The 72,089-nt window shown below is 38.8% G+C and overlaps 1 protein-coding gene across 1 annotated transcript; it reads right to left on the bottom strand.

Moving 5' to 3' along the window:
• Window positions 1–37,464: 37,464 nt before the first annotated feature.
• Window positions 37,465–69,830, bottom strand: shisa9b (shisa family member 9b; the record flags this gene model as incomplete). Its single annotated transcript, XM_081365351.1, is given in 5 exon segments — window positions 37,465–37,945; window positions 41,132–41,284; window positions 66,569–66,690; window positions 69,203–69,720; window positions 69,723–69,830. Coding segments are annotated over 5 exon segments (1,299 nt in total). The 3' UTR covers window positions 37,465–37,547.
• Window positions 69,831–72,089: the final 2,259 nt, after the last annotated feature.

Below are 72,089 nucleotides of genomic sequence, written 5' to 3'. Positions count from 1 at the left end.
CCAATTCACAGTTTCTGTAAGGAATGTTCTTCCTGCAGTTGCATACAACAAGCATGACCAATGTCTTGTGATCCATGACTAGTCAACACAAAACACTGAACTTGTTGACTAGTCAGTGCAGTTTGGAGTTTTTCATCACTGCAGAGATGATGAGAGTCTTTGTATCGGTTCTATTTTTGGTTTTTACTCTTTTATGGAAAAACTCTGGGAGAGTTTGGGAAACTCATGGTTTGGAGGAAGATAGCGGGATGTCTATTCTGGCAGCAGAATGGCAGAACAATTATGACTTTATCTGGAGACCTGAATTCCCACCCTGGGCAGGCTTGCGATAGTGAACTTTTCAATCTAGTGAAGGGCAATTTAAAAAAGTCTCTAGGGATCTAAAAGAATATGCTGTCTGGTGACATTGATATTATGACCTTATATGTAGTGTGAGCCTCGTGCTATATAATATTAAATTCTTATTCTAAACTGACCTTTTCATAATATTTTGTTTATCTAACCCGATGGTTAAGTGGATATAAGAGAAAACGAGTTAGCCCCGTGTCCCATGGTCATCACAGGGAAAACAGGAACCAAGAGCAGAGGATCCAGGGAGGAGTCAGATGCCCGACCTCCAGCAGTGGATCCAGGAGAGTTGGAGACCCAGGCGGAGCCAAGGAGACACAGAGACTGGGTGCCACCGTAGGTCCTGGAGGCCAAAGTGGATGAGGTGGAACCAGGAATTCATCGGAGGACTGAGGCAGACCCAGAGGGAAGGCAGAGCCCAACAGAGCCGAAGGGATGGAAGGACGAGGTGTAGCCGAAGAACTGTGACAACTGAAGGCTTAAATACACAAGAGAGGCTAATCAACAGAAACTGAAAGAGATGCGTAACAAATTAGAAACTAGGACAACAAATGATTAACTACGGAAACTATCAAGAAGCTAGAACACAGGCAAATGGAAACAGGGAAACCAAAGGGTACGTTTACATGACAACGATCTGCTTAAAACGGAGAAGTTTTTCCTTCGAGTTTTCCTCGTACAGACAACACCATAGTCAAAACAATCCCCATTCACACGGATCCGCGAAAAAACGACTAAAAACGATGTATTCTGCTGCCAGGCCATTAGATGACGATGAAACACTATAGACTGAACACGCATGTGCATGACATCATCTTTTTCACAGATTCACGTTTTTGTTGTTTACACGGAGACACTTTCAAATCCGTTTTCAAAAGTTTGCGTTTTTCAGGCACCCAAAACGCAGTTGTCGGGTAAACGAACGGCCAAAACGTATAAAAAGTATTCCGTTTTTAGTTGAAAATGGTGTTGCGTAAACATCCCCTAAAACACAATCAAACTGAACAGAACTGAACATAACCCTGACACACAGGAATAAATTACATTTTAAAATTATTACACACATGCACAAATAATATTATAAGATACAATTACTTAATACTGTTATATGTATAATAATTTGCCAAGTTTTTGACAGAATCCTCTGAACCAACAAGCTACTACAAAGACAACATTAGGTGGTGCAAGACAATAGTTGATACACCAATGTTTTCCTTACTGACAGTAAGGACTGTGAAAAAAAAAAAAAGAAAATCCAATGGAAATTTGCAACATTATCGACTGCTTTAGTAATTGAAATGATTTCCTGTGCCTAAGGCTATCATCAGCATGTCAAGATTCAGAGAAGCACCTTTATTCTCATGTGAAGCCTTTTTGATTACGAAGGCTTTTGTGGGCACCGTTTGATTGGACGGTCTCCGTGCTGCCGTAATCCCTCTTGTTCTGCATGTTTCCATAGAGAACGAAGCAGCAGAAGCCGTTGCCATCCCTATTGTTCGGCCAGATCCATCGGGCTGCGTCTCCGTCTCCCCGCTGAGAATTTGTCACTTCCACAGCTTTAGCGGCCACTCTCAGCTCGACTAGAGTCTGTTTACATAATGTCAAATCTCTCTCCTCCTCAACCTACATTTACTTGAGTGGCTGTCGTCGGTTTCTGTGATATTTCCAGTGAGACGCTTTCCAGCTTCACGGTACATTCTGAGCTCTTTGAAGAGAGATAAATGGCTGAGAATATGCAATAATTGTGAAATAATTTGCGCTGCAAATGAACATTCAAGAATGGTAATTTCCTCTGTTGAAATGAACAGATTCTTAATTGCTTTTAAACTCTGTCTGTACCTTTAGTAGAGGGCAGATAATGGATCTGTTCGAGACTCCACCTGAAAGGAACAATGAGGAGAGGCCAAAAGAACTCATAACATAACATTCAACACTTTAAAAAAAAAAACGTATTGGGGTGCGGTTGAGTCTACGGGGAGCCTCTTTTTATGTAAGGATGAACATGGTAAATGATGTGCATTTTTCCTATAGTCTCCCCTGCTTTTAATAGACTGTCAAATTTTTCTTCTAAAGCTATTTCAAAGAACGGTTGCTGCTGTTGCCACAGCAACCTCAAAATCCATAAACTCCAGGCACATTTTCCGAGCTGAGCGGTGCAATTCCCCACCCCGTATAGTTCCTCTCATCACTGCATGTTTCATGCTGTGTCTTTTATGGCATGAGAGGGCCTTTTCTGTGTTTGTGTGATGGAAGTGCAGTCCACTTATAGCTGGCAGTGTGGCCGTGATATGGAAATAAGCGGAGTGCGTAACCGCGTTCACGTTCTAGTGCCAGCTGCTCCACCAGAAGTCTCAATAAGGTTTCGAGAGGACCTTGTTTGTCATTCAGCTGTCATTGTAAAAGCAGCAAAGAAAACTGCAGAAACAGTTCACGGACATCACAAATTGAGATACGCAGAAGATAGAAGAAAGTGAGCTATTATAGGCTATATAATCCTGATGACTTGAAAGAAAGGTTTCAACAGTGTTTGTTTCTTCTCACAGTAGTTCCAGACAGCACACCCACGGACCCCGTAAAGTCCTTTCACTCTCCGTCTGCGTCAGGTTAGTGGCATCAAATCATAGACAGATACTCAGAGTTTGTGAAATCTGGTTGCATAAGGAGAATCTTCACAGATGTTCTTCTTACAAATCTCAAACCTGCACATACTACAAGATTTCAAAATCATGGTGCATAACAAACTACAAGATATTCTTAAGATTATCATGCCAAATTTAGCACCACACGTGATCTCACGGGGAAGCGTATGTGGCTGCAAATTTCTGTAGACATTACAAGAGGTGACATTATAAAGGCAGTCATGTTGTTGGCACATTTCGACCTTTATTGTCCGAAAAGTCTATTAATATAAACTTTATAGTAGTCGGCAATATATAATTTGAGGATGCGCAATTTTATAGCCTTTGTGTAAACATATTGCTTGCAGCATTCATCCAATCAGTGACACTGACATCGCAAATATGCAAATAAGGACATTAACCCAGGGTTTGGGAATGTACAATGTGAAACCTCAGCTGTGAATAACCAGGATTAACTGTTAACCCCAGGTAAATTATTATCAGTGTGAAACATGAAGCGAGATAACCCAGGATTCTTTTTAGAATGACCCAGGGTTAACTATTTCAAGTGTAAAAAGCCCTAAGATTTACCTGAGGAGCAATAATGCACAAGATATTTAGGTTTATGAAAACAAGTCTTAATATTTTATGCAGTGCTGCGTAATTAAATTCCTTTGTCTGAAACAAAATAATTAATCAAAAACACTAATTGCAAGTAAATGTCACATGAAAACAACACAAACTGTGATTGGCAGCTTTCCAGGTCAGTCAGGCAGCCTTTTCTTGTCTAAATGGGCAGTTCGTGGCAAGAACCTGTTGCACTGTAAACCGGAGCTGGTGGCTTTACTCAGAAGTCTGTCGACACAAGACTGAGTTGTTCCTAGCAAGTCTTCATTTCTCATATCCAATTAAAAAATACTTTCAGCAGGCACAGCGACTGGCAGAAGCTGTCTGGTCCTCCCTCAGGGCTCCGGTTGTAAAACATGATTGTATCACCGAGGGGAGCAAACAATTAATCCCTTCCTCCCCTGAGCATTGACATGTATCTCACCTCAGTGCATGTGGAGGCAGGGAGTGTCGCCTCTATAGAGGTGATTTTTATCTGTCTAATCCTTGCTCTCTGTTTCCATTAAAAGGCAAACTTTCAGACGCTTAAAGGCTTAATCCTTCAAAGGGTGTCGTGAAGAGGTGATGGGACTTCCATCTAACTTTGTCTGCTGTGTCTTCATGGTCTGGACTCGCCCTCCTACACATCTGAACTCGGCCTGTATGATTTAGTTTGCCCTCCTCTTCACATCTCACACTGGTAATCCATCAGTTGCTGTGTTTCAATGGACGGATAAAACGACGGTCTCGAGCGGCAGACTGTGGATAACTGGCAGAGGCGAAAAAACTCCCTTGCTATGGGAGAGGCATTGGAAGATTTTTTACTTCATTTTCAGATATTCTGTGTTTCCGAAAACATACATGGATATTAGGCATACAGTGGCACAATTAACACAATTTTTATTTCTCTCTCTCTCTCTCTGAATGTTACAGTTTTTCTCGATTGCTTAAACACATTTCTTGAAACTATGCCTCGTATTCTCAAAACTATAAACACAAATCCATAACGTCTCACCCAATTCCCCAAACATCCTATTTTCAGGTCAAAATAAAGCTCTACACTCAAAACCATTCACTCTTGCTGAAAAACCAAACTTTGCCCTCAGACAGGACACACAAGCCCTCAAAATCACACACACTACAACATAGTCTAACACACTGGTGCAATAAATTCAAAACAACATTTCCAAAACTGGTAAGTTATGTTGCTTGTGGTCCCCCCCTCACAAACCTTTTCACATGATGAACACAAAAGACTCAACCAGTGGATACATTGTCACATTTTTATTCATACACAGAAAACACACACACACAAAAACATTTTTTTTTCTGTTTTACTCTTTTTTTTACGCTTTTTTTTTTTACTGTCTCCTCTAATTTTTTTTTTTATATTTACTTACAGTAAGATGTGTGTGACCAACATATGACAGTAAAAGAGCACACACAATCCATATTCTAATATGGAATTCAAATTGTATTGGAATGGTAAAGAGTGTTGGGACGTAACAGGAGGGCCTCCACTCAAGGATACAATATGATGGACACGTCTAAGAATGTTCCACATATGGTTGAAATACCTAGAAAGATAACATTCTGGGAGTCAAGACTATAAAGGAGAAAGGATGCCCTCCCTTCACTGTCACACTCTGCAGCCACACTGTGTGACTATATGACTGCTGGCCTTTTCTTGCAAGAAAATAAACCTCATCAAAGACTATTGGAAATGTTTGTCTCTTATTCAGTTATAGAATTTTGTTTGCCACCACTCCTCCATGAAGGTTCTCGAGGCGACTGTAAAGCGACTCAAATTTGCCCTTACTCGTAGCCCAGCCTCCCTCATAGTCATACCATTGATAAAGACATGGGCAACTAGAGTGGCTTGAATTTCATCTGAGACTGCTTGTCTTCTTGTCCTTGCCCTTCCTCCTCCTCATTCTTATCCCTCTTCCTTCATGTCTTTCTGGATCCATTGTTCCAAAACGCAATAAACTGATTTGGGCCCTTTTGTCTATCTATTGAAGGTTCTGATTGATGTGTGTTAAATTTTGACTCTTAGTGTTTCCACTTGGGTAATTGTGTGCTAACTGAGCTGAAGATGTGCTGACTTGAGTGAACAATATTGAATGCTAGTGCTTTCTAAATGACAACATGGTGTAGGCAATGAGAAATGAAGGGATTTGTGTGTAGAGTTTTGCAGTGACAGTTCAACAAATCTGACTCATGTGTCAAAACAGGGAATAGTGTTTATAGTTTAGTGAAATGGGTGTGCTTTTTGATAAATGGCGTTATGGTTTTGAAATTTTAGTTCAAAAGCCTGGTTATAGTGTTTAAGCAATCGAGAAAAAATGTAATGGGTTAATTAAAATTGAAAAGTATACTGTACTTAAAATAAAAGGCAACAAGAGTAAAATGTCATATTTTTTAAAACATACTTCAGTCAACTTTTTTAACATACTTAAGTTAAATAAAGTACTTTTTAAAATCATTTTAACTGTAGTGTGTTATTCATTATTACATTTAAGGTTAATTTTAAATGTTCTAAATTACAACATCAATGTAAATGTGTAATGACACGCTTAAATAAAATAACGATTACACTTTATTTTAAGGTGTCGTTGTTACAGTGTAAGTATATATTTAAGTACTGAGTAATATTTATTAACTACATGTACTTACTATAGGGTTAGGGTAGGATTAGAATTCGGTTGAGGGTTTGTTGCATGTAATTATGCCTAATTTACTGTTATTACTTTGGTAAGTACATGTAACATAACAAGGACACTGTAAAATAAAGAGTTACCAAAACAACATAAAAATCAAGCACGGCGTTAGTTTAGGCAGGCTATATCGTCAAGCTCGACTATCAGCTGTCATTAGCCGACTGGAAAAAAATATATAAATGTAATCTTTAAATTTCATTTAATTGCAATTAATTCAATTAGAACTGCAAGTGCCCGAAAACATTGCATCCGTATTATTTTAAAGTGTATTATTTCTATAAGTAGGCTATTCTTTTTTTTTTTTTTTTTTTACGTTAAAAGAATACTAAATTGTACTGCTTTTTTTACAAGGGTATCTTTTCTTTTTACAATTTAAATGCTCACAAATTCAAGTTTGAATATGGCTCGCATAATTTACCGATCATGTTCCCCACTTTTGATCATTTCAGGGGTTTTTTGACAGTATGTATTAGGAAAGGATGTCTAATGCATAATGTCAACAAAAAATGTATTAAGTAAAAGATGTATTAAGCACATGGCACACAGGAAATATAGGATGTCAGACATGCCCCTGGTTTGTACGCATTGCTGCTCGCATCAGCACGTCTCTCAAGGCCTGCCAGAAGTTCTTTTAGAGATTATTTTTATTCATTAACTAATGACGCAGATGTTTAATGGTAGCGTGCACATGCTGCCATTGTATTTAAATATTTTTTTCTGCTCATCACTTGTAACATGTAACCACAGGGTACAAAATTAACACTCGCAGATGGCCAGATGTGAGTAAATAACTTTGGCGAAGTTATTTTTCTGACTGAAGCATTTAAAATAAAATAAAAAATGCAAAAGAAAACAAGTGTTCCTCAGTACAATTGTATTCATCTCATTAAAGTGGCATACTCTGCGAGTGACACATGGTTTGACAAAAAAAAAAAAAAACTCAAAATACAGATTCTAAATTTTATATATATATATATACAGTGTATATATGTGTGTGTATAAATATATAATATGTATATAATAGGCAATGACAGGTGAATTATAAGGTCCGAAAACCAGTCAGTATCTGGTGTGACCACCATTTGCCTCACGCAGTGCAACACATCTCCTTCGCAAAGAGTTGATCAGGTTGTTGATTTTGGCCTGTGGAATGTTGGTCCATTCCTTCTTCAATGGTTGTGCAAAGTTGCTGGATATTGGCAGGACCTGGAACACGCTGTCGTATACGCCGATCCAGAGCATCCTAAACATGCTCAATGGGTGACATGTCCGGTCAGTATGCTGGCCATGCAAGAACTGGGATGTTTTCAACTTCCAGGAATTGTGTACAGATCCTTGCAACATGGGGCTGTGTATTATCATGCTGCAACATGAGGTGATGGTCGTGGATCATTCACCCACGACCATCACCTCATGTGGGCACAACAATGGGCCTCCGGATCTCGTCACGGTATCTCTGTGCATTCAAAATGCAATCAATAAAATGCACCTGTGTTCGATGTCTATAACATACGCCTGCCCATTAATAACCCCACTGCCACAATGGGCCACTCGATCCACAACGTTGACATCAGCAAACCACTCACCCACACGGCGCCATACATGCTGTCTGCCATCTGCCCTGTACAGTGAAAACCGGGATTCATCCGTGAAGAGAACACCTCTCCAAAGTGCCATTGAATGTGAGCACATGTGAACTGCAGTCAGGGTGAGACCCTGAGGAGGATGACGAGCATGCAGATGAGCTTCCCTGAGACTGGTTTCTGACAGTTTGTGCACGAATTCTTTGGTTATGCAAACTGATTGTTGCAGCAGCTGTCCGGGTGGCTGGTCTCAGACGATCTTGGGGGTGAAGATGCTGGGTGTGGAGGTTCTGGGCTGGTGTGGTTACACGTGGTCTGCGGTTGTGAGGCCAGTTGGATGTACTGCCAAATTCTCTGAAACGCCTTTGGAGACGGCTTATGGTAGAGAAATGAACATCCAATTCACAGCTCTGGTGGACATTCCAGCAGTCAGCATGCCAATTGCACGCTCCCTCAAAACCTGCGACAAATCTGTGGCATTGTGCTGTGTGATAAAACTGCACATTTTAGAGTGGCCTTTTATTGTGGCCAGCCTAAGGCACACCTGTGCAATAATCATGCTGTCTAATCAGCATCTTGATATGCCACACCTATGAGGTGGATGGATTATCTTGGCAAAGGAGAAGTGCTGTTGTGCGGCCCGGTGTGTATATACTGTATATATATATATATATATATATATATATATATATATATATATATATGCTGAAAGTCTGTAAATATTGCCAATAAGCCTGATTTGCAATGGGGGTCGAATATTTTTGATTGCAACTGTATATATATATGTGTGTGTGTATATATATATATATATATATATATATATATATATATATATATATATATATATATATATATATATATATATATATATATATATATATATATATATATGTATATAGCTCATTGCCTATTGCAATATTCATCAGTCACATGCTTAATATCTGTCAAATAAAATAAGTATTGTATATTACAAACATATCTAAAGTTCATAAAGTTGCACTGTGAAGTTTGAAGATCTGAAGTCCCAGAAGATCGCTGGAGTAAGTGAGGGAGCTCAGATGGAATGATAGATGTCAGTCAGGTACATGTGCTGGAAAACTTCAGCATATGTGTTAAATGGAGCAGAACGTTCATCTCTGTCTGAATCACACACCGGGCCGCTCGACTGCTCAGCGGGCGGCAGAGGAGATCAGCCATGAGGAGGCTGGGGAGGGAGTCACTTGGGACTCATTCAAAGGATCCCACTCCCCGGATGATATGGTTTGCATGCGTGTGTGTGTGTGTGTGTGTGTATGTGCTTGTGATCATGCGTGTGCACTGACTTTAAAGGTATATTCTGCCCAAACGATTCAGTCAGATTGCATTCTGAATGTTTTGAAGGTGAAAATCACTCTTGACTCTCATAATCAAACAAGATGGATATGCTAATGAATTTTCTCAAAGACATCCGTTCATCTCAACATTTTGGTCTAGAGCTCCCAACTGTGTGTGCTAGTCAACTTTATGCCACTCATCATTGTGAGATTGTGTGTCTGTCCCCGTGTCCGTGTCCATGAGAGGGAGTGTTGCATTTGTCAATGTCACAGACAGGCATCTGACATTCCCATTCATCTCAATGGCAGTTGTTCGGCTGCAGGAAGTTTGTGATTTGAAGCTGTAAATGTGACTAATTAACCCTATAATTCTTACTGTATCATATTTGGTTTGCACAATTCTAAGGCCTCTAAATTATCAGCATGATCAAAACTTTACTATAAAACCTGTTGCACACAATCTACGACATGCTTTTTATATCTATTACATCCATAGTTTATACTTTTTATGTAAGTAAAATACTGATTTTTTAAAAAAGTCATTTTTATAAAGTAAACCTGATTTTTATAAAATGATTTTTATAAAGTAAACCTAAGAATAACTTTTATATTTTTAGTAATATTTCAAGATGAACACTTATGGGCTGAAGAAATTTAGGTTTACTTGAGTATGCGTACAATTATTTTGTTGTTGTTGTTATTGAAAAATGTGAGTATCAAATATGATCCATCAGTCTTTTGAAGAATGTTGAGGATCTCTTAATCATCAATGTATTGCATTGCATTTGATCATAAAAGTAAACCTTTGAAAATCATCAGTAAGTAGTCTGATCTTATTTACATTATCAGAATTTCAACTTACTTTTTTGGCCATATAAACAACATCTGCACCAATTTCTTTCAGTTTAGCATTATGAATAAAATGAATTTAAATATATATATATATAATGTTAAATAAACTGTTACATTTTTCGGACCCTTTTAAATATTGCTTACTGGCAAGACATCTACTTAAAAAATATAATGAAACACTTACCTGTTTCCTGCAACAATTATTTTGTCAGAGCACAAAATAATAAACAATAGAGTTTCCGAATGGCCATCAATGGAGATATGCTTTTTGCAGGCGAATTGTGTTGTTGTAGCATCACCCAGCTAATAGGACTGTGTTAATCAACAAAACATTGACCCCTTGTCTGACTGTTTAGCTTGCTTGATTCACTGGAGTTTTTGACATGTGACTGATTACTTAGATACTTAAATGTTTTTGGTTTTGAATAAGTGCCATTTAATGGAAATTCGTTTTTGCTCTTCATTTTTATGTCTATCTTAGTTTTTGACATATTGGGAAAATAAGATATCACAATGCTTTTACATATTCAGTATTATTTAGTCACCTCACAGTGTACCTACAGAACATGGTAATAAATCAAAATATAAATCTAAAACAAACAAACGCAATATGGTAAATGCATATGGTGCATCTGTTCACAAAAATACACATCAATTGAATATGCACAGGGTGAAGCATTCAGCATACAGCATGTGATTTAATCATGTTTCAAGAGGAAAATCAAATGAGCACAACAGAATATCGCACACACACACATAACCTGTTGATGGATACTTCTGTCGTGTTGTCTGAAGCGGTGTAGGAGGGGTGGAGTGACTTCCCACTGAGATCCCAGTGTCAAATACTGCCAAATTTGGGATTGTGATGGGCACAAAAGGGTTTCAATGCCACTTTGCTGAGATAGCTACTTACCTTTACTGACGTAAGAGCCAAAACCAGAAAATTTGAGCTCTCGCTTATGTAACAATGTTCAACAAATAAAAAAAGTTATGCCATAAATCTTTTCACTATATGCCTCATTCCATGGGATGAGTTTGGGATCAATAATTAGTCTTTTAACGTCTATAGATTTGATTGTATTCATTAAATATTGATTTAATATTAGATTTTTAATATAACTTTTATTTTATTCATTCAAAATCATCCTTAAGTAATTTATAATTCGATATGGCAAAATCACATATTTCAAGAGATTAAGAGAGATGTAAGTAAAAAAATTCAGTCTGGAACAATATTCCATGGTTCTCTGTTCATGTTTTCATGCTCTTAGTTCATGTTTATTATGTCCTGTCTTATATTTTGAAGTTTATGTTTATTAGTCATAGTCATGTTTTCTGTTTTTGTCATGTGATTCCCTGCTCCCCTCATGAACCTTTCATTCCATCTTGTCATGTGTTTCCTTGGTTCACTTTGTTGATAAGTACTTAGTAGGGATTCGGGAGCATGCAGAACTCAACAGACATCTGTGATTGGCAATAATGCTCAGAATTAAAAAAATCGGATGCCAGCCGAACTTAGCCCTGCCCACAACATTTGAGGTCGGGAAGTTCGGTCTGGACTTGATCCGTTGTGGAGCAACTAACCAGAGCTGTTTGGACCAATCAAATTGTCAGGGCAGGCTTTATACGATAATGGACAGATGATCAACATTAACGTAATCATCCACGTCACCAAAGAGCGCTTGGGTTGAATTTGTTTACAACAAAGATGGCTGCCGCTGGAGAATTGAGATGTGTAGATTCCGCCATCGTGTCTGTTATAGAAGATATCGACAGCGCATTAATTCATTAATTAAAGAGGAACAGAGAACCGTGATCAAGGCATTTGTCGATCGGAAAGATGTTTTTGCCATCCTTCCTACAGGATTCGGCAAAAGTTTAATTTATCAGCTGGCCCCTATTAGTCGCTAAGAAGATGGGGCGCAATGAAAACCCTGTGGTCATTGTGGTTTCTCCTTCGGTCGCACTCATTGAGGGCCAAGTGAAAGAAGCAACAGAAATGGGCATCTCGGAGATGCAACTCGGCGTGCACGACGAGGTGGGCATAACCAGTGGTCGTTGCCAGCTCCTTTTCGGAAGCCCGGAATCCTGGCTGGCATACGAAACTTACTCCTTTGCTCTGATTGGTTGTAGGTCTATCCAATTGAGTGCAGAGGCATTTTCTTTCCTGGTTCGGTTGAAACACGGCCCATAATCACAGCCCAATGGAGCAGTATCAGACTCATATTCTGACTAAATCTGAGTATGACGACGTCAGGCTAGCTCTTTACAGAGTGCACACACAAATACACACTTATTAGCATTTAAAAACAACTGTCTATCAGTGGGTAGTGAAAAATATAAGCATCGACCAAGCGGCAACCTTCCGGTCTCGCTCTTGAATTCAACACTGAAGTGACTTAAACTGCAATTCATCGACTGGCCACTAGAGACAGGCTTCAAAAGAGAGTCAATCCCATGTTAAAACTTAATAGCAGAAAACATTTTTTTTACAGCCTGGTACAAAAAGTGGTTTTGGTCTATATAGCTAATTTTGCCCTTCATGACAACTGTGAGGGGGGTGATTTTTTTTTATAACTCATCCGTTTAAATTATATTGAGCCTTAATGTTCTGCATAATTAAGGGAATGGCCCCTTGAGTGACAGGTGGATTGCCACTGCTGTCACTACAAGCTGTTTGTCTGCTGTCTGTTAGCAGTCAAGGCCCCTCAGATAATCCTGCCTCTTTGCCAATTTTCAATTATCCACGAGTGGCGCACTCCTCCCTCCTTCAAAAATGCTCTTCAGAAACCTACGGGTTTTAAAGGGCACCTATTATGGCCATTTTTACAAAATGTAATATTGATCTTGGGTGTCCCCAGAATGTATTTGTAAAGTTTTAGCACAAAATACCCCACAGTTAATTTATTATAACCATTTGAAAATGTCATTTTTGGGGCCTGTTTTAAAAAGAGCTGTATTGGTGTGTACCATCTTAAACGTAAATGAGCTGCATATCCCCGCCCTGCTGGACCCAGATGATGAAGAGACTCCGGCAGAAGAAACACGAAATGAGAATGGACTAAACGTCTCGGAATGGTTATTTGATAAATTTATGTACTTACAAAGGTTTAATCGCGTCCCCTTTGCAATTATGGATGTGCAACACACACACACACACAAATTGTGATAACGTTCGCGCAATTTTTTGAAACTACATACACACAAATACTGTGATAACGTTTGCTAAGTACAAACGAATTTTTTTTTTGTACAAACGAAATTATATTTATGCGAGGGGTGTTGCGTCATGTTGACATTACTTGTCGTACAGGTGCTTATGTGGCAAATGTGAGAAGATGGCTATATAGAACCAGAAAACATGTGCAGGGAGATAGACGTTTATATGACGTTACTGTCTATATGGAGATAGAGCATGTATTAATTTATTTACATTTGTAATTGCTGCAAAAAATAATACGTGACATAAAACTGTATGACGTTGTTTGTTGAGACATCCTATGACGACGACAATAAATAGCTTTAGACGCAGATTTGTTGTTGAACTGGCTGATATCTATTGAATATTTGCTCAAAAATCATAAAATACACTTACTTCTTCTTGAGGTGACGTTGGATCGTGAACAGTAGGCAACGATCCACACTTGAGGATTAACTTTGACCCTCGTTCACTAAACAGTCAGTCAGAAAATGATTCGCACAAACATAAACGTATTTAGGAAGTTTAAGTGGCGCCTTTTCTTCATAAATAAAATCCATCCGCTGCGTTTTCAGTGGCTCTGATCAGTGAAGACTACTATGTCCATTCTTAAATCCCACAACAGAACACCTACACTTAGGAGACATTACCGGCTGTCGTTGAAACAATGGCGATGGTGTACAGATCACCGAGGGCGGGGTAACCACAGTGTCAATCAAATCACGTCAGTGGGCCTTAGCGCAATTCTACGTCACAGTGAGCGCAATCTTAGAACAGGGCGTTCTGAGACAGTGCTTATGATTTATTGAGATTGTAAAAAAAACACTGGGTGTATTTTTATCATTCTAGGGCGGTTTTGCTCATACACTGCCAACACACATTTATGTTCAAACACCATGTAAAAGTGAATTTTGCATAATAGGTGCCCTTTAATGATCTAAGCGCATGGTCTAAAGCGCAGGGCGTAATTGCACTTGGGGCGTGTCCGAATCCACTTTTGTGAGTTTAACAACGGGAAAAATGGTTGGCAAGTGCGGTGCATGGTCTAAAAGGATTGCCCCTATTCTCTTAATGAGTAATGTGTGTGTTTTGGGCGTAACGTGAAATAAACCAACCAGAGTCTCATCTCCCATTCCCTTTAAAAGCCAGTTGTGGTATCACCATGGCGGATTCGCTATTTACATGGCGGAATTTGCAAGCGAAAAAGACTGAACACGTCTCCAGAGCACAAACGGATCTGCTCGTGGGCGAGGTTAAAGTGCTCAAGCAGACCATCTACAGGACAAGAGGGATTCCACCATATCTTTATGTCCATAATATTGATCTTTTACATTGTAATCCTTTTATTTTGAATATTTGGCTAGTTTGTGTGCTTCTGCGCGTCCCTGTGTGTGTAATAGGCTGAATGTACCACGTTGTGGACCCGCCTATAAGCGCACATTACTAACGCGCTCTTTAAATAACAAAAAAAAATATTGCACCATTGACTTTAGACCAGGTTTTTGTTGGTCAAGGGCGCAGTCTATTTCAGGTGCCTCAAAATAGTAATGCATCTGAACACACCTCATTTTCAGACCAGCACGCCCATGGGCGCATAAATAGGCACAAATGCATTTGCTATTTAAACAACGTGTCGCAGGACGTGAAAATGATAACTGCGTCGGGCTGAAACCAGCAAACAACACTTGCGTTGCACTTGGCACTGCATTGGGCTGGGTGTATGATAGGGCCCTACGTCTATTGTTTCCAGTCTATGGTATCCACTAGTATCAAAGTACCAGTGTTGGTACAACTTTTGTCTGAAAATGTCTTTACGTATTTTCAGTATATAGTTAGTTTCTATATATTTAGGGGCATTTAAACGGCACTGTTTTCAGTTATTTTTATGCGTTTTTGGGGCTCTGAAAACGCAAACTTTTAAAAACGGAATTCAAATGATCATTTCCGTGTAAACTACAAAAATGTGAATTTTTGAAAACAGTGACGTCATGCATATGCATATTACAAGTTCAGTCTATAGGCACGTAGTGTTTCTTTACAAAGTTACGTTGCCACCTACTGGCCTGGCATGGATGTTTTTTGTCATTTTCACGGATCTGTGTGGAAGGGGATCATTTTGACGACGTGGTTGTCTGTACGCAAAACACAGAGGAAAACCTTTTCCGTTTTTAGTACATCGTTGTCTTGAATATACTGAAAGACCTCAACTGAATAACTTTTTTGAGAGCTCATGCTTTGAATCAGCGAGTCACATCGTAGGTTGATTCCAGGTTGCTGTAATTCTGGAGTGTTAATCAATTAAATGGCCCTTTAGAAATGCTACAGTAACCCCTCATCCGCTCAGGTCTCTACATGACTCCATTAACTGTTGATTACTGTCTTACTTCAATATGCCAGAGAGTATTTTCGACCTGATAAGTCATAGATGGACAGTGCTACTTATTCTGTATACTTTGTATAAGCAATAATATTACAAGAACAAAAGTGATTTTATACAACAGTTCTATTAACAAAAAGTTGTTGTTGCCAATCAGACAACCAACTGTTTTGTAATTAAAATAAACATTTCGATCAGAGCATTGCTCCACCAAAAATCAATGTTTGCGCTCTTACACGGCTCTTGCTTTCCATCCCAGGAGCTTAAGCTTGCAAGGTTACCACAATGAGACGCCAGCAAAACCACAATCCATGCCTCCAGATGTGAACAGAACCGTGAAATAACCTTAAATGCCAGAAACAACCTTGTGGCAGTCGTGTATAATTATGAATAATTGCCTTACGCATTCACCCGCACACACTGACACATAAAGCAGACAAATTATCATAATTATAATCATTCACCCGCACACACAGACACATAAAGTAGAGTTATCAATGGATGTTATTAAATGACCTTTGGTCACCTAGTGTCATAGTTTCATTTGTAGTTTGCTATTGCTTTGTCCATCTGTAGCACGTGAACCATATTTTTGCATGATTGGAAGTTAGTAGACCTGACATACAATGACGACCCTTATCCCCACTCGTGACTGAGAGACCCTGTGTGATGGCTAGGACAAACTACCAATTGATGCCACAGAGGAGAGACAGAGAAGGAAAAGGAAATGCCCGTTCACATGTAGCATTTGTTATAGTCCAGAATACATTACTGTCTCGCAAAAGCTGTTAAAGTTGTTCACCTCCAAGCACTCACAGGAAAAAAATTACCTGGTGTTAATGATAACGTACTGTACTACATAATGATATTCATTCAGCCTTTTTTTAGCCACGACAGCCAAAAGCCTCAGTTGCTCAGTATATGCTCTTATATTCTGCATATCAATGTAAATCAGCATTCACAAACCATACTTATACAGTCTGACTTAATGAACTTCAATGAGAAAAATGTTAAGAATTTGATTTTATCCACCATGAACTGATTAAGGAAAAGAGGAACATTGTAATAAATGTGAAAGTAAATACGATCACTACATAACGACATTAAAAATGTATTAACACGATAAAGCCTACTGTATCATATTTGAAATGCAAATGTAATTATTTTTTGTAGGCCTACAACTTTTTTTTTAACAAAATGATCAAAACTTTGCTAAAAAACCTGTTGTACACAATCTACTACATGACTATGTTGTCTGATTGATAGTTTGTACTTTTAGTATAGGCCTTTAGTATAATTGTACAAATGTCCAGGGCGTGATGCATGTGTATTTTTGCTGTGAAATCATAACTGATTTGTATAAGATAAACAAAAGAGTAACTTTTATATTAGTAATATTTCAAGATGAACACTTACTGGACTAAAGCAACTTTGGTTTACTTGATTATGCATACATCACTTTTTAGAAAAATTTAATATTATGTATCAAATCCATCAATCTTTCTAGGAACATTTATTTGTATCTCTGAATCATCATTTTATTGCATTCCATTATATATATTTTTTGCCCCTACAATGGAAACTCTGATTATAAAACTAAGCATTTAAATGTCATCTTAATAAGACATATTATTGGGAGTCATAGAGACACAGTATGTGCATTTTATGTAAGTTATACTGTTATAAAGATCTCACTGATTTACATTAGAAGCTATTAAAATCTTATTATTTGGCCATATGAATGTCAGAAACTGCACCAATTTGCATACTTTTGCTCAGTTTGGGCTTCTGAGTTACGTCCTCCTCAGGTATGAGATCCAAATTCTCACCATATCTTATTATATCAGACAGGCCATAAAAACAATAAATAAATAATATATATTTTTGTCTAGAGTTTAAATAAACTGTTACATTTAAAAAGAATCCCCCATAAAATGTTCCCTTCAAAGGCAATTAATGTCTGTCAGTGGTAAAGTGGCAAACTCTTTCCGTGTACACTCAGTCATGCCAACTTAAAGTGGACTATTGCCACAATTAATTATTTCCATAAATACCATGAGCTGTAGGCTATGTGTGAAACATTTGAGGAAATCCTAAGAGTGCTGCAGGGGGAGTGTGAAAAAAAAAAGCCCTGTCAAAAAGTCTCCAGAGTAAATGTAAACCTAGCAAAACATGACCAATGGCCTCCAAATGAATTCACATTTCATTTAATAAAGTAGTAGCCATTTGTGCTTCCACCCACCCATCTGCTAGCGGGACCGGTGCCTCGTCCTTAGGGCTTTAAGAGGGACCGGGCCGGTCCACCATCACTATTAAGATGACACTATATACTGGACGCTATCTGACCACATAACAACACATCTGTTCAGGGTTTCCAGAAAAGAAATGGTGACAAAAGCAGACACATTTCAGATGTCTTGTTAAAGGTATGACTGGAGGCCATTTAAACAGTGAGAGACATAAAATGATGACAGATGTGTTATTACAGCCTAAAGAGAAGTGCAGCTTTGCATCACATGAATACATTTTAAAATAGATTCAAATAGAAAACAGATATTTTAAATTGCAATAATATCTCACAATATTATTTTTGATCAAATAAATGCAGCCTTGGTGAACATAAGAGACTCACTTTAAACTTATAATAATCAAACATATATAATCAATTATATTATGTCATTGGTTGAACTACTCCTGTAAGTTAATATAAACAACAACAACAACAACAACAAAAACCTTAATTATTCCTCTCCTCATGCAGATTTTGAATCTACGATTTTAGCCTAATCATGAATGGATTGGTAACACAGATTATTGTCATCATTTATAGTAAAAAAACTGGTCTTTGCCCATTTATGTGAAAACAGCATATCAGGAGACATCAAAATCGAATTGCATTATCGCACCCTCATGTTGAGAGTCTGTCACCAGAACATCCACTTTTTGATATAAAACACTCACAACACTCATTTTCTGAGACACATGGAGCAGGAGATGTTCTGATGTCTAAGGGAATAAGTAACCTGCTGTTAAAGAAAGATGAGAACTGTGCAGAAAGACCAAAAGCAAGTCTGGCCTGTATTAAATCACAACCTTCATTTATTACTCTAGAAGTTTGATGTCTGTTCTATTACTGTAGTTTGGATTTAGTTCAAATCACACTACCAATAGGGGTAGTAGTTCAAAGTAGATGAAAAACAAAAAGACAACTCAGATGTCTCAAAGGAAAGATGTCCTATTTAAGTCAGTCTGACTGTTTCTGTCACACCTCCCGTGATCAGAAACATATCATACCATGGATTAAAACACATGGGTTGTTTCTAATTTTAGGGTTTGTCATGTTTGAATAAATCATGCTTGTCAATTCGCAAACAGACAATAACATACTGTTACAAAGCCTGTTTTTTTTTATTTTGTATTTACTTGTATGTTTCAGTATTGTTCACTTAGCACAAAGTTTCAGCTAATTGAATGTGCATTTCCTCCAATCACTGTGAGAGATCACCGCAGGACTCTGCATTAGGACAAGATCTCTTGTGTCAATTCCAAACCAACAAAAGTAGGTTAACTACTGGAGATAAATGTGATAAATGCCCTTTTCCCAATTGTTTGAAAAGGAAAGTGTTCAAATGAGTGGCACTGGCCCATTTAAACGCAGACCAAACTTGGACATATTCTGAAGTTTTGGTGCTACTCTATCTAAAATAGTGTATGACCCATTTACTGACACAAAAGAAGAGTAAATGTCTGTCTATATGTTGCCATTGTCATTTAGGGCATCTTTTTTTTGTGTGTCATAGTGGAAGAAATATCTGGATCAGATTTTCTATATGGTTTATTGTACCTAGACTTCTTGGAGCACGTAAATCTTTGCATTCTGGTTCATATATATATATATATATATATATATATATATATATATATATATATATATATATATATTTTTTTTTTTTTTTTATTTTTTTTTTTACTTTTTTAAATATTTTATTGCTAGGATTGATGGATCATAATACATTTCAGACTCAAACTGGGGTTGCCAGTATTTTTGTCTGGTCGACCACAGCATTCTGAAGTCTACACACTCTTTCTCTATGCTTTCTTAATTTCAACTTAAATCAAACATACATTTATTGACCTACTGGCATGATTATTAAAAAGTTTCAGGTTGGTATGATTTTGCCATTTTTTTTCAACAGAAATCTGTTTTGCTCACCAAGGCTGCATTTATTTGATCAAAAATACTGAAAAACGCCTCGGTTACGACTGTAACCTCGGTTCCCTGAAGAGGGAACGAGCGTTGCGTCGAGTTTGACGCTATGGGAACGCTTTGCGTGATGATGTCTTGAAGCACATGTAAAATCAGTCCAATGGCGTGGCGGAGCGTCAGATGCGGGTGACGTCACGTACCAGGAAACTATAAAGCCTGCTTGAAAACAGAGAGCGACAGCTTCGTAAAAAGTCTGAAGTAGCCGCTGACAGGCATGAAGGAGATATGGCAAGGTGACGCAACGCTCGTTCCCTCTTCAGGGAACCGAGGTTACAGTCGTAACCGAGGCGTTCCCTTTCAAGGGAACTCGCGTTGCGTCGAGTTTGACGCTATGGGAACGTCTATACCAACGCCACCATAGCTACGAATGTCTGTCCTGTGTGAAATCAAGTGAGCAGCACTAGGAAGACAGAACATGAGTCCCTGGAGTAGAGTCCAAATCCAGAGAGTAGAACCTGACGAATGTGTGCGGTGAGGACCAGCCTGCCGCATCACAAACGTCCTGTAAGGAAACTCCTGATATAAGGGCCTTGGAGGCCGCCATACTCCTAGTAGAGTGCGACCGGACAGCCATAGGAGAAGGCTGTCCGGCTGCTTCATAAGCAAGCGAAATGGCCTAACCACCCACTTGCTCATCCTTTGCTTAGACACTGGATATCCCTTGTTAGGGGACCCGAAACACCCAAATAATTGGTAGTTTTAAGCCACAGGGCAGCTCTGTGGACATAGCGTCTAACGCCCGAACTGGGCAAAGCAAATAGTTCTTTCCTGGTCCGTGAAAAGGAAGAGGACAGAAGGCCTGCAGAAAATAGTTAGAAGGAACAGAGCTTTCAGTGTCAAGAACTTCTCTGGAGCCTCCTCAATAGGCTCAAAAGGGGCCAGGGAAAGGCCTTGCAGCGCAAAGGACAAACCCCATGGAGGGACCCTAGAGCAAACTGCAGGCCTCAGCCTCAAGTGCCACGAAGGAAACGAGATACCAAGGGGTCTTTCCCCACAGAGATTCCACCCAAAAGCATGTGGTAAGCACCTATGGCCGCCACATAAACCTTTAAAGTGGACGGGGTTAGACCTGCAGTGAACCGTTCTTGCAGGAACTCCAGCACTGTACCAAGTGGGCAGTTAACTGGGTCCAACCGACAGTCACTACACCAAGAAGTGAATAGTCTCCACTTCAGGGCATAAAGTTTCCTCGTGGAGGGAGCTCTGGACTGTAGAATGGTCTCAACAACCTCAGTTGAGAGACCTGACACTATGCGCTGGGCCCCCTCAGAGGCCAAGCCCACAGGTTCCACAGTTCTGGTCGGGGGTGAAATATCGAGCCCTCCGCTTGGGACAGAAGATCCCTCCTGACGGGTAGCTCCAGGGGAGGCCCGTCGAGGAGAGACACGAGGTCGGGAAACCATACTCTGCCCGGCCAGTGCGGGGCTATCAGAAGCAGGCAAACCCGGTCCCTGCGAACTCTTTCCAGAACTCCCGGGAGCAGAGCAACTGGGGGAAAAGCGTACAGACGTAGCCTCGGCCACGTCTGCACCATAGCATCCAGTCCCAGAGGAGCTGGATGCGTGAGGGAGAACCAAAGTGGACAGTGAGACGTCTCTCGAGACGCAAACAGATCCACTTGTGCTTGCCAAACTCCCTCCATATCAGCTCCACCACCTCGGGGTGGAGCCTCCATTCCCCGGGCCTCAGCCCCTGTCTCGACAGAGTGTCTGCTCCTATATTCTGGACCCCGGGGATGTACGCTGCCCTGAGAGACAGCAGCTTTCCCTGGGACCGCAAGAGGATATGGCGTGCCAAGTTGCATAACGGGCGCGAGCGCAAACCCCCCTGGTGGTTGATATAGGCGACTACCGACGTGTTGTCCGTATGTACTAAACATGGTGTCCCCTGAGACCTGTGATAAAGCTCCTCAGAGCCCGGAAGACAGCTAACATCTCTAGGCTATAGAATGCCAGGAACGATGATGGTCTTCCCACAGACCTTGAGATGAGCGACCCTCAGGATCGCTCCCCAACCCGTGAGGGAAGCATCCGTCGTTAGCAGTTTGCGACGACAAGGAGCTCCCAGCACTGGGCCCTGGGACAGGAACCAAGGTTTCTTCCACATAACCAAGGCACGTAGGCATCACCGCGTGACCTTGATTGTGCGAAATGGGTTGCCCCTCGGGGAAAAACCCTCTGGTCCTGAGCCACCACTGCAGGGGCCTCATGTACAGCAGTCCAAAAGGTATCCCGTTGGAAGCTGCTGCCATGAGACCCAACAGTCTCTGGAACTGTTTGACAGTGAGTAGCTGGCCTAGCTTTACACTTCTCACAGCTGCCAGGATCGAAGCGTGGCGATGACAGGCGCGCCTGCATCGACACTGAATCCCAAACCACGCCTAAAAAAGTGGTCCTCAAAAATAGAGAAGCACACTCTTCTTGCCGTTCAGCCGTAACCCCAACTCTTTCATATGGGCGAGAACAACGTCTCGATGTTGAACCGCCATCTAATGCGACTGAGCTAAAATCAACCAATCGTCGATGTAGTTCATGATGCGAATACCCCGGAGGCGCAGAGGCGCCAGAGCTGCATCCACGCATTTGGTGAAAGTGCGGGGTGATAAAGCCAGGCCGAATGGAAGAACTCGATATTGGTATGCTTTGCCCCCGAAAGCAAACCTCAGGAACTTCCAATGACACGGACGGATGGAAATATGCGTCCTTGAGGTCTATCGTGACAAACCAGTCCTCGGACTAATCTGTGGAACGATTGTCTCAATGTTAACATTTTGAACTTGAGCTGCATGACAACTCGAAGACCTAAAATGGGACGCAATCCCCCGTCCTACTTTGGAACTATGAAGTACCGGCTGTAAAACCCGGTTTCCCTGTTGGAGGGAGGTACATATTCTATGGCCCCTTTCTCTAACAGAGTGTTTACTTCCTGTTCCATAACCAGAACCTGCTCGGGGCCCACCATTGTGGGCAGGATCCCCATAAACCGCGGTGGGCGTTACCAGAATTGTATCTAATACCCTTTTTCCACGGTCTGCAGGACCCAACGAGAAACATTTGACAGTAGCTTCCATGCTGTCAAAGATTCTACTAGAGGTACCAGTCTCTCGAGACTGGTTTCTGGATTTTGTTGCTGTTGAGTAGTCGGTTCGTCGCCCTGTAACGGCGCACCGGCAGGGAACGACCAAACAGACTGCTCTAGCACCCTCCTCAGAGGGGGCGGGCATCCCGAGGCCACTACGTTTCCAGGTGGACCTTGAGATATGTGCTCGCCGGAGACCGCTGCGCCCTGTAACACCGGAGGCGGCAGGGTTGGCAGAACGGTCCCCTGAGGGCACCGAAGAGAGACGGCACCGTATTTTTCTCCTGCTGTTGAGCAGTCGGTTCGTCGCCCTGTAACGGCGCACCGGCAGGGAACGACCAAACAGACTGCTCTAGCACCCTCCTCAGAGGGGGCGGGCATCCCGAGGCCACTACGTTTCCGGGTGGACCTTGAGATATGTGCTCGCCGGAGACCGCTGCGCCCTGAAACACCAGAGGTGGCAGGGTTGGCAGAACGGTCCCCTAAGGGTACCGAAGAGAGACGGGCACCGTGAAAAGAGGTGTTGACCGCTGCACTTCGGGGGGGGGGACTACCCTCATTGTCCTGAGCCCTCGAGCATCAGGACAAAAAATTTACTAAGAGAACCAGCCTCTCAAGACTGGTGTAGATGTTACTCGAGCGACCAATTCAGTGCCCTGTATGGCGAACCGGCAGGGAACGACTGAACTGACTGCTCTAGGACCCTCCTCGGAGGGGGCAAGCATCCCAGGACCACTACGTTTCCGGGTGGACCCTGAGATATGTGCTCGCCGGAGACCACTGCGCCCCGAAACACACAAAGTGGCAGGGTTAGCATAAATGGCAAAGACATCGTGTATAAACACACACGGAATAAGCCTTGCCCACCAGAGATATATTTTTTATTTTTTATGTCACTCTGAGGGGCTTATTTAGGCAATGCCGAAACACTTAGGGACGATGCTGTTGCTAGAGAGAGATAGCTCGCGAGCGTCTCTCCCACCTTTGGCATCTCCTCATAACCATGTCTCTTTAACCAGAAAATAGAGGAATAATCAGATATATTTGGAATTAAACACTCTATATGACACTGGTTTCTCCCACGATCTCGACACCTCAGTATGGAGATCGGGGAAAAACGGCAGATTTCGGCGTTGTGATTGTGCACGTGAGGGCAGGAAGCGTTCGTCAAGTTTATTATTTATTTATTTATTTATTTGAACGAACGTCCTGTTTATAAGATTGCCACACAATACATAGTCTATTGACTGCTCTTGTCACTACATCCAGCAATTCTTCAACATTAACAACATCCAGTTCCTCAGAACTGGACAATTGCAGTGTTTGTGTAACCATCAGGGGGGAAGAAACCGCCGCGCGTGCTTCCGCACCCTGATGAGAAACACCGGGTCTATCAGGCAAGGGCTGAGATAAGGCAGAGCCCGTCTCAGACCCCGCTGATAGATCCATTTGCGAACCCCAGGACTGAGATCGCCGCTGTGCCTCGGCAGCAGCGGGACCCGAGCCCTGGGGAGCGCGAGCTTCCCGGAAGAAACTCAGCCGGGATCGGAGCGAGCGCATGGACAGCGCCTCACAATGCACACAAGCCAGCACCCTCGAGTGCTGACTGGGCATGCTCCTCTCCCAAACAAACAATACACAGAACGTGAGTGTCCCTACCCATAATAAAAACGCGGGCAGGGATGCACACACATTCTGAACTGATCGCTGGATTGCATAATGTGACAGACAACAATAAATAGACAGAGACAGATTTCACATAAAGCGCTACTGAAGACACAGAAGCTGTCGCTCTCTGTTTTCAAGCAGGCTTTATAGTTTCCTGGTACGTGACGTCACCCGCATCTGACGCTCCGCCACGCCATTGGACTGATTTTACATGTGCTTCAAGACATCATCACGCAAAGCGTTCCCATAGCGTCAAACTCGACGCAACGCGAGTTCCCTTGAAAGGGAACTAATATTGTGAAATAGTATTCAAAACAACAGTTTTCAGTTGTTTTAAATTGCAATTTATATTGTAATATATTTTAAAAAGTAATTTATTCCTGTAATATCAAAGCTGAATTTTCAGCATAATTTCTCCACTGTTCAGTGTCAGTTCGCTTTGTTCCACGTCATGTTTAGGGGCGTGAAAATGTAAAGTTGAAGTCTCTACAATAACAGACCGGTGTGCATATAATACATTATTAATTCAAGAATGTTGTGCAAGTTTACTGCAAAAATAAAGCCGTAAATTTCTCATACTTTTGAAAACCCGGTGCTCATTGTCACAGTTGTAAACACTATGGGTCCTATCTTGCACCCAGCGCAATTGACTTTGTACACCGTGTACACCTTTGTACACATGTGTACACACATGTATCGTTCTGCACCCGACGCACAGCGGACTTTAAAGCGGCAAATTAGGGAATGAACTTGCGCTCCCGGGGGCGGTTCAGCGAAAAGGTGAGTTCCGGCACAAACTTTCCTGGTGCTACTTTGCAGTTCCAGAAAACAATTCCGCCACAGACCAGGAAAAACCTAGTCTAAAGTCAGTGGCGAGTTTTCAGTGGCGCGTTCAGATGCAATTTTAAGGGTGCATGCTTGGCCATAATGTTACGTGTGCACAACGCGCATACACTTGGCTTCTCTCATCTACACACAGGCGCAGCAGTTGATATTTTTGCAAACCATACATAATTACAAGGAAAAATATTATCACACAAGGGAAATCATTTGCCCAAATTATTATACGCCTGTTTAACCAAAACTAATTTGGGTGGGTTTCTCCCATCCCCATACAATGTCACTTCTCGTCTTTTACGTCCCTGGCGAGAACATCGGTCTCCTCGGCTGTGAACCGCTCCTGCCGTGCGCCTGGCAAATCCGCCGTTATAATAGCAATCCGCCATGGAACAAGCGCACCTGCTTATAAAGGGAATGTGAGATGACGCTCCAAACCACACCTTTGAGCAATGTAGCTATACTTCAGACAAACCCATTTTAGATTTGCGTCGGGCGCAAGAGTCATTTATCGAGACCCGCCCACAAAGTTACTTGCGTTTCACGCTTGATACTTGCATTTCAGATCGTTAAAATAGGGCCCTATGGCTTTCTTCTTCCATGAGGGGGCTTGGCTTCATGTTGGCTTTGTTTCCAGATGGAATGTTGAATAACGCAACACGCACGCCTCTCGGAAATCCTGTAAAATTCAACCAAATTACGGCTTTGAAACTCCTGAAGTGTTTCCCATTTCGTGTGCCATATGCATCAGACGTTCAGCCAACGGTCCGTGGGTGTGACGTCTGAGGCTGAGCGTAGATTGCACCTAACATGTGACAACTGTCACTTTTAATCATTTTAAAATATCCTTGCTGAATAAAAGTATTAATTTGAACAGTAGCATAATACTTTAATACTATAATACTTTTTTGTTTTCAGTGCAAATACATTGCAAATGCAAGCACACCAAAAGGTTTTGTCAAGGCACAAAAATACATTTGTCATTTTGATTTTATCAGAGTTGCGTTTCCATTCGCCTTTCATCCAGGTTCAGTAGCCCAAGTCTCTTTCTTCTCCCATAAATGCACTAGACAGCTGAGACAGATGCCAAACAACAGAAGGCGCTTTCTTCTCTGACATGAAAATGCAGCTGTGACATTGTGTACCTGTGGACCACGAGATCAATTAAACCTTCTGCTGGCAGAGGTAGAAAATGTAAGACCCCCCCAGTGCCCCGTTTTTACGGAATATTCAAGCACGGGAATATTCAAGCAAGATACTTTGTCTTCCGAAATTCAAGCGTTCAGGCAGAGGCATTCGCATGTGCCTTATTCTATTCTCTAATGCTATTCTGTACTGGAATCGCTGCTGCACAGGAAGACCCTGTCTGCAAGAGGGCTGGAAAATTAGCATAATTTCTAAACAGCGGTACCCTGGCCTTAATTACTGAAGGGTTTAATCAGCCATAATAATGAGGCCACGCTTTAAGCAGGTGAAAGACACTTTTACACCTGAAACAGCATGTGTCATGGGAGAAACAGGACGCTGTTATGTCCTTGTCACTTTCGATAGGAACTTTAAAAATTACAACAGGCAGTCGCACTGTTGATACACAATTTTACCTCGGTTTCTAGGTTAATACTCAAGCGTCTGAAGCAAAAAATAGCATTGCTTTAGGACAAAACCTTTTTTATGCATTAAAAATGAGAATATATGTGCAGACGCTCCATTTCTCATGTCATTTGTTGCCCGCAAATTGAGTCGCGCCAGCTAATTCCTTCCTGAAAGGCTTTTTCGTCTCAAAGTTTTGGGGCGGGAGATAAGCTGTTATTGACCACCTCCTCAGAAAAGGATGGTTTGTGTAAGGTTTGTGTCAGCGGCGGGAGTCTGTCTGTTCTGAGGCCACACTCGGCATGTCAATACTTTAATCCCCGCATAGCTTCTCTGTCTATCTTGCTTTTGTTACCAAGTAAAAAAGAGTCACTGCTCTCTCCTTTCGGTAAAGATTTGATTGCTGGGCTCTTCCTCCAGGAAATATGGCCTATTAATTAATGAATCAAATAATTTAGATTCATTAAATCATTCTGATTCTAGTACTTCAGCAAACTTTTAAAAAGAGTACTTATGGAAATAATATACTTAAGTTTGAACTCTTAAAAATAAAGGTTCTTTATCAGCATCCATGGTTGAAGAACCTTTAACATCCATGGAAACTTTCCATTCCACAAAAGGTTCTTTATATTGGGAAAAGGTTCTTTAGATTTTTAAAATGTTCTTTACACTAAGAAAAAAAAGGGTATTTTAAGAACTGTTCACTGAAAGGTTTTGGGGGAGCCCAAAATGGTTCTTCGATGGCGTCGCTGTAAAAAGCTTTCTTATAAACCTTTATTTTAAAGGGTGAATGTAAAGTTTTTGGGCACTTAAAAAAAAATCTATATATTTTAGGATTTGAAGTACACTATATGCATTCAATTCAAGCGCACTTCTTTTTCACAAGCACATAATGAAATACTTTGTCTTACAAGCTACAAGATTTTGTTCAAACTCAAGAGACTTTTTATCCTAAACATTTATCTCAGTTGTGGTCTGAAGTGTTTACTGGAATTAAAGTCACCATGAAATCAATATGGACAATATCCTCGTGAGTTTTAATCAAAATATATTCCACTCCCTCTTGCAGTGACATCTCTTCTCTGATGATGTGTTTACTGGCGTGAGGGCGGGACAACCTGTCACTCACATGACATCACTGCAAGAGCAAACCACAACCATCCAATCAGTTCCCCATGGACAAAATCAAGCCCTAGCCTACATTTTTTTCTTGTTTGAGAAGCCATTTCACTGGGATATACATCTCATTTTAGAACAAAAGACTGTCGCAACTTCCGTTTGATGCCGACTTTAGAAAGCTATCCTGGTAGTTAAGGCATCTAACAGCAGGAGTCAATACTATCTCATAAATTCTTACAAAATCGCCACCTCATAAAATACTTAAATTTTCTCATGAGTTTAGGTTCCCTTACGAAAAAGAAGTATACTTCAAGTTCATTTTATTAAGTATACTTAAGTAATGTTCAAGTATATATTTAAGTATACTTTATGTAGTAAACTAATATCAATGTGTACTTGTAGTAAACTTGTAAGTGTCCTATTTCAATACTGCTTGGGACTAAATTGGCCCACTTTTAGTATATAAAAGTATGTTTAAGTGTACTATAAGTGTAACAGTAGTAAACTTTAAGTGCACAACTAGGTTTCTCATTTGTAATGCATCTGTACTACAAGTGAACTTATAAGTATACTAGTAGTTTACTATTTTAATACAAGTAGTTCATTTATCGTTCACTCTGAAGTGTGCTCTCAGTAAACTACTTGTTTAGTAGTTTACACTGCAAGTATACTTGTAAGTTTTCTTTAAGTGAACATAACTTTATACTTATAGTTTACTATTCATATATTATTTTTGCACTTGCAGTATACTACCATGTTCAAATGTAGATATTATGTTTAATACTTAAAAATGACTTTAAGTGTACTTTAATTTTTAAAATATTTTATTAGCTTCATGCATCCTTTTTTATCAACACTTGAATGTCGGTAAGTTTCATAAAGAAAGGCAACATTTAAAAAAAAAAAGTTGAGAAAATCACATTTTTGTCAAAGACTACGCCTTGATCAGATTCAGAATGATGATCAAAACACAGATGGAGAAGATCGAGTCCAACACCCCCAAAGCTTCACAGTCGTTTTCTCTTTATGGGTTCGACATTTCATTTGGTAACATTAAGCAGTTTTGATTTACATGCTGTTTCATGTTTGATGATCACGTTATTTTACATTTGTGTGAGCAATCTTCTATCACTTGTTTCAGCTTCTTCTTCTCCTGTTTTTTGATCCAGAGATTCTGTACTAGAAGATGTGTCATAGCGCCCCCTTACCGTATAACAGTGAAAACATGGATAGCTGGAAAATTCAGTCAATGGTGGAGAAAGAGTAAAGCAGAATTAAAGTACATTCCTGTGTACACTACCAGTGGAGTACCCTACACAAAAATTCAGATACGCAGAATTAGAAACATATCAATACTCTAATCAATATTTTCACAAGAGTTAACACAACTACAAACCAAGTATAATTTGAATACTTAATTATACTTTTAAGTATATTTTGATCAAAAGATTGAATACAAGTACAGGCCAAATATACTTGGACTTTTCTCTCAGTATAAGTCAAGTACACTTAAGTGTAATTGTAAGTATATTTCTGAGAAGTACATAAAGTATATTTCCGAGAAGTATATAAAATGTAGAGTGAAAGTATACTTTCTTATTTTTAGTTTAAAAGAAGTGTACTAATAGAACACTTGAATAAACGTATTTTTCGTAAGGGTTGGTAGAAGCTAACGAGACTATGCTAACCATGCCAAACATTCACTCCATCGGAAATCGCATACTGTATAGTAGGAACTACATCTGGTCTGAAACTTAATCCTGACTGTTAAAAAAACTCCGTTCTATATAGTACGAATGTGTGAATAAAAATTTGGACGTACTACATCCGTCATGTTGTTATTATCATGTGACCTTCCGTGTCAGTTGCGTCGCCTCACTTCCATTCACAGATCCTCTCCCATGGCCTCATGGGATAGTAAAGTGTCCATCGAATGCACATTTCAGTCAACGAATGTACTTTTCACCAATACTGTGTTAATGAATACTATGAATTTGGACATAATACTTGGCTCACATTCTGTTTTTCACCTACTAGTATGAAAGTAGGCATATTCAAACGCAGGAAATTACTTCTTTAAATGAGTTAAAGGAGACGGATAATTTTCTATTAAAGGTCAGAGAGGTCTTTCTTCATAAAATGGCCAGGAGCACATTAGACAATAATTAAAGGCCTTTGTTTCTGTGGATAAAGGGCACATACTCCTACAGTGAAGCAGCTGACAGTCATGTTAATGGTTATTATTGAAGATGAGCTGATTAACTATCATTTGGGAGAAGTCATGATTGAAACTGTGCTTTTGTAAACTTACGGTGATCACAGTTGGCTACAGCAAAGCCTTCAGCAAAATCCAGATTAGTGCTGATTCTCTGTTCAGCACATCAATGATGCAGATCTAAACCCTCACACCATCTCGGTCGTTTTCCCAAAAGAACAATTCTGGCAAGGCTTTCTGAATACCTCCAAAATTCAGATGCCCTCATCCTTATCAGATGTACATGTGAAGAGTTCAGATGCAAAAGCAAGTGCCATCTGAAATTTCCTTCTAGAATGATCATTTTTATCAAGCTTGAATATTTAAATTCAGTAATTTCACTTAAATGACAATTCATAGTTAAGTGCAATTACTGAACTTAAATATACAAGCTTGATAAAAATGATCATTCTAGAAGAAAATTTCAGATGGTACCTAGAGGCTTTTGCATCTGAACTCTTCAATTGTCCTAATTCAAGAACATTTAAAGTAATACATTAAATGTCCCTACTTAAAGGACTAGGTCACCTTGGATTAAAATTCTGCCATGGTTTCCTCACCCAACCAAATTACTTTCTTTTTGCACGAAAGCTGGAAAACGTTAGTCCCCGAGAAGGGAGAGTCCAGTTCAACTCAACTCAGTTCAAAATATATGTTTTATTTTTTTTAAGTTTCATAGAAGACATGGGCCCTATCTTGCACCCAGCGCAATTAACTTTGTACACCGACACATGTATCATTCCTATTTTACACCCGACGCACAGCGGACTTTTCCCTCGACAGACGCACGTCGGTAAATTAGGGAATGAACTTGCGGTTCAGCGAAAAGAGGAGGCGTGTTCCGGCGCAAACGTTCCTGGTGCTATTTTGCAGTTCCAGAAAACAATTCCACCACAGACCAGGAAAAACCTAGTCTAAAGTCAGTGGCGAGTTTTCAGTGGTGCGTTAAGATGCTATTTTAAGGGCGCATGCTTGGCCATAATGTAGCGTGTGCACAACGCGTATACACTTGGCTTCTCTCATCTACACACAGACACAGCAGTTGACATTTTTGCAAACCATACATAATTACAAGGAAAAATATTCCACACGAGGGAAATCATTGTTGTGTCCATGAAGATGTGAAAAAATAGGCATAAATCTAGCTTACACATTTACCCAAATTATTATACGCCTGTTTAACCGAAGCTAATTTGGGTCAGTTTCTCCCATCGCCATACAATGTCACTTCTCTGTCTTCTTTACGGCCCTGACGAGAACATCTGTCTCCTCGGCTGTGAACCGCTCTTGGCGTGCTCCTGGCAAATCCGCCGTTATAATAGCAATCCGCCATGGAGCAAGCGCGCCTGCTCTTTAAGGGAATGTGAGATGATGCTCTGATTGGTTTATTTCACGTTACGCCTAAACCACACCTATGCGTAATGAAGCTACTTCAGACCAACCCCTTTTAGATTTGCGTCGGGCACTTAAGAGTCATTTATCCCGCCGGTATAATAGCAACAGCGCCCGAGATCCGCCCACAAAGTTACTTGCGTTTCGCATTTGATACTTGCGTTTCAGATCATTAAAATAGGGCCCTAAAAGTCATACAGGTTGGAACGCCTGAGGGAGAGTAAATAATGACAGAATCTTCCTTTTTGGGTCTAAGAGGGTGATCTTGGCCAGAATCAGCTAGGTCTATATTACTTGGAGAAAGCTATTTGTTAGCGCTCTCATTCATCTCGATCAGGTCAATGCCATAGTGACTGTTCTGGTCTCTGTGACATCCAAGGCAGCACACAGGGTCCATTTCACACTTTTAAGACCCTTTCAAAAAAAGATATTGTCAGAATGTACAGCTTATTTTCAATAAGGAAGCTAACAGAGCCATGCTAACAAGCTAAATCTTTACCCCTTGGCCAGATACAATATATTTATTCAAATGACACATTCTGTGCCTAATAGCCCAAATCGGAATGTTATGCCTCATCTTCATTGTAGGATAACAGATGACAAAATATTCTTTGTCTAATATCATTTTTAACATAACCTGCATCAGCACAGCTAACACTTTCAATTCCTTAACTCAAAAATACACAGAATGTATAGAGAAGAGACATTTATTGTAAATAAGTTTTATGATGTGAATGATACAACAGTGCTTAAACTTTCAACTTCCACATAGAAATGTTACACAGAATACTTTGTTTGAAAAATGTACCTTAGTGTATTTAATGTGATCCACGGGCAGTAGGATGTGACAAAGTTGTCTCTGTTTCCCAGATACTTTGTGCATCGCCAATACAGAGAACATAGAACAGTATTATAATGGACTGAATCCTATACTGATATTTTTTTTTTAATAAACCTGGATCACAAAATAACGCTTCAACAAATGACACTCAGGTTTCTCAGTATAATTTGAGCTTGTGCAGGTATTAGTTTGGCGGGTATCATTTTAACCCTCAATGATTCATCTATGTGATTCACAATATAAACCACTGAACTGGACAACTTGGTCTGATCAGCAACTATGCTACTACTTACAAATATAAAGTTATTGTGTATCTATTCCAGCGTTATGTGAAGAATATGACAATATCATATCATAAAAGACTAGTATTCCATTGGCATAGCTATTCCCAGAATAAATAACAAATAATTCAATTAATAAAACAGTGGGTTTCTACTTGTCAAAAGTATTTGAGGTATTACTTTTAATCACATTTGTGTGTTTAAAATGAACAAGTTACAGATACAAATACACAAAATAACATCAATATCAACAGCGGTGGGAGTTTTTTAGACATCAAATAAAGGGCAAAATCATTTTATAACATCTGCCTGTACATTTCAATGTGTTTTCAGTGAGGGTCAGAATGCATTCACTCAACATCTAACCTTCATGATCACAGCATTAAAGTTGTTCTGCTAATATTCAGCCCTTTTGTGATGTATAATGTACAGATGACTGTTCAAGACTGCATCTGTTATGTACTAGTTCATCATGTCTCTATCTAAAATGACCTTGTGCTGATGGCAAATGATAAAAATATCTAGGACATGTGTTCTTTCTATGCATTCATCTGAGGCCAACCCCAATCCTCCATAAAACTGATAAAAGGAAACAAATGTATGAATTGAAACACAAAAACGGGACCTATAGTGTCTGTTAATGAACAGCAAGACACAATGAGAGCTGGAAACAGCAATCAGTGATTAGACTACCCCCTGTGTAGTCTCAAAGTAGCATAAGGTTTCATACATTTCAACAAGCTGAAAGCTGACTTAACTAAACAGTTGTGGCAGCATTTGTTTTAACTACATGTCAACTTACTCTACTAGCCTGAACCCTAACAGCTAGGCCTAACCCAATAGTCTACTAATAATACTCTAATGAGAGTTAGTTGACATCTAGTAGCAAAGTTACTTATAGTTAGTACTGGATCATCGAAATAAAGTGTTACCGTCTGCTGTATTCTATTTTGTGCAAAATTGTGTTTACCACTAGTATCTTGGTCATATATTAGCATAACTCCTTAACTTGGGTGCTAAAACAATGCTATTAGGTTAATCAGCGGGTGGAATAAATTCTTAGTAAATTATCTTCCGACTGCCAACCTAGATTATTTCACACATGTCTGATTTCTATATCCCCATTTCATATGTTAGATTGTGCAGCAAGACAGCAAGAATCCAGCTGTGAAGGTCTTTTTAGCTACATGGCGGATCTTGACATTATCTGTGCTTATCAATTTCTGCGGTGTTCAGGGATTTCAATGGAAAAGATGTTCACTACATGATTTAATTCCAAGAAATGTGCCCCCCCGGTGAGTGATCCTGTAGTGCGATCTGAGTCATGAGGTGACCTGCAGTGAAACACTCAGGTTTAATAGATGTTGAGTGGACTCAAAGACTGACAGACCAGCGGCAATTACGGGAATATTCTTAAGTACTGGTTTGTCACAAGCTGTTTGGCAGTGACGCACATAGACAGTATGCAATGGTGTGGAGAAGAAAAGCGGTTAAACTGGAGGAAGGGCTTGTATTATTTGCTGGAGTGTTTTTCTTTTAGAGGGAATTCTTATGAAAGCAGAGGCCAAAATTTGACATAATACTGATATTGCTACAATTTTTATTTCTCCTCATAAAATAATCAGCCCCAAATGTACATACCATTTCCATTTACATGGAATCAAACTCTATTTTCTGCAGATCTTCAAATGTGTGGCTTGGGTGGTCGCACTAGATTTAAAGGGTTAGTTCACCCAAAAATTTAAATTCTGTCAGTAATTACTCACCCTCACGTTGTTCCAACCCCGTAAGACTTTCGTTCATCTTTGGAACACAAATTAAGATATTTTTGATGAAATCTGAGAGCTGGATCACTCCTCCTGCAGGCTTATGGACACTATAACTTGCTGGCCCAGAAAATGTATTAAAGACATCGTTAATATAGTCCAAGTGACTCCAGTGGCTCAATCTTAAGTTTATAAAGCGACGAGAATACTTTTTGTGCGCAAAAACAAACAAAAATAACGACTTTTTTCCACTTTTCATTTCCTTCTCTCTGGACCTCGAGTTTTTTTTACGTAGTGTAACAGCGTAGCGCATCTGTGTTTCACGTCACCACGTATCACACACATGACCAGAGTCACCCAATAGTGAGCCTACGTGGTGACGTGAAACGTGACGCGACGCGATGCGCTACGCTTAAACACTACGTAAAAAGACTCGAGGTCCAGAGAGAAGGAAATGAAAAGTGGAATAAAGTCGTTATTTTTGTTTGTTTTTGCGCACAAAAAGTATTCTCGTCGCTTTATAAACTTAAGATTGAGCCACTGGAGTCACTTGGACTATATTAACAATGTCTTTAATACATTTTCTGGGCCAGCAAGTTATAGTGTCCATAAGCCTGCAGGAGGACTGATCCAGCTCTCAGATTTCATCAAAAATATCTTAATTTGTGTTCCGAAGATGAACGAAGGTCTTACGGGGTTGGAACAACATGAGGGTGAGTAATTACTGACAGAATTTTCATTTTTGGGTGAACTAACCCTTTAAGAATTATTTCAGACCTGCAATGCACATGAAGGATATTACGCAACACTCCAGGTCTTCTGTTTTGAATAAATTAAAAAAGAATATATTTATTTTTAACATTTCAAACTGTTCATTTAAATGTAGTTATTTAACATAAAAAAACAAAGGAGGTTTTTGTTGCTGACTACTTGCTGCTGCAGTGCTCCAATATTGTACAAATGATTCATTAATTGGTGTTATGCTTTGATGATATTTAAATGTGCTGTAAATTACTTTTTTTAATATCACACATACAGAGTTGCAATTAGCTGACATATGTCACAATGTAGTATGTTAATATGAAATTTTCTGTATTGATTTTTTACAGGTGTTACATTGTCCTGTGTTTTAAGGTAGAAGGAAATGTCTGTAAATTTAACAGAGAAATTAACCCCAATTTTGTTAACCCTATGTGTTGTTAACTTTGATAGTCGTAATAATAATACATAAAAAACACAAGTCCTGCAAACCATGCACATAGCTTAACTTAAAGTTGAATTTAGATCCTCTAATAGTCAAACATCACTATACGAATTTGCAGGCTAGAAAGAGTTCACCAAACTTAAAAACAGCATAATGCGAACACAAAATCTAGTGTTGCCACCCCTTAAGTTTACTACTTACTGTAAATACTGAGAATGAGTTTCCTACTTGCGAAATTAGAGAACGTGACACTGCAGAAAGCTGTGCTGCTAGATGTAAATGTCTTTTTATTTTCAGTGTGAGTTAGCCTGCTAATTTTCCAGCTCAATTAGGGTAAGAGTAAATGACGTAGGTCAACAACATTTCAAGTGCACTGAGATAAAGCCACTTGTTTCAGAGCAATTAAAGTTTATGTGACCCACTTTATTCACCACCAGATACAGGGTACTTGGGATTATTTGGATGTAGGTGACAAAACACTAAGTTTTCGAAATTGAATGCAGCCTTTTGCCCTTATGCTAATTGAAATGGTTCACATTATGATGCTAAAAACAAAAGAAACTACTGAATCAGTTTTCAATACCAAAACTACTGGCAGTGTTTTGACAATCTTGTTCGGTATCATAATTAACCATTCATTTTTATCATATTTAACATTGAAAGATAATGAATGTCTATCATTAACCCTACAGCACTTCCTTTTTCTACAGTCTACAGTTGCACTAAAAGATTGGGTAGTACAGTATGTGAACACATCAGAGGAAAAATGGCGGAACAGAAAGGAGAAATGTGTATTTCAGAACACTGACAATCAACATTTTCTACTGAATGTGACAGCCGTAAACAATAGATTTGTTTATATTTTATGCATCTTTGTTTTTGAAGAAACACCATGTGCTTGCTGAAAAGCACAAGAGCTCTTAGATAATGAGTTCTCCTTTTGGAAAGGCACAAGCCCAGTGTTTTGTCAGGATATAGCGTGTTGCATTGCTACAGGATGCTTTTGGTGCACACGCTCTGGAAAGTCTCGATAGTTGAGATGAGAAGAACTAGAGACACGATTGTCCTCACATCGATCTTAATCTTCCAAACTGATGTTCTGTTATCCGAGGAAGCTTTTGACATTATACGTCCTTGGTAACATTCTGTTATGTACAAGATTCTGAGAAAAACAATGTGTGTTTAGGACTAGAGCGACTTTCTCACAAGCTTTCAAGTTGTTGCGAATCATGACGGTGGCCCCATCTAGAACGTTTGACTGCATTGATTGTTTCGTGTTTGAACATGTCCTCATCATATTGACGGATGGTCTTGTGACAAACTCATCACTACAAGTCAGATTATCCATTTGCATTGTGACGGAATGGACACAGAAAGAGTTCATTTGAGTAATGTTATGCTTTCCCTTTCAAATGAGGCTGAAGTCCAATGCATGCCTTTTCCATGCACAACCGCTCAAAGACAAACAGCACACATACAGCCATGCAGATCTCAAGCCAGACCGTTCGGTCAATCCTTCCAGCAGGACGGACTCCTAATCCACACTTCTACCTCTGTCAGGCTTCCTTTTGTTATCCTCGCTCCACGCATCCACTCAAGGCCTGGGCTCGATAAACCCGCTGTTGCGGCCCATTTCACACGGTCACCTCAGTCTTGCTGTTGGTGACAAAGTACGGATGTGGAGGCAGGTAGTGCTGGCTCTGGGCGGACGTCAACTCGTTCACTTGCTCCACGGTGGCGCTGTGCCTCTTGGGGCCGTACGTCTGCCGGCGGCCCAGCGTTTCTGTCCCCTCCCAGCTCTTCAGCATGCCGGGGTTGGCGATGGTGTTCGAGCCAAAAGCCAGCGGGTGGGAACTGTGGACCTTGGTGCTTTTGGACTTGTGTCCGTTCTGCTTTTGGCAGGGCAGCTCTGGGCTGTAAGGGTTGGTGGGCTCCTGCTCCAGACTCACCGAGTGCATGGGAAGAGCGCCTTTCACTGCCAGGTCGGCTAAGTGCCGTCTGTTAGTGTAGAAGTTTTCATTCGCTTTTTCAGCTGGAAAAGAGAGATAGAGAGAGCAAAAGCGAGGAAAATTCAACAACACTTCATTAGTCAGATGCAAAAAAACAACAACAACAACCTGATTGCTGTTTTACTCCCCACCAGAGAATTACACAATTAATAGATCAAGGGCAATCACTTGTTTTTCCCAATATGAGCCATTTTTCTCAGAAAATACTTGGCCCGATCGTTTCCTTCTACAAACAACAAATAGAACCGGATGTTTTTGTCATGGTATAGTGACATTCTGCCATTATTTACTCACCCCCATGTCATTCTGAACATTATCTTTTTGGAAGACGTTCACATATCTCTTTTTCCTACAACATTTTCAAATAACCAAACATGTACATGATCAGTACAAAAAAAAAAAAACTTACTTTTATACGTTTATTTAGGATCCTGACATTTTTGTGGGTATCAATGTACAGTAGTATTGTTTTTTTGTTGTTGTTTTTTTACACTACTGGAATAATTCAGCTCTGCCATCACATAAATATATACAATTTTGAATATATTGAACTATTTTAAACTGTAATAATATTTCACAATATTAGTTTTTAATAAATTTTTTATCAAATAAATGCAGCCTTGGTGAGCAGAGGAGACAACATTTGAACAGTAGTGTACATTTTGGTTTTATCATCATACAAACCTATCATATGGCAGCAGAAGACGAGAAAATAGAGTATAAGTTTTATGTTTTTGGAATGTCGTGAAGGTGAGTAAATAATGCCAACATACTCAGTTATGTTTGCACTATTAAAAACTTGGGTTTGTTTACAAAAATAACTTGTAAAATGCAAATAGCTAAGAGTGCCTCAAATATTTATAAGAGCAGTTAATGTTCCATTGTGAATGGCAACCAAAATAGTTGGTCTGCAACAAGCTAATGCTTTTCTTTTCGCCTAAGGTTTCTATTTGTTACAAGTAAATGTTTTTCTTTGAATGCAAATTACCTTGGATTGCTTCCATCCTCAAATGGAAACATGCAGCTTTTGCTCTTCCAGAAGATGGTTTGGGGTTTTATTTGTCTGTTGAAACCACTTTTTTTTAAATCTGTAATTATTGTGTACTTAAAACAAAATCTCACTGTCACTTTGCCGCTATTACTGTAAATGTTATTTTTGTACAATAATGTTTACAGCCATATCAACACTGACATTAAAACGGCAACCAACAGTTTCCTTAGAAAAAAAGGTGTTATAAATTTTGTTTGCTGCAAACACAGTATTCAACATTTGAAGTGGATCAAAAAAGTTAATCAAAGTTGTCCTAAGACAAGAACGGGTTTTGATCCACTTTAAATGTTGACTACTGTATTTTTTTTTAACCAGTGCTAGTTGATCACTGACAGTGTGCATCACAACTTGCTAAAACCAGATCAGACAAACGAGTATAAACGATCCTAGCGTGTCACTAATCATTTCTTTTTCATTAATTCCATGCAATGTCGCTAACGGTGTATCACCTTCCAACTCAGCCAGGCCTTAATTGGGACTGACTACACTCTGCTTGAAATCCACCTCATTTCAGCATGACATTTTAGACTTTTTAATTAAATATCCTTCAGGTGACCTTTTTAACAGCCTTGACACCCCAAAGAGTCACAACAAACCACAGATCTAAAACCTCATACCAGGAGGCAGAGCGCAAAATAAGCCAGCCGGCCGAGAGAAGTGCTGATCTTTGATGCGACTCTTTCATTAACATCAATGCGCTGAGATTAACGCACATCAGAGGAACTCAGGCTCTCTGGCTACTCCTCGGCTCGTCGTGTGGCTCGTCTCCTGGGCCTCTCTCGTTATAAACTGTCCTTTTTTTGTTTTCCCAGGGATCGGTCTGCACAGACCGTACTTCAGTGGATTAGCAACTGAGCAGTTTCATCTGTGGCCGAAAGTCTCAGAGAAAGAATGTCATCACACGTCGCTGCTTCTGATGGTTGTTTGTCTACTGTTTGCTAGCTGTCATCTCACTGACGTCTTTTCATAGGCTTTACTCTGATGCCAGACTAACTGATGTGAAAAGTAACAAGTGACTATATTACTACCCAATGTTACCACTGTAAAACAGTTTTAAACAATTAATTAAATGATAAATTAAGTAATTAAAATGATCACAAACCGTATGAGAAGCTTCTAGAACCTTCTGGTTTCTGCTTTTAGAACAAGTTAGCAATGTCACTGGTGCAGTCAGTCATTTCTGAAGTACTTCTGATATTTAAGTGACTGGGAAAGAGTAATGAGAGTTTTCAGCTCTCCTGACATCAAAATCTGAATACAGAATTTCTAAAATAAATAAATAAAAACACTGACCCCCGGTTTCAGAGACAAGACTGAAGCCTAGTCCAGAACTAAAATGCATGTTTGAGCTATTTTAACTGAAAGCAACTTGCACTGGCATATCTTAAAATATGTCAGTGCCATTGTTTTGTCTCTAAGGCATGTTTATAAAAGCTACTTAAATATCCTAATTGAACTAAGGTCTTATCTAGGCTTAATCTAAGCCCTGTTTGTGAAACCAGGCCTTAAACTGCCAGGACATGTTTCAAAATTAACAATTGAGCTGGTTCTTTTGGGTTGGACAATAATAATGGCAAATATATTCAAACTCATATAAACATTCCAGATATTAAAGCCATTTGAGCTTCTCAGTGTTTGCTAAAAAAGGAAAAAGAAAAAAGAAATGAAGTACCGTGACCATGCATTGAGAGAACAATACCCCAACAGTAAGTAACCCTAAATATTGACATGGGACAGACATTATGTCAAGACAAGACCCCTACGATCCAGATCTAGACCAATATGAGACCACCTAACATCCAGCATCCCAGTCCAACAACCAGATCTCAGACCAAGACCACATGATCAAGAACTCTGACTAAAGGTGGCTATATTGAAAACTTTCAAACATTATTGCTTGTATTTTAGAGTAATGTACAACAAGAAAAGAATGCCATGTTAAATACTTGATGACTTGCTTACATTTGTAATTCCTGACAATGGTAGATTTATGGAAGCCAGATCTCATATCGATAAAATAGCATTTTTAGATAAATAACTATAGATAACATTTAAGAAAATGAGTGTTTGTTTGTTTGTTTGTTTGTTTGTTTGTTTCAGAGGAGAACAGGCTTTGATCAAACCCACATACAGGCAGATTTAAGAATGGCCGTCTTACCCACAGCCTTGAGCGAAGCGTACTTGTTGAGCTCCTTTCCAGGTTGAGATGGCTCATAGGGGTGGGCTACAGGTACCTGTCCAAGCGAAGGGTATTGTGTCATGGCTTGCATCAGAGATGAACCAGACCCCACACTGTTCATTTGGGCACACTCTAAAGCAAAGAGACACACAATAGAAACGAATAACCGATATGAAAGGTAAATAATGTTTCCATGACCTATCATCTATCTTTATTTTTATTTTTGAAGGTGATTCAGTGTCAGTCCTGGCTCATCTGGTGCTCTAAATGACATAAAACATGAAGACAGACAGGACTAAAAAACTTTTCACATCTTTTTTCATATTAGAGCAGGAATTGTTAGTTTAGTGATAGAGAAATAGAAATGAATAACAGATATGAGTGGTAAATCGGAATCCAGTGGGATCATGCACCCATTTATTTATTTATTGTGTGTGTGTGTGTGTGTGTGTGTGTGTGTGTGTGTGTGTGTGTGTGTGTGTGTGTGTGTGTGTGTGTGTGTGTGTGTGCGTTTCTAGAATGTCTAAAGTGGACTATCAAAATAAAGTGTTGCCAAAATGAAAAATGTAAAAAGTTTTTCAAGTTAGAGCAGGAAGTGTTGGTCCAGTGGTAAAGTTTTCATTCAGTGTGCAAGGGCACCTTTAAAACCAGACCAAATATATTACTTATATATTATACTGCAAGTTTTTGGCTGAATTATAATACTTTTAAATAATTGATGTATGTATGCATGTACTATATGTCTATACACAGACACACAAAACACACAAAAACACTAACACTTTAATGTATTTAGGCAACTGAAAGTGGTGTACGTTTGGAGCCACTCTGTTGAACTGACCAATTTAGACCAACAATGTGAGAGGGTGGTTTATTTTATTGTGTTACCTACTGTACAATAACCATCCAGCTTAACTATAAAAAAAGCCTTTTTATTTTATTTTTTAGAAGTAGCATTAAAAATCCACTTGAGGATCTGAATGACTATGACTCTTCTGGGCATCACTTATTGTTTGTGTGCGAGCATTACACACATTATTCGGGAAGGCTAAATGCTGCATGAGAATCTGTTGTTCTTCTACCCATTAACACCCTCAGAAGTCATTCTCAGTGCCTTTTCTTTTGTTTAAGCTCATAGCAGTTGGGATACCTCCCATCAGAGACCGCTAAATTAACATTTAACAATGTCTTAAGCTGCTTGAGGCCTGTTTCATCGACCCATCAACGCAACTTGTGAGTTTTCTCTTTGGTGATTCACTCTATACCCCCAGGAAGCAGATCATTAGTCATGGATTTCTGGAGCTCCAGCCAGGCTCTCCTGGGCTACTAATCGAATCCGTTTGAACCGCTAATGTCAAAACACGTTAATGCCAAAAGCACTGGCAAGCGATGGTCACAATGGAAAATTAATTGTTTGTTTCACAAGTTTTCACACTTGATTACAGCAAAGACTTTCCTATTGAGGGTCGCAGATGGTGTAAATCATAAACGCTTTTCTAGAGATTGCATTAGTAGACATCTGGCCAGCTGAATGGGGGCGCAGGAGCATGGCAAATTGACTGGCCCTTTGCCGGCTGGCATGAGGGGCCAACCAGATGTTGTGGGTATTATCTCTAACCACTCTGATGAGTCGAATGAGACAGACAAAATACAGCCAAATGCTGGAAAGGAATTAGGAAACAGTAGACTAGCTGTAATGGGCACCATCCGTCCACTTCTTTCATTGCGAACGAGTCTGTTTGTGTCTGTGACGGAAACTGTGCTCTGTGGCACTGTGCCACACTGCAACAGTGCTGTCTGATCTTTTCCCGTTCTTCAGATGTGTTTTAGTTGTTGAACTCTCCTTGATCTGTTGTTGTCTTGGAAACCTCTTTTAAGTCTATTTCTTCTAGCTGGATGGCTGTTCGCTACAAGATTGTACCATCTGTATCACTGGACTTACTGAAGGGCTCTTCTCTTAACACACACTTCAGGCACTAGACTGAAGCCAAATATCAATATATCAAATATCAATGTTGAAAACAGTTGTGCTGCTTCATATTTTTGTACAAACAAAATATTTTTTCTCAGCATTCCTTGAGGAATAGAAAACATTTTGTAACGTTTTAAATGTCTTTACTGTCACTTTTGATCAATTTAATGTGTCCTTGAGAAATAAATCTTTATTAAAAATCTTAATCCTACTGAGCCCGAACTTTTGAACGGTAGTGTATTTGGCAGAGACTTTCATCCAAAGCAACTCACACAGCATTCAAGATGTGCATTTTATTAGTTGATGACCTTGGCATTGCTAACGTGCTCCACTTTTGAGCTGCCAGGAAAACAACAGTAAAACTAAGCAGAAATCAAGAGCATGCATGTTTGTGTTAGGTTAGTTAAGGATAACGACACTACAATTTCTCATTTCAGAGACTTCTGACAATCATCTGGTTTTAGTAATATACATAAAATTAAATATAGGATTCAACCAAAAAATTATTTATGCAGTTTTTTTTTATTACATTTACACTTTAGGTAGACTGAGGGGCCATTCACATGACACCGTTAAAACTAAAAACTGAATATTTTTTTATGTGTTTTGGCCCTTCGTTTACACGACAATGCCGTTTTCGGTGCCTGAAAATGCAAACTTTTGAAAATGGGTTTCAAAGTTCAAGTTTCTGAAAAAGACACCCTTATCATCTCTGTGTAAACTGTAGTGTAACAGTAAGAAATAAGGGTGGACATCATCACAAGTGGTTATAAGAATTACACAAATCAACACAATATAACATTATGTCATCATGAAAAGTGAAAGGTTCCTTACAACAGACTCAAGGATGATTCATTTTAAATTACCCTTTGTGTTCAAAGGATTTTACATTTGCTTAAAGGAAGTAAAACGGGACTTTATATCAGAGGAGAACATTCTAAAATTGATGAAATTTACCCAGAGGACAAAGAAATAGAGGCTATTATCAAGATTAATATCCTTAGAATGAAAATCGGACAAAAAAAATTATAGATTATGTAATTTGTGTCTATAGGTATGTGCATTCGGCTCAAGTTCACTGTGGTATAACGTTGTCATCTGTACAAAGAAAAAACGTTTCCATATTAGCACATCGTTTTCGTGTACGTACCCTTATACTGCATTCAAGCTATACATTTTGTCACTTCATACATTCCCTTCGAATCAAGCATGAACTTTGATCTTTGAGCTACAGGAACAGCCTAATCATAAAACATTTAACACATATGTCTACCTTTTCAGTTCATAAAGCCAATACTAATGATCTTATGAGTTGATTCAGCTATGTTACATAAGAAAGACATTCAAAATGTGCAGTATGGTGGTAGAATTGGGAACACTGGTCTAAATGGATCTAGATCATACACTTTCCAAAGATAAATAAAATCTTTCTGTGTGGTGAACAAGAAGCAATTGTGAGATGTTACATCATCATCATATGAATCCTATAGGGTATTATTATGGAGTTTTTCAATTTGAGTAAAATAAAATAACTTGATGATACTTGAACGTTTTGCTCTACAATGTAAATTACACACACCCATATCGAAAACGCAAATTTTGAAGCTGTCATTTTAATTTAAACTCTTTCTCCACCAGCGTTTTTTTATTTATTTATTTTTTTTTTTAGTTGCCAGTTAGCACCATCATTAAAAAAAAAAAAAAAATCACAAAACATCCTGATTGGATTCAGAACGATGCTCAAAATCTAGATGGAGTAGATCAACACCCCCAAAGCTTCACAGTCCTTCACCTCATCCTGGGTCAACATTATACTTCAACAATACTTCTAGCACTTTGTTCGACGACTTCTTCACCTGTGTTTTGATCTGGAGATTTCTGTACTCTTTCAAAAGATGTGTAATAGCGCCCCCGTGAAAACATGGCTTTTCAATTTGAAAATGTTGTCAATGGCAGGGAAGCTTTAAATGACGGAAAATACAATGGCGAAGAAAGAGTTATGTAAGTAAATAGATAAGAACATTTGGGGTCTGAGTTTGTTCAGTTTACGTTGTAGAACAAAACAGTAAAAAAAAAAAAGCTAGCGGGGAAAGAGTTCAAATTAACACAACAGCTTCAAAATTTGTGTGTAAAAGGATGTGTGTAATTTCCTTTGTAGAGCAAGGCGTTCGAGTATCGTCAAGTTATGTTTACCACAGACCTTATTTTACTCATATATATATTATAAAAACCCATAGGAAAATCTCAAGGAAACCACAGGAGAATTAGTCTTCCAGGTTTTGAAGTCATAACTGCAGCACTGTATTAGTATTTTCTTATCAAACAAATACATATTAAATCAGTTAATTAAGTCCCTTAGATATGTTTCAGACACTACAATGGCATTTTGTCTTCATTAAAATCCACCCAGTGTGTTTTTAAGATGTCGACTTAAACTAGATGTACTTGTATTGGTTGAAGTCAATATTTTTTTCCATTAAAGATCAGATAAAAGTTCAAGAATCTGTTATTTTTCTAGAAAAAAAGTTTTATTTTGAAGAGTATTTTCTGTGGTGATAATTAAGAAACTGAGCAAATCACATCATCTTTTGATTCATATAATCAATCACCTAGATCATTTAGAAGTTTAGCTCATAAAGGAAATTACTGTAACCATAAATAAAACTAGATTAAAAAGTTCGTCGAGACAAACTTTAAGTTGGCTTGAGAAAGCTGGACCAGAGAGTTTGAAGAAGTTTAAAATAGTTTGGAGTTTAAATTAGTTTAAAGTTTAAAGTAGTAGATGATAGTTAGGTGTTATAAATGATGATAGTAGTTGATCCCAGACAATTAGAATCAGCTTGACAGTTCTCCAGTCTCCTAAACATGAAGCTCCCATAAATGCATCAGGTAATATGCTTATAAACCAGGTGTGCAGAATATCTAATTAAAATGTGAGGAAATTAATTACACTGTGATCCATAATCTCTTAGGCAGTAAGATGAATTCCATTTCGATAATCGGAAGAGGGGATGGAAATAAGTCATTATGCAGTGGAACTGTAATAAAGACAGGGTAGAGGGTCCATTCGCAGAAAATGAAATGCCTGTCCTGCGGTTCCTGAATGATTATTGAGTGTCTCCCGAATCAATCCTTCAGACGCTGAGCTTAACCTAACGCAACCTGCTTCTTCACACCAAACTCCTGAAATGCTGTTTCTGCAGACTCAGTCTAACTCGATTGTGGCATCCAGTAGGTCTGACAGAGCAGCTGTAGGCATGGTGGCAGGTAATGGTTTTTAATATCGGCTGACAGTGACAAATTTTCTTTTTGACAAGGTCATTAGTCAAACAGAGTATGATACTACCTCCTGCTTATTAGTATTGATGCCGAAAGACACGTGTGGCATTATACAAGACACAATGCTGATTTACAATTGATTCACATTATTACCATTAACCCTGAGATGTACGCTTCATATTTGGCCTAGAGCTGGTTGATATGGGCAAGATCGATAGATAGATAGATAGATAGATAGATAGATAGATAGATAGATAGATAGATAGATAGATAGATAGATAGATAGATAGATAGATAGATAGATAGATAGATAGATAGATAGATAGATAGATAGATAGATAGATAGATAGATAGATAGATAGATAGATAGATAGATAGATAGATAGATTATTAGACCTCATGCCTTTTACAGACAGTCTATGTTTCTTCACATTGGTGTTCCAGTATTGCCAAGCATTGATTAGCAGTGTGTTTATCCAATATACAGCATGTGAGAAGCCTAGAAGACAGTTTCTAACATCATATATTGACTGAGGTAAATTAATATGTCCCTCCTGTGTATAAATCACATATTTAACCAGCTTGAAAAAAGCACCGGAAGGTGGAAAGGAGATGATTTCTATTATTTGTGGCCCACAAACCATCCTATCTTTCAGATAATTGGATTGGCTCACTGCTTATACAGTACAATCACACCCTATGAGAAGACGCACCAGAAATGACATGGGAATAACTAGCCTCTGATTCCTCATCTGTAGAGAGCTTTAATTTCTTTGGCCTTCTTTGTAGCGTTGCCATGCAACCTCAAATCCAGTAATGAGTAGGCTTGATTTAGGATGCAGTAAGGACAGCGGTTCATCTTTCACAATTGTCTGGTCCCTCATTTGGGTGGATACAGTAAGTAAATCTTTTGTGGAGGACAATCATTCCATGAAAAGATGATAAAACTCACACACTGCACAAAATCTTAATCCGTATTTCTGTCTTGTGTTTTTAAGGAAAAAATATATGAACATCCTTAAGTCTTTCCCCACTGGCGTTTTCTAGAAAAGTAGTCAGCATTTTCGATCATATTTACAAAACTTTCATGGCATGTAGAATTTTATTTTAGCTTTTTCTTTTAAATAATATAAGTGCGTTTCGAGTTTCGAAGTGCAAAAATATGAACTTTAATTATTGGCTTTTCGTCAAGTCAGTTTTCACTTTAGCGCGAGGCCCTGTGCGGTCGCACACTTGGCACAGCCAGCGACGGTACTGCCAGTAGAATATAGCATTATTTAGCTCCTTAGCCTGAGCTAACTTGATCATGTCAAGCTAGGTGGGCGTGGTTTCAGCATCCAGGAATCTCAGCTCCACCCACGCCCAGCCTCTTTGCCCATTTTCGTTTATCCTGGAGTGACGCACATGCTGCCAAGATGGCGACGGCTCCGCCCACTTTAGCCTTCAAAAATGCTCTTCATAAACCTACGGGTTTCGTCACAGACACTATGTCCATATTTTTTTACATTCTATGGGATTGCTAGAAAAACTCGTCAATAGAGGAGAAATTGCATATACTTGCCTACTATATAGTAGGTGAAAAACAGTACGTGACAAAAGTAGTATGTCCGAATTCACAGCACTCATAAAAGAGTAGGCAAAAAGTAACCGGATAACCTACTACTTTCGGCGAGATTCTGAAGTGTGCAGATGATGGACGCATTACTATCCCATGAGGCTTTATGGATTTATAGAGGATTTATGAATGGCAGTGAAGCGACACAACTGACGCTGGTAGGTCACATGATAATTATAACATGATGAATTTAGTACGTCCAGATTACATTCCTACCACACACACTCATACTATATCGAACACATATACATATATATATATATATATATATATATATATATATATATATATATATATATATATATATATATAAGAAAGTCAGTAAATTATGTTGTGGCTTAGGTGTTTGTCTCAAAAATACGTTTTCAAGCATCCATGACCAAAGATATCAATTGCCATGGAGTTCAATGGGAATGCTAACAGATTGCTCTCTCCAGGTAATACAGACCTCCTTGGCTGGTCAGGAGCTACAGTAAATAGCAAACAAAGCTTATTGTATTTGGCAAAAAATTTGATTTTCAAATGACAAAACTATAAATGCTGGACTGACAGAAATTGCTATAATTTGTGAGCGTTTCAGAGAGAGAGAGAGAGAGAGAGAGGGAGAAAAAGCGAGTGGCCGTTTATCTGGGAGGAGATGTCAGCTATGCGTGAGATGTCACCCAGCTTTGGGTTCTCATCGTTTCGCTCTGCCAAGAAGTCTGATTGGAATTTAGCCCATTTTTGAAGAGAGCACTTAATGAATATGCCAGTTTTAGTTATGTTACATGCACAGTTCTATTCCCTCCTGGACTGTGATTCAGAAGCCTTATCTAACATAGCTAATAAATGACTGAGGTCAGCTTTTTTTTGGGGGGTGGGGGGGGTATGGGCGGGGGAGGGGGGGGGATGATGCATGAGACATTTTCGTCAATACGTAATGGAAAAACATGCTTCGATGCATTTTGCAATAAGAGAAACATTGGTCCAAGGAGATATGTTAGTAAGACCTGTGCTGAATTTTTCACGAAGAAAACAATAATCAATATACCTGCATTTCTCCAATAAATAATATATCTAATATTACCAAAAACATCTTTAGATCACAGGTTTTTGGACATAAATAGGCACTTAAATTATTCTACATTGCAACTGCTCACACAAGTTCTGCATACTTTGAATTTATGAATTTATGGCATATTTTAATTCCTCCTTTAATTTTGCATCTGGGATGTACTTAAAGTACATCACACAGCACAAACAGGAGGGGTTTTTTAAAGTTCAAAAGAACTTTAAAAAAATCCAAATCCAGTATTTGTGGTCTCAAGTTTTAGTTTGAAGGAGCCCACTTAATGCTGTATCTCAATGATAAAAAGAGATAATGAATACAGAAATTGGGCTAATTACAGCCTTATTTCCCACTGGTCAAAACTAGATATCAGTGCCAAGCTAATTACATTAGAGAGGGGCATGAAAGTACATGTTGTGTCTGATAAAAAACAGTCTTAGCTAAATAGGATGAAGAGACACATTTGACATATCGGAAATATCCTCTGTAGCTGTAAGAGACCAATAACTGAGATTCTTAGCTCATATCTTTCTAATGGAGACGTCAACAAAATGTTATCAATAATAAGGTTGGTCGAGTGCAATGAAAAAGAGCTTTTTATGTCCTTTTTGAAACCTCTAGTGCCTATTAATTGCAATGTCATTAAAAAGGGAAAATGATCCTTTACAAGGGTTTGTAAGGGTGAATTAATGATATATGAATTTAAATTTTTTTCAGTCAACTATCCTTTTAAAGTAGAAGGACACAAAAAGACCTGCTCAAATGAGTCAAAGTGAGTCAAAAACAGACACAGATAGTTTGCAAGGCCTCATTAAAAATGCAATAGAGTATTTTGGGATCTAAACACAATAGTGACTTGGGAAGGGCACAGACATTGTCACACAAAGAAAACTTTGGAACCGATCTGAAAGCTGGAACGGAAACAATGGATTTATCATCTTTCCACTACATCCACCTTTCACATGAAAGGATGTGGATATCTTGCTATGGCATGTGCATGTATGGGACATTTGAAAGGCTGGCTGGTGTCTGTCTGTGGTCCTTCTAATTTCAGGTGTGTTATGACCTTCAGCATCTCCTGTTACTGATGGCGGGCAAACTGTCAAATGTCTGCCTTAAAATAAAACCACATTTTTTTTCCAGAGCAGAAACATTTTTACTGGCAGTATCAGCTTAATCAGTACTTATGACTTGTTTAAAAATATCTTTAAAAATAATACGAATTTTACGTAAGCACAACTGTGTAAAAGTATATTTATTTATTTATTTATTTTTTATACGTATTAGCCTAAAAACAGTTGTTAAATTTATCTTAAGCATGTTTCGATATTTTTACTGGAAAACCAGACAAAAATGCAAAAAAAAATAAAAAATAATAATCACTCAAAAATGTAAATACTATCATCATTTGCATATCATTCCAAAACTCAACATTTCAATGGCTTTCTTTCTTCTGTGAAACACAAAAGAAGATATTTTGAAGAATGTTGGTAACCAAACAGTTTTGGTAACTACTGACTTCCATTGTATGGATAAATAAAATATGTTTTTTCATGTTCCACAGAAAAAAGAAATCATACAGGTTTGTAATGACATAAGGGGGAGTAAACAATAAAAACAATTTGAAGTTATTTTTAAATTTTGTTAGTTTCTTAAAGGGTTAGTTCACCCAAAAATGAAAATGATGTCATTGATGACTCACCCTCATGTCATTCCAAGCCCGTAAGACCTCCGTTCATCTTCGGAACACAGTTTAAGATATTTTAGATTTTGTTCGAGAGCTTTCTGTTCCTCCATTGAAAGTCAATGGACGGCATACTGTTCACGTCCAGAAAGGCAATACAGACATCATCAAAGTAGTCCATGTGACATCAGTGGCTCAATCTTAAATTTATCAAGCGACGAGAATACTTTTTGTATTTCGCATAGTGTTTCAGCGTAGCACGTCTGTGTTGTACGTCACACGTAGGCTCACTATTGGCCGACGCTGGTCATGTGTGATGCGTGTGACGTACAACACAGACGCGCTACGCTGAAACACTACGCAAACTCACTCGAGGCACAGAGAGAAGGAATAGTGGCATAAAGTCGTTATTTTTGTTTACTTTTTGCGCACAAAAAGTATTCTCGTCGCTTGATAAATTTAAGATTGAGCCACTGATGTCACATGGACTACTTTGATGATGTCTGTATTGCCTTTCTGGACGTGAACAGTATGCCGTCCATTGACTTTCAATGGAGGAACAGAAAGCTCTCGAACAAAATCTAAAATATCTTAAACTGTGTTCCGAAGATGAACGGAGGTCTTACGGGCTTGGAACGACATGAGGGTGAGTCATTAATGACATCATTTTCATTTTTGGGTGAACTAACCCTTTAACCCTGTAACAAGTTTTAGAGCAGAAACATTTTACTGGCAGCATCAACTTAATATTTTATTCGCTGTAAAAGAAAAAATATTGTAGCAATTTTTCCCCTTTTTTTGCTAATTAACAATTTTATTCTCTGACATACACTCTCTTAAAGTCCCCTTGTAGTCAATATTTTAACCCCTAAAACTAATCTTTGATCACAAAAATTATTCATGCCTTAAAATAGCTTGAATTTAACTCGACACCCTTGCCTCTTTTAGTATACGAAGTTCTATAAATATGCAAATTAGCCCTGTCTCCACTCACACACACCAGCTCAGAGATCCACTCGTTGATGATCACGCATTGACGTGATTGGTTACAAGGTAGTTTGTGACGTCAGAAACACCAGCGATTTCAAAACGTGTTTTTGAAACTGTCTTTGGTTCACTGCAGTTTTAGGGAGAAAAATACTCAGCAATGGTGTAAACTTATGAATTTACACATGGTTTGTCTTAAAGCATATTAAAAAAAACACATAGACATATAAAAAAAGATTTTCACCACAGGGGGACTTTAAGAAAAGTTTTTAATATCTAATAAAGTTTTTATCTCAAGTAAATTTATCTTGTTTTAAGGATACTTAGGCTGGGGAAACAAGACATAAATGTTGATTAAGAACGTGATTTCTGCAGTGTGCAAGCCTTTACTTTCGAAATGACAAAAACATGATTGGAAAAAATCCACAAAAGCCTGTGTAAAAGCTTTTTCTGGGTGCTGAACAGTGGAAATGCGGTTCAATCTTCACCACCACTATATCATAATGAAGGCTTTGTGCACCTACACTGTGTTGTTAGGTCTTTCTTAAATTCCCAGAAGCCCTTTCTGTCATGCATGAATACCCTTTCCATTCCTTGTTTGGTATTTTTTAAAAGCTTATCATGTGATTCAACAACATAATGCCAGAAGAAAACAAGACAAGCTCTGACTTTGATTTTTTCCTGATCTGCCATTACATGACTCATTACTCACTCAACACAACTCCACACGTGGGCAGCCATCTTAAATTTGGAAACCCACGTCTGCATATTCATCTCTCCCCAGGAAATTTGGATGTTGTGCTGTCAGTGGCCCATTGGTTTAGGATAAGTATGCCACATATGGGCACGGACCCCAATGTGCCTCATAGTCTCAAACATGGATGTGGATTGCACACATCCCACCACATCATCTGACATTTGATAAAATGAAAAAGGACCCAATGTCTTATTTTGTTTTTCAGATACTTGAGAAAAACATTAGATGACACTATTTCCTAAAGCTTTAAAGGTTCTCTGCTTTGGGTCTGACAGGCTGACGAGACCTCAAACTCTAGCCTTACAAGCCTCAAGTTGTTTTTATTTCCCTGGTTTTCATCGCCAGTGTTGTGCTCTGTTCAGTCAGAGCAAGAAATGCCAGTAAACAGGGTAAATAATAGAGTATTCGGTAAATATAAATAAGACTGTGAGCATATCTTCTGCAACTCTTTGGTAAGCTTGCCTTGTGGCTGCCTTGGCATGCATGTTTCATTTTCTGGCACTCCTTGAATTTTTAGCCTGCCTTTTGTCTTGGTGTATTCCAGCAGAACAATATGTCCACCACAGAGAGCTCCTTCAACTAAACTCAACTCAACTCAACTCAACTCAACTCAACTCAACTTAAACTCTTGGTTTCACTTTATTTCATGGCCCCTTTAACACATTCAGTTGACTATAAGTAATGTTGCACATACATGTCAACAAACTCTCATTAGAGTGTTAGGATAGTATTAGTAGACTGGTAGGGTTAGGTTTAGAATAAGTTGACATGTACAGTAGTTGCAAAGTTTCTTATAGTCAGTAGAATGTCGGTTAGGGGACCATCACAATAAAGAGTTAGCAGATATTAAGCAGAAGTCTACTAATACTCTAATGATTGTTTTCGACATGTAGTTGCAAAGTTACTTATAGTCAACAGAATGTTCAAAAGGGACCATCAAAATAAAATGTTTCCAAACTCTTAACTAAGCTTAGCTTAGCTTAACTTCAACTTTTAGCTTGTCTTTGAACTTAACTTTCTGCCATGGCTTAGAAGACTTAGAGGTTGATATTGTGTCGATCAACAATATTTTAAAGTCTCAGGCCACAATTATTGAAAACGACCAGCATTTCTTGAATAACGTTGCAAACAAATTACATTTTCCAAAATTCATGCCTGTCTGTACCACATCATTAGTATGGCACTGCCTCATGTGGTTATTATACATAAATATTCAATATCCCCACATCCTCAAATTCAATAAATATTAATGGACAGAGATCGGCACCGCATTACCCATTACCCACCTTCAAATATTCCCAAAGTTATTAGTACTACTGTTTGCTCCTCTGCGGAAAATGGCTTCACATTGTACCGATGCAGGCTTGAGAGACAGACAGACTGGGATTGGAAAAAAATGGATAACAGCAGAAACATGTTTTTTGATTTTCAATGCGCCACGCCACAGTGACCAGAGGGCATAACATGGGAATACAAAATGTGAGACATAGTATGCTACATAAAACTAATGGAGCAATCAAAATACCTTGAAAATGCTAAAAACAACTGCCTTGTAGATTTAGATAAGACTTTACAGTTTATTTGTTTACAGATATTTGGTTACTGCGTTTTCAAGTGTGGATTGAGTGTTCAAATAATTTTGGGTTCACATCATTGAAGTGCCATTAAATGTTGTTTCACTTAATGGTGAGCTCACAGTTTAACAATAATATATTTTTTCATTGATGAAGATAAAATGCATAACACATTTGTAAATCCAGTGTTGTTTTTGGAGAAAAGGCCATTTAAGGCCACTTTTGTGCACTAATTATAACTTAAAATTTTGCGTACGAAATCCAGTCATTTCCATAGGAGTCCACGAATTTGGGGATTTCAGGAGGTCAAAGGATTTCCCACGCAGATTGGGTTCAAATTGGTCACAGATTCACCGCGTTGACCAGTTACTTTTGTCTGAGCTTTATACATTGCCCTACACTATTTACAGTAGACAATGGACCATTTTGGCCGCAAAAATCAATTTTGTGACTGCACCTTTACACCATTGCCATCTCCACAATGGCTGTTCACATTTATAGTTCTGCGTTGGTGTGTCTGCACCGTTCTGCGTCGTATACAGCCAATCCACTAGGTGGCGGTGGCGACTACAGACGTGTAAGACAGCTAAATGACCATATGAACACAATTCTTAATGAATTCCCTATAGTATTTTTGTGTTTCTTTCACACTGGGTAAATTTGTACTCACTATAATAAATCTGACGCAGTAAATAAACACTAACTACATGCAACCTGAAGACTGAAAATAAGCTCAAAATCAGCATACATTAATAAACTCCTCAGTTTGTCTGTTCTGAGTGCTCTCTAAATGCTAAACATAGTTATAACCTGATTTTTTTCTCTCTCAGTAAACGCTTCAAACACTCAGTCCAAAAACTCTGGAAGATGAAATGCCCTCTGGACTAAATTCTGCCACTGAAGAATGTAGACCAATAAAAAAAAAAAAAGTGAAGTGGACCCATTTCTTACAGCGGTGCCATAAAATCCAGATTGGACTGACCCATTTCAGGAGTTGTACATCACCACTGGGCTTACATTTTGACTGAGAGGAAGTGGTCTGATATCCACTCAATGACATGGTTTTTAAGTTGAGAGGAAATTCTTCTCCCCTGCTTGACCACCTGCGGTAAAAAGAGGCCATGCTACCGTAAGTGCTCCAGTTGCTGTGGGAGGCATGTGCCATGGACAAATGATAGGAACAGGAACACACAGTCACCTGTCAGTCGTCAAGTACGGCAGGGGGATGGCATGTTGACACCGTGACAGAAATGCTTAAATAAAAACACGGACAGACCATAACAGACAAAGATATCTTGTTTTGTTTTGCTTTATTTTACATTACCTTCCTTTAATTGTTTGGAGTCAGTGTAATGGTTGTGAAATAGGCTTTTTGAAATGACATTCTTTGAAATGCCATTTCTCAAGATGCTATTTTTTTCTAATGATGCTGCCTTGTTTACAGACAAAGTTTGCATTGATTTGGACTTTGAATGCCCTTCTATCATTATAACTGTGCTGTTCTTCAAACACAAAGTGAAGAATGATTTTCATGCCGTTTATGACGGCTCTGCACTTGCATAACAATAACAGCTCTTGTAGGGTGCCATTATGCTTCCAGAATACATTTGGACTAATACTGGAAAATTTACACAGCAATAATCCATATTTGGAAAGCAATGCAAAAATCAAAAAAATATATGCCTACAATTAGCCCACTGAGCTGTTCAATAGGTGATTATTCATTTTTTTAGTTACGCTTGAAATATAAAAAGCATTTTAAGAAGAAATATAAGAAACCTACATAATTAATCTGCACTGGCACATAATATTGTGTGCATAGTCTTATTGAGCTATGGAAAATTATTAAGAATTATTGATTCAACTGCCCCACACTCAACTTTTTGTCTTCTAATTTGTTCCTATTAGTTTATTTACTTTTTCCCTTTAGAAATTCTGCATCATATGTAACAAGATGGCAAAATAACCTGCACTGAAATGAAGGATATTATACTGTATTAATTAACTATGCTACTATGCACACGACGTGCGATTTAACAAGATACTGAATTAATAAAATGTGGTAACAATCTTTTTGTTTTTGTTTTCTGTTTCATGTGCAACACTCTGTATATAGTTGTATATTACAGTATGATAATCTGCAATAAATAAGTTGTGGGAACAAATACTTAATTCATAACCACGATACCTATATTTTCCTCCGCATGTCGTGAGTTGCTCTGTACCAAACAAACCGATAGTATAAGACTGAAATGACCAAGGATCTTGTTAGAAATAAACCAAAAAGATCCTCTTTTCTAACCAACCGCTCTTTGGCTTCATCAGAAGGATATGCAGAGCTGTAGGTGCTACACATCGTCCATTATTTCAAAGCCAAGTTTCCGAATACAGAATAGGAAATGGTCTCATCTAAATATTTTGGGATTCTGACGGATTTTAGAATGAGTAATTTTTGCGTCTTAGTTTCAAACAGATTTTAAAAGATCAAATTGGATTCCCACTGACGTGACCTCTTTAACATGGAGTGGGCAACTGCTCCTCTACAATCATCTATGGCCGTTTTCAGCTCAAGCCGTGGGAGTGTATGACTGATGGTGGGATGTATGAAGGTCTGAAGCAATCCACCTCCTATTGTGACACAGCTCTCAAAGAGCCAATTTGGGCCCGATGAAAAAGCAGCCTTTCTCAGCTCTCATCTTTTCAACAGTTGCTTTAGCAGTGTGAGCTCCATGCTCCCTCTGACGAGCCAGACGGGCGATTTATGTCACAGCTCCAATCGGGGATTATTTATATGTTTTGCTTGTTTTTGATGGTGTGCAGGGTTTTTTTTCTAATTATAATGTGTTAACTTAGAGCCTATGCGATCTGAGAAGTCCACACCATTGCTTGCCAGTCATCGCAGCCTTCCTCGGATGCCGCTGATTTACATAGCCACCTACTTGTCAGCACGTCGACTGGCAGGAAATGAACTGATAATTATTCTTGGGTGGGGGGGGGGGGGGGGCATTAGAGGGAAGAGGGAACTCTGTTTAAGATGCGATAATTGATCTGACTGCCTAGGCTCTATCTGTCCTTGCCTAAATTCATTAAAATCAATAACAGTAATTTCAGCTGCATTCTCAAACCATTTCCTGGATATATCTCAGCCACCAGAATTTTAAGAATTAAATGGCCACTCATTTCTCAGCAATGTTCAAATTACTGCATTACAAACAAATTACTGTGGTGTAGTGAAGGTGTCAGACAATGGTAATACCGTGGTACTTTGATATAGAGTCCAGAAGTGAGATCACTAGCGAAAATGCTTCCTTTTTGCAATTCATTGATTTTTTTTCTTCATTATAAACTGAGCATAACATTTTCTGTGATAAAATTAACAAAAAAAATATATATTATGAAATCAAAATCCCAAAACTGGCTGATTATTCACAGCTTTAAATAAAATGTCCAATTCCAGATTTTCAATGTGATCTTTATGCAAGTTTGTTTCTGCCACGGAATAAAAATTAATAATAAGGTCATTTTTATCTCTGAATTCTGACTTTTTTAAAAACATTGCGAGATATAAACTTGCAATTGTGGGGGAAAAAAGTATATCACACAATTCTGAGAAAAAGAATTGCAAGATATAAACTTTCAAGCTATATCCAACAATTCTGACTTTATAACTCGCATTTGTGAGTTTATATCTCATAATTCTGAGAAAAAGTCAGAATTGTGTGATAATGTCGCAATTGTATATACAGTATATATATATATATATATATATATATATATATATATATATATATATATATATATATATATATATATATATATATATATATATATATATATCAGCAATATGCTAGAGATATATTGTGCATTCCTAGTCTCAGACTTTAAGTATCTAAAAAAAAACACAGCTCAGCACCATTTCCTCACTGCCCTCCAAGTGACAAATTTTTGGCAAATATTTAGGGAACAAAGTTTGTGACATGTTGAAACTATGTGACGAGTGGCTGTCATATTGAGACTGATATGTGGTCAAATTCATGAGCAGGTCATTATTTCCCATCTTTCTAAATGGGCAATCACTTGCAACACTTATGCATCTGGCATAAATCTTCTAGCCATCGGATCCCATTATTTTGCCATATTTTTCAGTTGCATTTTTTTTCCATGCATGGGGAAGAACAACAATGGTCAGCAAAATCTTTCACCATCTCCATGGAAACAAGCTGTGCAGCAAACCAGGTAAAGCTGTCTGTGTAACTAAACCACAGCTGAATTCAAGGACTTTTGACAGGAATATTCACTCCAGGTAAAGATTTCCTCTGTTGTGTTTCTCTACTCTAAGCACAGAGATGGCGCAGCATTATCATAATACAGATTCATCAGCTATGACTTTTGCTTATGACTATGCAACTCAGCTGCAGTCTTACGAACTCCATGCGGTATTGCATTTTCATTCATTTTAATGCTGATTTCACCTCTACCAGTTATTTAGTCCTATAAGCTCTCTAAAAACTGCTGTAAGCTGTTCTGGTGTGTAAACAGAAGCCTGAGAGTTGATTAGGTTAACTGGCAATGAGTCACCGATAGTTTCTTTGCCCAGCGGATTCTGAGTTTAAGCAGATTCTCATGAGTAAAAGTGTGCTGTACAAACACTGGCTCTGGGGTGAATTAATTATATATTATTGCTGTCACCTGTTTAAATAAAAACAGACTCTCAGCTTGTGCTGGTAAATGTTTGGGCCTGAACTTTACAGCAGAACTCTGTGCTTCACAGACTAATTGTGCAAATTTGATCTGTATGGTAATGGAAAAGTATAGTGGTTGGGCAGTAAATACATAAAGCACTCAAGCCAAACCGAGTTTCTTGTGCTTGGTTAACCCGGATTGCTGGATTGGGACTATGAATTGCATTTCAGTGACCGATTTACTCATGCTAATTCTGTTTTCCCAGTCACCAGGGGTCTCATTTATAAAGCGTGCGTACGCACAAAACAGGGCTTGAAACGTACGTACGTCAGTTCCCACGCAAAGGTTGTGATCTATAAAAAACAAACTTTGACGGGAGAATGTGCGCACCTTTAAGCAAACTTTGAGCCGTGCATACGCACATTCTGGGAATTGGCGACACCGATGGTGAGCTGGAGTTAAGTGTCTTTTTGGTCACTTTTAGACAGAAAATCTAAAGAAAATTTAACATATACAGCAAGATAATACAAATATAATTTCACTCACCAAGCCTGTCACTTGAAGCAAATATCCATCCCTTCTTAAAAAAAGCGCGTTGGGCCGTTTAGTGAAACTGACGCAAATAACAGTTTAAATAAATAAAATAATGATTTAAACTATGTTTTACTTCTGATATAAACATTTAGATTAAATATGCCATTCAAATTAATGGAGTTAAGCACTTAAACATGAAATCATTACTGAGAAGTTACAACATTTTTTATATTCAAATTCAGTCAATAGAAATATTTGTTGTGGATGCGATGTTTTTGAACACTTTTCCTCTGGCATGCTGTGTTTTAATGTTTTAACCACAGAGATAACTGCTTATTATGTTAATACCAGATTGTCTGAGAAAATAGTTTCGTGCAAATAATGCCCAAGGCCTATCTGTTTCCATTAAAAATATCAATTAAAAATACAATTCGGCCAGTGGAAAAGATTGAGAAAAACTTTCTCTGCAATGTATTTTTACACTATTTGATTTATGTAATCAAAAACAAGGCAAGGATAGGATAGGCAACTACTTGATTTTTAATAATGTAATGTATCTTGTACCGTTAAACGTTATCACGTGGATGAATAATCATATGCAAATGATATGCAGATGAGGATCTGCATAGTAAAACTAGGCGTTGTAAGCTCCATATATGCTTATTTCGGAGAGGAGACGCATGTGCGCACAATCTTCCGCTGCCTGGGATTTATAAAGTGAATTCTGCGCAGGTTCTGGCGTACGAACGGTTTTATAAATCCGAATATTTTTTTGCGTACGCCATTTTTGGCTTTCGGGCGCACGTACACTTTTAGTAAGGTTCCTACGCACAGTTTTATAAATGAGACCCCTGATGACTCAGGTTTGTCAATACGGATATCAAGCGTAATGTCAAGTCTGTGTGTTGTGGAACAGAGATATTTTGGGGCTTTTGCCTCTTTATTAGGTAGATACAGTAGAGAGTGAATGGACATTTTTGGCAGTGAGACAGTTTGAGGAGGAGGAGACGGACCATTCATAGAAAGATATGCCAAATAAGGAAGTCCCACCTTTCAGTTAAATTAACCAGTTGCCTCAACGACCAGGGAGTCCAGATTTGGCTAGATTCGTCAGTTAGCCACAGCTTGACAGTTTATCTAAAACGTGTAAAAAAAAAAAAAAAAAAAAGCATCTTTCTCCACTCATAGCAAAAATGTAGCACCATTGTAATCCTAATCAAAAGAGGTTTTGATTTTCTGGTTTTCTTAACCAGACAGCACTGTGCTGCTAAGCTGGTAGGCTAAGGTATTAGCTTGCTAACTGAAGACAAAAACGATTAGGGAATATTTACTTTCACCATTTTTAACTCAATATTAATTTGCAAAATGTAATTTAAAAAACATTAATGAATATACTGTATTTTCATGATTAAGTGCAAATATGCCGTAAAGTCATTTTAGAATGGTCATGGACATTAGCATAATCTATCGGAAAATATTGTTTGTTGGCCTGACTTGAGATAAAGATGGTTGAATAATGACAAAATAAGTCAAAAAATTTATAAAAAGTTTAAACATTTAAACATTAAATCGATCAAAAGTGACAGAAAATGTATTTATAATAAAACAAAAAAATGTTTATATTTTAAAGTCCAACTGAAATCAAAATTGACCCTATTTACTTTGTTAGCGCATATTACTAGTCTTGTGGTGAAAAATGAATCCGTGCAAGTTAATACACAGAAAAAAATTGTTTGCCGTCGTAATCTATAATCAAAGTCTGAAAAGTTACTTCCGGTCTGGAATGGCTGATGACGTAGGTTTGACGGCTTGGGTTGGGAAACGCTTAACCACTCCCCTCAAACCATTAGTCTGCTATGAGTGAGAGATGGAGAGGAGGAGCGCTAGAGTAAAACCCTGCCCTCTGTTCAATATTCCTTTTCACTGGGAAATACGTCACAACACTGGAGAGAAGTCGTTTGCAACTTCCGGTTCACGCAGACTTTAAATATATGCTGTTCTTTTAAAGGGGGGGGTGAAATGCTCATTTTCACTCAATCTCCTGTTAATCTTGAGTACCTATAGAGTAGTATTGCATCCTTCATATCTCCAAAAAGTCTTTAGTTTTATTATATTTATAAAAGAAAGATAGGCTGTACCGAGTCTTTCCGGAAAAAAACGAGCAGCTAGAGGCGGGCCGTGTGGGCGGAGCTAAAGCTGTGCTAACGCGCCGAGCTAATAACACACAGAGACATTTGAAGCAGTTTTACTCACCGTCCGGATCCAACGCACGACCGCGAACCTTTATCATTGCGACTGCTCGATCCTTAAGCATTAGACGATCTGCAAATCCGTCGATCTGGGCTTTGTTTATAAAACAATCATCGTCGAAATGCAGGGAACAAACAGTCTTGCACAACTCCCTTCATGCTCTGAAAAAACAAACTCCATCCACTGGTCCCTTAACGCCGGGTTCTTTGGGAATCTGTGCAGGGTTGTCTTGCCCTGGCAACCAAAAACACACTTATTTGGTGACATTGACTTCCAAACGCCGAGCAGGGCGCTTTGATGAGGTACTGCTTTCGCTCTCTTCTCTCTCTGGTCTACGAGTGCGCGCGCGCCCGCGCTATTCATGGAGAAGTGCCCTTAGGACCCATATAAGGAAATTCCGCCCCAGCTGACGTCACGCAGACCCATACTCGAAGAAAACTTTCCGAAACTTGTGACAAACCGGAAGGACAATTTTTGGCACAGAAATACTCCTTCAAACGTACAATTTAATTTTTGAAACTTTGTCCATGTTTAGCATGGGAATCCAACTCTTTAAAAGTGTAAAAAAACTCAGTATGCATGAAATAGCATTTCACCCCCCCCCCCCTTTAAATTTTCTATTCATCAAAGAATCCTGAAAGAAATCTATCACGGTTTTCACAAAAATATATAGCAACTGTTTTCAACATTGGTAATAATAAGAAATGTTTCTTGAGCACCAAATCATCATATTAGAATGATTTCTGAAGGATCATGCGACACTGAAGACTGGAGTAATGATGCTGAAAATAACATCACAGGAACAAATTACATTTTATAGTATTTTAAAGTAGAAAACAATCATCTTAAACTCAGGGGTGTTTCCGAGGAGGAGGCAAGGGCATTTCACAAATAAAATGTGTTGTTTAAATTATTACTGCCTTTAGACACCATTTTGCAATAAATATAAAACTGCTTAAAGAAACTAACTTGATGAGATGTTTACTTGGTTTTAATAAATAGAACATTAAAAGCATTGGTAATATAAAAATACAAAATAGAAATGTGTTTGATTTATATAATGTTTATTTAACCGAGGAAAATGTGACAACATTAAGTGTAATTTTACATTTTATTTATAATGTATTTTTTTTTTCATTTAATCATTTAATAATTATTCATAATAATTCAAAACAGTGAGGACTTCAGAACACCTCTGCACGTCGCCTATTACTGTTTGTACTGTATTTCTGATCAAACAACTGCAGCTTTGGTGAGCACAAGAGACATTAAAGGTCCCATGACATGCTATTTTTTGTAGGCTTTAATATAGGCCTTAGTGGTCCCTAGTACTGTATCTGAAATCTCTTTTCAAAAATTCAGTCTCAGTGCAGAATTATAGCCACTATAAGCCAGTCCCAGAATGAGCTTCCTTCAGACAGGCCGTTTCGGTGTCTGTAGCTTTAAATACTAATAAGGAGGAGAAAGGAGGAGAAAGGCGGCGCAAGGTGGAGGGTGGGTGTGGCCTTGACCATCTTGCGCAACGGTAGACCATGCATGTTTACATTGGATATATTGCAATGGCACGGAGACACGCAGTCCTTCAAGCATTTCAGTTTGACCCAGAATCTGATCCGGATGGAGAAGCAACGGATGAAGAAGTTGCAACTCAGCGGCTCCAGCAGGACATTTCCGAATGGTTAGTTTAAAATATTATGTCTGGATACGGTACTTTATTCGGATGGTTTACAGTTATTATCATGTAGCTAACGCGAACCTACTGTTGCCTTTTCATGAGAGATCTGTAACATCTGTAATTTATCTTATTACAATTACATCATCAAGCTCTGCGATCTTGAAATGTGGATATCGCGCGCGCCGTATAACCAACAGGAAAACGGTTATCCAAATAACAAAGAAGTGTACAACACTCGCGTTACAGTGTGTGTATTCACACACATAAACTGCATAGCTGCATAGCTAATGTGACAGCCACATTCTACTTGTAACAGTCTAGGCAACCATAAACAGTAAAGCAACACACTTATATATCATTAGTTGACTTACTGTTCCGAGGTGTGTAGCTGAGCCAAAGAGAGTGATCCAGACTTTAGTTTCAGACGTTCAGCAAGCCCAGCTCTGTATTGACCCTTTCGTGTTCATTTGTACATCCAATTATTGAGCAATTGTTATGCTTCGCTCGCTCAAAAGCCATGATATCTCTCGTGGACAAACTAAAATCGCGCGCGCGTGTTCCTACTTCCTTCCTAGCTCATTTTCTCATGGGCGAGAAATATTCTCTGGGCGGGCAAAGCAGAGACAGGGGAGGTAACATTCCTCCTTATGACGTCACAAGGAGGAGATTCAAGATCAGCGCGATTGAGCTTCCATTTTCTCAAAGGCAGAGAAAGATAGCAAAAGCTCGATTTACACCGATTGAAATTTCTAGAAACTTGGGGACCATATACAGGCTAGGGGAACTCATATTAATGTTAAAAAACCTCAGAAAGTGAAAATTTCATGTCATGGGACCTTTAAAACTCTTACTAACTCCAAACTTTTGAGCAGTAGTGTACATTTAGGGTCATATCTAAACTTGTCACCCACATGGGCAGAACAGTGTCAGGAAGACATGATTCAAACGCTGTGCTACGCCTCTGTCGCTAACTTCTACACTATCTTCACTCTTCTCACCTTTCATGAATGACATGGTTCTCGAATTTTCAATGCTTTACTTCTTGAATGTAACCTTGTTTAACAAAACAAGGCCAAGCCAACCCCTGGTCCCAGTGTGCCACTGGTCAGCACTCCTCAAGTAAACACTTTAATGGGTTTGTGGCTGCAGTGCCTTGAATGTTAGCACGCTAGAGGTTTGCATGTTTTCCCTGCTTTGCTCAGCGAGACGTTTTGAGTTCCCTGTAGACGGCCCTTCTCTCATAACTTTCTTTCTCCCCAGCGTTCGTAGAGACAGCTCTTTAGAGGAGCAGCACCTGCATGTCGCTTCGCTGTGCTCCGTTGCACTTTCAGCAGAAAGCTCAATCACTCAGCCAGCCTGTTAACATACACTCCCCATTGCCTCTCAAGTGTTGTTGCAGAAATAACATGGGTGTGCACTACAGATTTCACTCTCTCTCGCTCTCTTTTTCAGAGCTGACAGCGATCTATAAGTGCTCGGTTTGTTTCCTTTCCACGAAATCCCTTTCTTCAATCTCAGAGAATGAGCAGAGACCAATGGGAAAAATCAAGCGTGCATTTTGTATTGTGATAACAGCCGAAAATCAACAAAGAGCTTTTCACTTCCATCAAAATTCAGATTTAGAATTACTCTCCCTGTCCACTGTTAAAGCAACAGCTGCCAGGCCATTGAATTACAATGTGGTGAAATAAAAGCCAACCAGACTTTGTTCAGCAATTACGATACATACACATATCTTACCAGGCATGCGTCGGAGTGTTTTCGTGAAACACACGGGCTATAAAAAGAGCATACGACATCTGCTGCAACTGCTTTTCTGACTTTCATTAGGAGGCTATCAAATAAAGTGTGACTGTTTGACTCGACGTGTTGCATGTTGATCTAAACATCCGGAAGACAACTGGGACACCGATTGGGATTCCGTCAGCACCATGGCAACACTGTGACATGCCACGAGACAATGTTAGTAAATCAGCGCTGTCTGCGGGCTGAAGTTGATTGAATTAGACTTCCTATCTTGTAATATTTCATTTTAATCATTATTTACTGAGGAAACTTCACTGTGATTGTTTTTCATCACAAATATCTTTTTGCAAATGGCATATTTACATCGACGTGAAAGGCGCTGTTTAATATTTTTTCCCTCTGCTAAATTAAGGGAAGTTGTATTTCAGAAATTAGATACAGTATGAGATGCCTTGCTAGCTAATGAATACAGTAGTGACCATATTCACAATACAGTACAGCCTCGAATGCCTTAATACTTTAATAAATGGTTTCTACATATTAAGAACACCCATTTTCGTTATTTTACTATGCAAAATCTTTCAGTCCTTAATAACCATCCTTATGATACAGTCCCTGACAAAATAGAGTGTTGCAATGCGACAAAAATAATAAGAGCTTTGATATGGTGATCAGCTGTTTCATATAATAGCTGTAACTATATCATGTCTTGGACTTCGTATTGACCAATCAGAAGCCAGGACCAGAACTACGCATTTTATATTGTATTGACCAATCAGCATCCAGGACCAGAGCTATCTGTTTTATAATATTTCTTATTGACCAAGCAGCATCCAGGTCCAGAAATATCAATTTTATAATATTCTGTATTGACCAATCAGCAAAATTATATGTTTTATATTGTCTTGTATCGATCAATCAGCATTCAGGAACAGAATATGCACTTTATAATAAATTTTATTGAACAATCAGCATCCAGCCTCAGAGCGATCAGTTTTATAATATTCCGTATTGGCTAATCAGCAGAACTATATGTTTTATAATATATTGTTTTGACCAATCAGGACCCAGGACCAGAACTATCAATTTTATAAAAGAACTTAGCACACTTGCCAAAGTAAACTGGATATTTTAAGGTGATAATTCGCTAGTTATCATATTTTCCTGCACATTTGTATTATTTGCATAAAATAACAGCATGAGTGAGGTGAACAGAGAGAGAGGGAGATAGAGTTGTGTGTGTGAGTGAGAATGTGTGTGCTTTCTGTGTGTTAGTCAGCCACTTAGCCTGTGGTAATTACTATCTTAGCATGTTAAATGATCACTATAAACGCACACAAGTGCTACTGCAGCCCACCGGACATGACAAAAATGGTCTTCTCTAACTACTTCCCCTGTTCTCAGTAGGAGTCGAATCAAGCAGGCGAAGATATTTACTGATGAATAGCCATAGGACCTCACAGCTGCTTCTCTGGGTTGAAGAAGATGCATCTGCTACTATTGGATTGTCACAGCGGAGAGTGTTTTCCAGAACGAGCTAAACTGAGCTTTAAGTGACATGGATTCGACCTGTTGTGCATGAGCTCTGATGGTAAGGAACAGATTTACTTACGCAGGTTGTTTCCTGTTGCTCTGGCCTGCATGTTCTCGTAGTGTTGTCCATGCACTGCCAAACTCTCCTCCCTCTCCACGTGTTCTCCTGGAGCTGTCTGGCGCATCACCTGGGCCAGGGCTCTATGGAGAAAGGCTTTGTTTACTCATCTTACAAAGAAAAACTGTAAATTGATGTAGAGCAATTCAATAGATATTTATACTGTTCTTGACAGACATTTCCTCATCGAAAAGTTTGTTCCGAAAATTTTAAATAAATGTTGACAAAGAGGGATTACAACGATCTGTTATGTTAGACCGAAATGAGTGTGGTACATTAAATACACCATAAAATAACTTGCAGACGTTTTCTTTCCTGTGTTGACGCATTTGAAAAAGAAAAACATTTTTTTTTTTTTATAGCCAGTAATAAGTTTTAGTTTCATATCAGATTCCATGAATTTGCTACATCCTGACAGGTTGTATTAGTGGGAGGAACGTTCTCATTCTGAAGAGCATCTGATTGGATACAAATTTAGATACGTCCCTTTGTGCAAGATGAGTCATAAATATTTTTAAAGGGATGGTTCACCCAAAAATGAACATTCTGTCACTTATTACTCCACCTCATGTTGTTCCAGACTTTCGTTCATCTTTGGAACACAAATGAAGTTTGATGAAATCTGAGAGTTTTCTGTCCTCTCCACACACGAGAATGAACCTCATTGGTTATTGCAGAAGTTAAAACGTGCTGCGTAACACGAGAATGAACCTCATTGGTTATTGCAGAAGCTCAAACGTGCTGCGTAACACACGAGAATGAACAACATTGGTTCTTGCAGAAGCTCAAACGTGCTGCGTAACACAAGAATGAACCTCATTAGTTATTGCAGAAGTTAAAACGTGCTGCGTAACACGAGAATGAACCTCATTGGTTCTTGCTTGAGCTCAAACATGCTGCGTATTTTTATTTTTGGGTGAACTATCCCTTTAAGTCTGTGTTCCGTGAAAATAAATATTTAAATTGTGTATAACTGCTAAAAGACAGCTTTACTCAGCATTTAACAGTAAAGTAGCATATGCTAGACCTAACAGACTTGACCTAACAGCTACGATCTAAAAGCTACGAAATGCCCATTTGGGTTTCCTGGGGGTCTTCAAACAACCTCGTGTACATAAAACTAATAGACTAATTCACATCATGCTTTTAAATGGTAAAAAAATAAATAATAATAATAACTTTTTGTGGAGATTAAAATTGTGCAAGTCAGTACGGTGACATATTCAAAAGGCACTCAATTAAAATGGTGTAAATGACTGGTTGTGGGAGGTGGATAGGATACTATGGCCCATGTGAGTTTTTATTGTGTTCATGTCTAACTAGAGTGAAAGATAAAATGAAAGGTCAGTGCACAAATAGAATGTCCTTGAAATATTAGTATCATTAGACACAGATCAGTGTCCATTATCCTACTAATGTCACGGACACCTCTCTACTGATGTTTAGATGAGTAAGCGTCTATGTGTGTGTTTGTTTGTTTGGAGTAGACGCTTTTTCAGACAAAATCTGTGCTTCACCATGGAGATAATTAGAGACTTAGAGAGATGTTGATGAATGTTTGCTGATCAACAGATGAATTAGACCTGAATGCTAGTCAGTATATTTTGTAGTACACCTGCTTTCAGCTCTCTCTGATTATCAACACTTTATACTGTGTCTTCAGGGAAAAGCACAAAGTCATGGTGAGAGATAGAGTTGTGTTAGTGTAATCCTTGAGCTATGCTGAATGACATCCCAAAGAAAAACTGTCATCCTTAGAGGTTTGCTCATTGAAGGCATAAGCATTATATTTCATTATTGATATCAACTTATAAAATCTCCTTAGGAGAAAATAAAAACAGACACAACTGAGGTAATTATTGATTGTTGAGCTAATTCAATTAATTCAAATAAAAAAGCTCTGATAATTTAGGAAGAGTATGATAAATATTTAATCTACACTATTAGAAAAGGTACAAAAAGCTGTCACTGGGATGCTTCTTTAGACCTTCTTTAGACCCTTTGTACCTTCTTTAGGACAACTGTAGGACATCTGATTGCAGATTTTGGAACAGTTTGTGATTGTGTCAGATCTCTTCTGAAACTCTTAAGTTGAAGCAAGCAAGTGACTTGTAAACAACTCTCAATTTTCTCTCTGAGTAATATCATTGTTGTCTAAAAGAAACAGTTGAGGTAATAAGCTCTCAATTGTATTTTTATTTCCCATGGAATAAACTGCTCCACTCCACAACAACACGAGCAATTTACAACTTCTTAAAAAGGAAAAGACACAAAATGTAGATTGGATATTACCCTGGTTATTTGGTTAAATCCCATTTGATTTCCTTTCTTTCCTATGGGATAAATACAGATTACAATTTACAACAGTTTATAAAAAAGTACAAAGGATATCTAAAAATTATTATTGATATGCAGTCAGAGTGTATTAATATGTACTGTAAAAGACGGCTCAGGCCTAATTTGTTTTTTGAAGAATTTGATTTTTGAAATCCCATTTGATTTTATCCGTCTCTAAACTGCGCAGCGCCACAACAACCACGCAGACAATAGGCAACAGCGTTTGAACTTGAACTTAGGCTATTCAACCTCTCTTACCTGGACATGTTCTCTCTGTGAGGTCGATGCGCCTTCTCCAAGCCAAGTTTGGTGAATATCCCAACCAGCGCCATGATAGCAACTACTCCGCATATTATATACACAATCAAATTCGCTTTATCCTTAGTCGGATCGTGTTGGTCCATCATCTTCGGCGGTGGTCTGCCCGTCATGGACCACGGCGGGGTGTCGTAGTTTTTGCAAGTGGTCTGATCTAACCTGGAGTTTTTAAACTCGCAGCAGAACCTGAAGCCACAGGTCCCGCAGCAGTACAGGTAACTACCCGTCCGACACACGAACGGAGGATCCCAGTGACCCATCACATCATAATAGCCCCGACACCTGTCCGTGTGAGGGGTCTCAGAGAGACCGTTTTCCCCGTCTCTAGAGTCGTTAGACCCTGACGCTGTCACCAGACCATCCAGGTTCTTCCCAGGTTCTCCTTCCGCGTCGCACACAAGAACTTTCATCAAAAAGTAACCCAGTAGTAAGCCAGTGCTTTTCATCCTGCGCTCTGCTCTTCTCTCCTCTTCTTTGCCACGGCTGAACGGACGCTGAAAGACAGAGTTGGGTGTCTTTTGTCATGAAGTGTCAGGACGCATATCTCCATCAAAAACATCACCGCCATCCGAGATGATCATGTTTGATGATACTTCAACGCCACAATGAGTCTATAGAGGTTTTGAAGTATGCAAATGAAGGATTATGGAGATTTCTATCTTATCAAGTGTGGCATTCCAATAAACACTACTGTGTTTTGTCTACTAATATATAATAATCCTAAACAACGGCGTTCTTGAGCACTCGGGAGCGTGGAGCGCCTGGATCGCAATGAGCTGCGGTTGAACGGAGCGCTGAGTTAGACTGAATGCGTAATGATGAGAGAGGAGGAGGGGACCCCAAGTATGGGCACATGGAAGGAAGCAGCAAAAGAATTAAGAGGAGAGAGAGCAGAATGTGTCAATCAATATTAAGTCCTGTGATTCTCACAAAAAGTAGCCTATACATTTTGCGCGTAAATGAATGCGCAACTCATACGGTACACAAATAGCCAACTGCAATGTGCGAATTATGTCGTTAGGCTACTCATGAGGATCGACTAGCCTATTTTTTATGCCACTTTTAGGCGTTGAAGCACAATGGAAAGTTCTGTATGATATTAGCCCCAAGTTACAATTTTATAAATGTCTAAAAAAGATTTTACATAAATGTTTAAAACCTTGAAACCCCGCCCCTCCTTTTGTTTTGGTTTCTTGAGGGAGTTCCAGGCAATGGGTTGATTTCATTCGCAGCCATTTTAAAATCGGATTGACGTAATGAGCGTTCACATTGCGATTCAACAATGCAACATGATATTATTTAATTTAAAGGAGAGTTGGCGATTTCCAGTAACCGAGCAAAAGAAACCACAGTGATGAAATTCGAGCAGCGACTACCAATGGGAGTGCAGAGGCCGACAGCGACCCGGCGACCTCCAGTGAACGAAAGGTAGGGGAGAGGGGGGGCGAAAGTACAATTTTTCAGTAGAACATAATTTTAAAAGATGATTTTTTAGACAGAGATATATTTTTGCCATGGTCAATCACTCACAACTGTGGTCTATCAATACGTATTTTGAACGACTTCAGTATAATTTCACTTTGAACTTAAGACTGCTCATGTTACTTTCGACCCGTCAGTTGGGAAGAAAGTAACACACAGGTGGGTCAAAAGTAACACAACAATAGGCTATACAAGCTAGATTTTTTTGTGTTACTCTTCTTTTTTTATAGCCTAAATATACCTGAGTATGACCTTGTTAGCCTATAAAGTAACTACAAGCATATTTTGGCCTTTATCTTTGCAAAAAAAAATCATATTCAATATGAAATACATTTTCACTTTAAATTTCCATTTCATCAAATGTTTCAAAAGTAACCCAACAGTACAAACTTGAATTGTTTAGATTTTTTTCAACATGGAAAATATGAAAATTAAATAAAATTTGCATAATATAAATTCTCAACATAATGTAACAATAGTCATGTTTCCATCCAGCTGTTTTTATGCATACATTTATGGATGGAAACCCTGCAAATTCATAGGTGGAGGTGGAAAAGCTAAGTTATGGCTAAAACCTAAATGTGACTAGGGTAAATGGAAACAGATTGAGTGAAAAAAAAATGGTGACAGAAATCAGCTGATTTAAATGTGATTTAAGCTTTAAACGCCCTCTCATAAACATCTGGCTGAATCAGACCTCAGTCTGTCATTCTGTTGGTATAATATGACATAAACATGTTTTAATAAATGCTGCAACACACAGAAAGTCACCACATTAGCAGCGGGACAAAAGAAACACTTGGTTTCACTGTAGCGGGACAAAAGTAACAATTGCGTCCCGGTTTACTTTTATACTGAAATACTCTGACATGGCAAACTTCAGGATGTGTTACAGCACTAAATAACCTGTAGATTGATCATTACTGTGTGACACATGAAACGAAAAACACAACTTGTAATTAGAAAAAAAGTACCGCTTCTTTAATTTACCTATCGTACTCGAAAACTGCTTTCCGGACCTAACCACGGGAAACGATGACGAAATCACATGATATTTGGCAGCTCAGTCAAGGGTTGCGTACTGAACGTGCTGTCGACAGCTTGAAATGCTAATATAGTCAGGGCTCTGAGAAAATCGCTTTGTTACTTTCGCCCCGGTTCTCCCCTAACGTTCACCTGCAGGCCTGCTCACTTTATCGATTTATATATCGATGATATCGTACAACTTTAAAATATTTTGGAAGTTGGTATATAAAAGAAGTGTGCCTTCAGAAGTTGAAGGTGAATTTATTTTCACCAAATTATACCAAGTTTTAATGGTGCATGGTTGCAATTTAGCAGCAAC

The sequence above is a fragment of the Scardinius erythrophthalmus genome (genome assembly GCF_964197995.2).
Source record: "Scardinius erythrophthalmus genome assembly, chromosome: 1".
Taxonomy (NCBI): domain Eukaryota; kingdom Metazoa; phylum Chordata; class Actinopteri; order Cypriniformes; family Leuciscidae; genus Scardinius; species Scardinius erythrophthalmus.
This window is presented reverse-complemented; position numbering and strand designations above follow the sequence as displayed.